General features: G+C 37.2%; 4 protein-coding genes across 9 annotated transcripts; 1 reads left to right on the plus strand and 3 right to left on the minus strand.

The window, feature by feature from the left end:
- Nucleotides 1–1,540: 1,540 nt before the first annotated feature.
- Nucleotides 1,541–6,438, plus strand: LOC113316897 (conserved oligomeric Golgi complex subunit 6-like). The gene is made up of 10 exons (XM_026565055.1): nucleotides 1,541–1,941; nucleotides 2,510–2,657; nucleotides 3,202–3,309; nucleotides 3,465–3,532; nucleotides 3,969–4,092; nucleotides 4,257–4,403; nucleotides 4,701–4,967; nucleotides 5,058–5,342; nucleotides 5,485–5,640; nucleotides 5,772–6,438. Exons 1-10 carry the CDS (start codon nucleotides 1,673–1,675, stop codon nucleotides 6,285–6,287), a joined length of 2,088 nt encoding a protein of 695 aa, XP_026420840.1. The 5' UTR covers nucleotides 1,541–1,672; the 3' UTR covers nucleotides 6,288–6,438.
- A 30,302-nt stretch (nucleotides 6,439–36,740) lies between these two features.
- On the minus strand, nucleotides 36,741–39,471 carry LOC113316906 (fatty acyl-CoA reductase 3-like). 6 transcript variants are annotated; one of them, XM_026565087.1, is made up of 10 exons: nucleotides 39,290–39,414; nucleotides 39,056–39,159; nucleotides 38,767–38,962; nucleotides 38,571–38,671; nucleotides 38,178–38,373; nucleotides 37,900–38,064; nucleotides 37,717–37,798; nucleotides 37,327–37,611; nucleotides 37,170–37,237; nucleotides 36,741–37,055 (listed from the first exon to the last, which is right to left on the minus strand). In XM_026565087.1, the coding sequence occupies exons 3-10, from the start codon at nucleotides 38,856–38,858 to the stop codon at nucleotides 36,869–36,871; spliced, it is 1,176 nt and encodes a 391-aa protein (XP_026420872.1). In that variant the 5' UTR covers nucleotides 38,859–38,962; nucleotides 39,056–39,159; nucleotides 39,290–39,414; the 3' UTR covers nucleotides 36,741–36,868. The 6 variants fall into 6 exon arrangements, with proteins under 6 accessions (XP_026420872.1, XP_026420864.1, XP_026420869.1 ...); XM_026565079.1 differs by having other exon boundaries at nucleotides 38,767–38,969; XM_026565084.1 differs by having other exon boundaries at nucleotides 38,767–38,969; nucleotides 39,056–39,182; nucleotides 39,290–39,402.
- Nucleotides 39,472–41,176: 1,705 nt separating this feature from the next.
- On the minus strand, nucleotides 41,177–41,767 carry LOC113361094 (serpin-ZX-like). The gene has a single exon (XM_026604462.1). It carries the CDS (start codon nucleotides 41,765–41,767, stop codon nucleotides 41,177–41,179), a length of 591 nt encoding a protein of 196 aa, XP_026460247.1.
- A 5,052-nt stretch (nucleotides 41,768–46,819) lies between these two features.
- On the minus strand, nucleotides 46,820–49,882 carry LOC113337410 (extensin-2-like). The gene has a single exon (XM_026583090.1). It carries the CDS (start codon nucleotides 49,846–49,848, stop codon nucleotides 47,071–47,073), a length of 2,778 nt encoding a protein of 925 aa, XP_026438875.1. The 5' UTR covers nucleotides 49,849–49,882; the 3' UTR covers nucleotides 46,820–47,070.
- Nucleotides 49,883–72,089: the final 22,207 nt, after the last annotated feature.

The following is a 72,089-nucleotide window of genomic DNA, read 5'->3' on the forward strand; positions in this document are numbered from 1 at the left end:
TGTTAGCAGCTAATCAGCAAAACGTGACATATCACCATACACTTCTTCTACTTCAACACCAAATTCATCACATCTTTCACCATGTCCATCAAATCCTTTTTTTCACCAGATACCAAAACAATCCCGAATTTCAACTTAGTTATCAATGATGTTGCTAAGAGAAAATTACCAGGGAGAAACAATATGCAATACTGACGGGAAGATTAGCTCAAGAAGGAGGAAACTCTGAAGGTTTTAACACGTAGGAGTTTATGAAACATCATAAGACAACCGAGAAGCAAATAACGGCTAAACAAAAATTCCTAAATAGGGAGATGAAAAATGTCGGCTTTCTCAAGACAAATTTGTCTATGGCTATGGCCAACATCAGATTCTTAATGCGGGCATTTCAATAATATGGAAAACCAACAAAAACATGCTGTGGAAACTGACTTTTGATAAGCTACAAAGAGAGATGGAAACAATCGACATTTAACAACCCAGCTGGTAATGATGTTGAAGATGATGACGATGATGAATTCGATGAAGTAGAACCTCTTAATTAGAGAAGTGATGTATTAAGTTAAATTTTAAAATGGTGCTTCATTCTAATTGTGATGAAGATTTTGATGTGTTTTCTTGATGGAACGAACTCATCTTCTACTACTGTTGTTGTTGTCAAAGATAGATCTGCTGCTGTTGAAGATTTAATTAGGTTTTTGTTTTTCTTGATATTTTCTGCGATTGGTGATGAAGATGAAGACGAACTCAATATAGATCTGCTGTTGTTGAAGATTTAATTAGTTTTTTTGCTTTTCTTGATGTTGTTGCGATTGGAGATGATGATGAATATGAACTCGTCAAACCCTAGAAATCTGCTGCTGCTGTTGAAGATGAAGATTTATGCGTTTTGTTGTTGCTGCTTCTGCTTAAGATGAACTTCATTCCTGGAATGAACTCTGTTGTTGATGAACATAATCGTTTATATAGGTTTTTATCAGGAGTTCATTCCAGAAATGAACTCTGGTTTATATAGGTTTTATGAGGAGTTCAGTCCAGATTGAACTCTGGTTTATATAGGTTTTGAGGAGTTCATTCCAGAAATGAACTCTGGTTTATATAGGTTTTATGAGGGGTTCATTCCAGAAATGAACTCTGGTTTATATAGATTTTATGAGGAGTTCATTCCAGAAATGAACTCTGGTTTGTTCTTAATAATGAGATTTTTGTAAAATTTTAATGAAATAATGAAGTTCATTCATATGTGATTTAATTTGGTTTTTATTATGTTTTCATTTGTAAGAATGAACTTTGATGGTTCATCACACAGAATGAACAACTACAAAAAAATAAGTAAAAATTAACACAAAAGGATATTTTTGTCTGTTTTATATTTTTAAATAATTATAGACCAAACAGTAAAGGCGTTTTGCAATAGACCAAACAGACATGGGCCCCACTAAAAAAGGACCAAAACGATATTTTTCCCTTCCAAGGGCATAAATTTAATTAAGACATAAAATAAGGGATACAACTACAGAAATCCACAACTCCTTTTCATCTCAGAACACCATTGATTTACTGTAAATAAAAACTCTGATATTAAGAAAACTTAAAAAACAAAGGAAACCCAATACCAACGTATCATCATCCATCATAAATTCTACAAAGAGAAGAGATCCAGAGAGGAGCGATGGCGGTGACACTAGCACCAGGATTATCAAGAAAACTTAAGAAAGTATTAGAATCAAGAACTGATTCTCCTGATCTGTTAGATTCATTAAACACTCTTTCTACATTCTACACTGAAAACACTCAACAATCTCGTAGAAATCTTAGATCTAATATTGAGAAAAGATCTCTTGATATTAATCATGAGTTTCTATCTGCTTCTAATTCTGCTCAGCAAGCATTGGATCGTGTTGAAGAAGAAGTTAATGCATTAGCTGATTGCTGTGACCAGTAAGATCAATTCCTATCATCTCCTTATCTCTTTATAATTGTGGGTTTTTCTTTTTAAGTCTGAAACACAATGGAACTGAACTGAGAATTGTAATTTAGGAATTGGGATTTTGTTGGATTTTAGGGTTTAGCTTGATTTGTGGAAGCAAACTGTAATTTTGTAGGGAATTTGTGTTCTGGGGCTTAATTGTAGGTGATGAATGTTAGCTTTTAGGTTAGTATTTTTGTGATTTAGTTCTGAGTAAGTTGCATTTGGTGTTGTGAACGTTTTGATATGAATTATGGGTTTGGAATTTGTGTTACTAGTTGTGAAATTTGTGATTCACGGCCTTGGCAATGTTGCCATTGCGCTTAGGGCATTGGCTGAGTTAGCTACATAATTAGTTATGCTGGATCCATGTTTATGTGAGAACTTAGAAAGCGGTTTTCTCGAAAAATTCAATGTCTTCTCTTGTTACTACTTACTATGACTAAGAAAACCTGACCTTAACTAACTTTAAGAGGAGGAACTTAACTAAATTCTATCACCTGACCTTTGTTTTGGCAATTCCTTCTTCTTCACCTCCAGCATTGCCAAGGCACTCAGCAGTTGCAGTGCGAGTACCGGGGATATCATCAGTACCACGGAGAGGCTGAAACAAGAGCTTGAGATCACTACTCAACGTCAAGAAATTGTCAATTTGTTTCTCCGAGATTATCAGCTTTCTAATGAAGAGGTACAAAACAGCAACTCAATTACATTATTATGGGGGTTTAGTGTATCTTTTTATTTTGTTATCGATATGGAATGATAGAACGTTTTTAGTAACTCACCCTTCAAACTAAAATGCTATACCTATAGTGTTTGACCTAGCCTGTCAAATAGGATCATCCAAACAGTGGCTGAGATTGAACACATGAGGCTCACTTTCCGCTGCTACCACAACCTATGGTTTAATTTATCTTGTTCTCTCATTCGCTGAGCCCTGATTACAGACTAGTTAAAACGCGGTACATATACCAGGATTGCTAAAATATGCGTTATACCCAGCCTCTGAAAAAGTGACATGGTTAGCCCAATAGTGCCTGAGGTTGAACACATAGGGCCTGCTATTCTGCGACTACCCAGTGGTTCTAAATCACTTTCTCTCATTTGCGGAGCCTTGATCAACAGACTGGGCCAAATGCAGTTCAAATAGCAGGGTGGCTATTCAAGTATGATAATATGCTGTTTGGCGATTGTTTGCGTTTATATCTCATTGAGGTAATCTGATCTTGCAGATCAATGCACTAAGGGAAGAAGATCTGAATGAACAATTCTTTAAGGCGCTTTCTCATGTTCAAGAAATTCATGCTAACTGCAAGATACTACTCCGGACACATCACCAGGTGTGATCTCTCTCTCTCTCTCTCTCTCTCTCTCTCTCACACACATGGCAATTATATACTTCTTAATTGGGAAAACTTATAACGAAGCACCAATATTTTAGTCAATCATCACTGCGTGACCTTTACATTTAATTCGTCAATGTTTCCTTTCCCAGCGAGCGGGTCTGGAGCTGATGGACATGATGGCTGTATACCAAGAGGGAGCCTATGAACGCCTTTGCAGGTGAACACTTTATGAAATAACTAGAGAAACATTATGGAGCATGTGTAATTTTTAAGCCTTTTTTTTTGTTTTTGTTTTTTTCTGGTATGGTATCATTGCCGTAATCTTCAACTACATCAGACTTATTCATCTATGGAACTGCGGTATCTTTTCCTACTGAAACCATCACAAGGATTAAGTTTTCTAATTGTGTACGGTATTTAGGAAGTTGCATACTTCCATTTCGAGGTTCAAAAAACTACAATATTCATATCTGTGTAGACTGGTAAACTAAATTAGTATTACTATTAGTCTACTAGGTTTACATTCAACCTGTCCAACTTTTTTGGTTTTGGTTTCACTGGCATAGTGTATAATCTTATTTTTTTTTATGAAGACCAATCTTTTTAATGCTCCCTTCTCTTTTGTTTTTCCACTATGTATCTTCTTGTTGTAGGTGGGTTCAAGCCGAATGTAAAAGATTGGGTGACACTGATAATCCTGAAGTTAGTGAACTTCTGAGGACAGCTGTTAGGTGCCTGAAAGAAAGGCCTGTTCTTTTCAAGTATTGTGCTGAAGAGGTGATTATGTTCAGGATTTATTTTCCCCTATTCGTCACCTTTAAAAGAGCTTATTTGTGGATCCTCTATAGTAGAAGAAAAGAGGACCCAGACTAGGTATTGAGTTACCTTCATGGCTCCTTCACTTATAGGTCTTCTGACATGATTAATTGCGTATTATTCAGGTAGCCAATATGAGGCATCATGCATTGTTTAGAAGGTTTATAAGTGCTCTTACACGCGGAGGACCCAGTGGTCACCCTAGGCCAATTGAAGTGCATGCTCATGATCCTTTACGTTACGTTGGTGATATGTTGGGATGGCTACATCAGGTCTGGTCATTCCCTCGCTTCTTTACTACCACCTACTCTTTGTATATAAAATTGAGATTTTCAGATCTAAGTTAGCTTAATATTGTTATGTCAAAATCGCTCAAAAAATGATAAATTTTCTGGTGTTTTAACTTGTCATTCTGTCTTTTTTTTGATTTGTACAACATCTGATTGTGTAATCTGATATCTAAGATTGTTTTTTTTCCTTCTATTGCAACACTTGAATATTTATCAAATGCACCTAAGTCTTGTAATAACCCACTGATGAGATTTCTTTTTCTTTTGGTCTCCAAGTAGGCGTTAGCTTCTGAAAGGGAGCTTGTATTCGTTTTACTCGACCCAGATGCAATGGTAGATACTGGGCCCACTGCTCGGAGATTTTCCCAGAGTGCAGAAAGTGATTATACCAATTCGGCTGAATCTGATGTAATATTTGTTTTGGATAGAATATTTGAGGGGGTATGCCGGCCATTTAAAGTGAGAGTTGAACAAGTTTTGCAGTCTCAACCTAGTCTTATAACTGCGTATAAACTTAGCAATACACTGGAGTTCTACTGCTACACAGTGAGTTACTAAACCTAATGTGGTACTCGTATGTCGCACTACTGGTCTTTCTATCTCTTACTTAGTACCCTTTTGGTTTTCTTTTCATAGGTTTCAGAATTGCTTGGCCGAGAAACAGCTCTCTCTGACACACTTTGGCTACTCAAAGATGCTACACAACAAACTTTCTTTGACATCTTGAAGACTAGAGGAGACAAACTTTTGCGGTACCCTCCCCTTGTTGCAGTTGATCTTTCACCACCATTGGCAGTGCGAGAAGGACTCTCTGTTCTGCTAGAAATAATTGACACTTATAACAGCATGATGGTTCCTGCTTCAGCCAAGAAGCCTGACTTTGAACCAGTTATCTCCGCATTACTAGATCCTGTAGTACAGGTATGTTTGGTCTCCTGCAAGTCAGTTGGTTAACCTAGCTTTGATATGGAAGGAACATGTTAAAATGAAGATTTCTGCACCATTCTTTTGTATTGTTTTAGGATTTAGTTCCTTATTAAACTTGATTGTGCATCTGTAACAGATGTGTGAGAAAGCAGCAGAGGCACATAAATCCAAAAGAGTAACAAATTCATTAAGGAGAAGCAGAACAAGTTCTGGTTCCAACCATTTTAGTACAGATTCTTCAGCGTCAGTGGATGCAATTTTGTCAAACAGCAGTTCAAACTCATCTTCTCAGGTTAGCAAATTGCCTTTGTTTTACCAACATCCACTGATTTCGTGGAGATATTGTTCTTAGATTGTGTTAGTTAAGTTGCTTCTCTTCTCTGGTACTAGATATAACATTTAGCTAATGATTTATGCACGCAGAATAATGAAACACCATCAAAGATCTTCCTCGTCAACTGCTTGACAGCAATCCTGCAACCATTGGTGGGACATGAGGTTGCAAGGGAATATATGAAGAACCTCGAATCCATGATTGAGAGGCATGTAAATGTCCTTGTGGAAAAAGAGGTTGATTCCATCCTAAAGAAATGTGGTTTATCAAACAAGATTTCTGTGATCCAGAGTTTTGTTACTGATGAGGAAAACAGTACTAAGTTGTTAGCAGAGGTAGATCAAATGTCACCAGCTTCATTCTCAGAGTGTCTAAGGGCTTTCTTTGGCCTCATCCTAGGAAGTGACACCGCGTCACTTCCAGAATTTGAACAAATGCAAGTCCCTCGACTCCGCTCTGAAGCTTGCCTCCAGGTTGGAAGGTCGCTAGCTGATGCTTATGAACTTGTATACAACACTATTATGGATCCCAAGAATGGGTATCCAGACCCCAAATCATTGGCAAGTTATCCACCTGATCAGATACGGACCATCTTAGGCATTTAAAAAGATACATACAATAGTAGGTCTTCCATCGTCTATACATTATATACTTTTGTAACAGAAACTGAATTTTGTCATTTTAGTCTGTAGATTTTTATTTGTGGGCTTAAAAACTGTTCTGGGCCGCCCTAATTCTTAAAGGTTTCTTATCTCACAGCCAGTAGTTTCCTTTTTCCGATGTGAAAACTACAGTGAGACCCATTCTCTCAGATTTTCCACACAGAAAGCTTCAGGCGCCCCCATTTTTGGGGAAAAAATTATTCTAAAACCCATAATTTATAAAATTCTGTTTTACTCTTTTCAAAAGGAAATTACTTCTTCAATTCGTTTTTCTTCTTCCTCTCAACTGCAGATCTTCATCAACACTTGAATCAGATCGAGAAGAGCGATTATTTGAGGTCGATGGAGCTACGGTTGTGTTGTTGCAGAAAGATAGTTGAAGCTGCTGCCGAATCTGGTGATGATTGAAGAGAATATTTTGTTGTTGCTGGTAATGAATATGCTATGAAATCGACGGGGTTTTTGAGTCCGTTGCTGCTATGAAGATTGATATGATGAATTGATGATTTTCTGTGATGGTTAGGGTTGCAGATGAACAGGAAAAAAAATTACAGCAGCAAGGAATTTCGATTCTAATCTGAATTTGTGTTGCAATCCAGAAGATATTGTGGATGTATCAAGATTTGGAAGATGGGGGTTGAGATGTGGAGAGTGGTGTTCTGAAACTACAGTTAGGGTATGGAGAAGATTGAGAAGATGAAGATGGTATTGATTCGAATTAGAGATGGGCTTTGGCCGTTACGATGAAGAAGGGTTTGTTCTTGAGTTCAATGATTAGAACTGATGTAGAGGAGAAAACAAGGGTTGGTGGTGGATCTGAAATTGAAGGGGATTTTAGAAAACAAGGGTTGGTAGGAAAATCATGGTGATGTTGTCGCTTCAGGAGGTGATACAAATTCAGAACATAAAGGTAATATGGAGTTCAATTTGAGAGTTTTCTCTTGATTGATTTTAAGATTGTATTGCGAAATTGTTTTGTGATTATAGAATTTAGATGAGTTTTAGTTAGATTTGAAATAGAGATGATTGGTGGTTTGTTAATTACAGAGGAAGGAAGTTTGAGCCTGTTCATGCTTGTTATTATGTGAGTGAGTGATGATTTTGGTTGTGTAAAGGCATGAACTGATTGGGCGTTACATAATAGAAATGGGTTGTTGCAACTGGAATGATGTGGGTTAAAATACTCTTGTGTTAGTAGAGTGGATGATAATGAACTTGAATTACAGAGATGTTGGTGGATGAATGAACATCTAGTGGATATGTTTTGGCTGTAAATGAGTGCTTATGCACTAGTTTTTTTATGTCGTTTACACTAAAAAAAAATTGTTCTGTTTAGTTTAGTAGGGACAGTGAGCTGCCATTTCTAGTGGTAAGCTCAACAGTCGGAATGCTGTCAGTCTCTGTGAATTTGATGCCTTTCCGTCCAAACTTCTGGTCAAGCGTAGGCGACGATGTACTGGTTTCGGTAATGTGGTGGCAACGGATGATGGGTTTGGCGTGCGTGTGACGTGAATTTAAAAGAAAATGGAAGTGTGAATAGTGATGAATGACAGGTTATGCATCTACAAATTTGTTGCATAACTTGTTATGCGTTCTCGAAATTGGTTGCGTAACACTATCTGCAGTTTTTTTGTTTTGTTTTCTTTTTGCATAACTTGTTATGCAGTCCAGAAAACGGTTGCATAGCATGTTATGCAACAACTTTTTTGTCACTATCGGAACTAACAAAAACAAAGACCGCATAACTTGTCATGCACCAATAATAATATATGCATAACATGTTATGCAGTTGTGAAAATCGATGCATAACCTGTTATGCATTCGAAAATATGGCTGCATAATGCATTATTTATCGAGAAAATTGATGCATAACCTGTTATGCATTGGAAAATATGGCTGCGTAATGCATTATGCATCAATTTTTTATGTACGCACTAAAATCAACCAAAACAATGGCAACATAACTTGTTATAAATGCATAACTTTGTTAGGCAGTCAAGAAAATGGTTGCAAAATTCATTATGCGTCTGCATAATGTGTTATGCATCTTTTTTGGTGGATGCATAATGGTTATGTATCAAGTTTTCGAAAATTTTGCCTAAAATGATGATCAACTCCGATTTTTTTCGTGAAAAACAAAAATTTGATATTGTTGTTTGTACTTGTTGTGTAGCTCTCTTAAAAAGATTTCCAACGATATAAAATTTTTGAAATTCCAAGGCGCGGATTTTTAGATATGTTATGTCCAAGTTGCGCTTCCAATTATACCCCTGAAAAATTAGGCTGCATAACGAGTTATGCCCTATGTAGTCAATTTCGCTTGTACCGGCCGAAATATCGGCGGAATTTCGTGTACCGGTGTTAGAGCGAAACGAAAACACAAATATCGCGGTACGATATTTAGCCGATAATATCGGCCGATATATACGAAACGATACAGTCCGGTTTTCCCGATATGGGACAGTTTCGGAATTGTTTTGTGAACGTCAGGTCAATTTAGGAATTTTAAGTGAAGGGAAGGATAAAATCCCTAAATCTCATCGAAATTTTTGGCAGAAAAATCTTCAGAAACCCTTCTTGGCATCCGTTTTTTTCTTCTTCTTAATGTCAATGGCGAGATTCAATTGATGGTCGATCTGTTAACAAGAGGTTAGGGTTTTGATAGTTAATTTCTTCTTTTGCTGTGATTTGTATCTAATTATTCTTTGATGAATTATTTGTTAAATCTTGATACATCTTGATAAAATGGTTTTCATCATTAACAAATTAGTTTCTCCATCTTAATTGATAGTTCCATTCTTGTTAGATCTAATCAATTTATGTGTGTTCTTTCTGTATGAAACTATCAAACCAACTGTGAATTCTCCCATTTTTCCAATTTGAACTTCATACGACAACTCTTATGTTTTGAATGAACTTGTTTGTTTTTCTAAAATTGATGCATTTTAATGTTGTATAATTTTGTGTGAAACAATATAAATTATAGATATAAATTTAGAACCGATATCTCCCCGATATTTGAAACCGAGATCTCCCCGATACAATGTTGTACCAGTGTACCGGTCCTCAGCCAAGACAAACCGGTATCCGATATTGACTACATTGGTTATGCCTGAAAAAATAGTATGCATAACGAGTTATATATTGATTCTTAATAATTTTCTATAATTATGGGTGTCAAAGAAATAATTATGGGTGTCACGGTATCCAAAATTAATTGTGGACCTGACAATGATAATATTATTTCTTTTGAGTCTCCCCCTAATTTCCCGTTTTCCGATTCCAATTCTGTTTTTTTTACTATAAATACTTACCACCCTCTATCTCCCGTAAATTCACAGTTTCTTTGCCTAAACCTCTATTTCCTTTTTATATCTTTTTTCTTTTTCTCATATTCAAACAACAGAAAAACTGATAAACAATGGGTTTAAGTTGGTTTCATCATGGGGATTCAGTAGAAGCAAGCAGCAAACAAAAAGGATTTATAGGTTTTTATTTTGAAGCCAGAATAATTAAACAAGTTGAAAAGGATATAATCCTTGTTGAGTACACAAAGTTATACGAAAACAATGAAACAGATTTGGTAAGAGAAGTGGTTCCTGTGAATGATCAATAAGGCATAAATCTCCACAAGCTAAAGCTTCATCGTATTTCAAGTCGGGTGATGTAGTTGATGTTTTAGATAGAGATGGGTGGTGGGTTGGCAAGATAACCAGAAGTAAACCTATCCGAAGAAAGCGTACGGGCGATGATCGTCCTATATATTCCGTTTGCTGTGATGATCATCCTATATATTCCGTTTACTTTTCTTCTACCGGAGAAGAAGAATATCGAAGTTGGAGTTGAGGCCTCATCAAGAACTGGATGTGGATCTGGACTGCTAAAGCAGCATCCAAGTAGAATGAATCCTTTAGTTTAAGCTCTTATTGCGTAATTGTTTAATTTCCACTTGTTTATGATATTACATTGTAGTGCGTTTTAAGATGTAAAAACGTGCAGTGCGTTTTAAGATGTAAATACGGGTATGAATCATCAAAGTTGTTTAGATAAAATTTAAGTACCAATTTGTCGCACTATTGAAAATAATGAAGCTTCTAATGATTTTATCATGTAATAAATAAACTTTGGCTAATAACTAGTACAGCCGTTGCCACGATGGGAGGGCCGGTCAAAGAAGAATATTAAGATTGGGTTTGTCTGCAATTACTTTCGTCTCGTTTCAGAAAAAATGATACTTTCTCTCAATTTTAGAAAAAGCGATACTTTCGTTCCGTTTCAGAAAAAGTGATACTTTCTCTCCGTTTCAGCAAAAGTGATACTTTTGCGATGAGAAGAGAAAATTCTATACCCATTTATATCCTGGCTAAATTGGGGCCTATGCCATTTAATTGGGGCCTCTAGATTATTTCATCCACCTAATACACAATGATAAGGAGTGTCTAATATTTATGTAAACTACCAAAATTATCCTCAAAAAAATATTAATATTACTAAATTACCCCATCAATCCTTAATAAACCTAACTAACAAAAATCAGTTTTCATTTCTAACCTAAAAACCGATTCTTCATCTCCTCTACTCCCTCTCTTTTTATATTTTTGAAACCGAAAATCGTCGATGATCGACGATTCAAAAACGATTAATCGTTTCTTTCTTCTATAAAATGTCGAAACCAAGAACTAAGTATGCTACTAACAGAAATCATTCTAGTGCGGACCGGACTTGTTGAAGCGATTCGAAATAGAACGAAGGAAGTGCAAGAACAATCCGAAGCTTCTCGTATCGCACAAGATGAAGAAATGGGTCGAATCAGGTACTTTTCTATCAACCCAATCCTCTAAACTAGGTTTTAGTAACATGCATTAGGTTAGAAATCGAGAATTTTGAAATCAAAAAGTTTCAGTGTTCACAGAATCGGGTTACGTTAATGTCGAAGTAACCCGATGCTTGTTAGAAACGGATTATGTTCTTCAACTTATAAACCGATTGTTCTGCATGTGAAAAGGAATCGAGAATCGTTAATGTATAAATAGCCCGATTGTTGTAGCCAATATTCCTGGATCTTTATTTTGTTGAAATCGGATTACATATGTTTTCACAAAAACCGATTGTGTAGTTGGAATCGGACTTTATATGTATATCGAGTAAACCGATTTCTGGAATCGGTTTACATTAGCACTTAACAAAAACCGATTGTGTACCTTGACTTAGAAAAAATGCATTCGATTCCATTTGTAGGATCAGAATCTTGCAGCAATAATGCCTCAGTGAAATTATCAACAACACAACACAATAGCGTCGCAAAACAATTTTAGAAGTGACATAATAAACGACGTCAGCTAAAATCATGAGAAAAATGTAATGATTCTCCGAAAATAAGAGAGTCTGCGAGAGTAACATTTGTAAGGTTGCGAGAATGTCGCGAGACATATCCGAAAATAAAGGACAGATTAGCTGTCATCCACTAGGTACTTCCCTATAAATAGTCGTTCAATTGTAAAGGAAAGGGAAAGATCTTTTTGAGTAAGAAACAAGTAAATAGGAGAGAGAAAATCTAGAGCAGTGATTATTCTTGATTCCTTTATCTTTTCTTGTAAGATTGTTCAAAGATTCATCAATAAAATTAAGATTGTTAATCTAAAAATGAGTTGAGTGTTAATGAAATCATTTGAGGGGTGTAGTGTAAGATTTCCTGCAACTACATAATGGCGCTAGAAACAGGGAACATTGAAGATTATTTTAGAAAAAAATGAAGATTAATATTGAGATTTGTGAAGATTTGGAGTAATTGATTAAGAATTTTACATAATTTTTTGCAATTCGTTAACATTAAAGAAATGGCTAGAATAAGAAATACATCAGAACAACCAACTACTGTTAGAAGAAGCAAGAGAATTGCTGGAAGAGAAAGAAGTGAAATGGGAGAATCTACTAGAATGAGAAATAATGGAGAAAATCAAATTCAACTACCAGTTCAACAAACACTAGTACAAGGAAGGAATATAGATTATGATAGGGTGAGTATACACACTTGGCAACAAAATTCCGCAGAAGAAGTAGAAGAAGAGCAGCAAACCAGAAATCATAGACAGGTAGAGAGAAATCAAGAAGCAGATGAAGGAATAATTCATGGAGATGAGGAAATTGGAGCGTTAGAAACGTTGAGACGAAGAATACATGAAGAAAGAAGAGTTGAGGCAGAAGAACGTGCAAATCTAACAAGGCAAAATCACGAACTGAGGATGGAAAATATGAGACTACAGAGTAGAAGATCGAGAAGTATTACAAAATCATATTCAAGATCGACTAGAAGAGAGATGAGGCGAAACTCACCGACAATTAATGCTGGAAACAATATTCAAGAAGAAATATCAAATCCTAATGAAGAATATCGCGAAAATAGAGAAAGAGATGATGATCGTTATGTTCCACAAAATGAAACTTTTGATGATAGGAAAAATGGTAGAAATCAAGAGAATGGACAACGTTAGGGACGAAATGATCAAGATGGCGAAGGAAATCGAGAGGAAGGAAGGAGAATTTTACATGAGAGAAACTCAAAGAAATCAACAACGATTGAAGAAGAAATTGAAAGACATTATGCTGAACAAGCACGTTTAATTTGCGAACGTGAAAGATTGAGAGCGGAAATGGAAGAACAAGAGCTTCAGGAGACAATTCGCCAGAACAATCACGACAATCGAGAAAGAAGGCGTACACAAAACGGAATAACGGTAATATCAATGAAGAGTATGATAGAATACAGAGGATGGCTGAAAGACAGCGAATGGAATTAATAAGAAATGAACAAAATCATGAAGGGGAAAATGAGAGACATAATCATATGCGAATTCAAGATAGAGATGAAGAAGAGAACTCGCAGAAGAAGACGAGATGAGGATAATGAAGAAGAAATGCAAAATTTCGCGAGAGAAGAAAGACATGAACGCAGAAGAAGAGAGGCGAAATTAAAAAGACCAATGGATCAAAATTCAGGTGTAAATAAACAAATCTTGAAAGAGTTAGAAGAAATGAGAGGAATGCTAAATAATAGAGGAGAAGTAGGCAGAAGACAATTGGATGAAGCTATAGAAGAAGCTGCGAAAACTCCATTTACAAGGGAAGTACAACTAGGAGGAATACCACCGAAATGCAATTTGCCCGCATTAACCAGCATTTTTGATGGAACAACTTGTGCAATTCAACACATTAAAGCCTACGTGAGGTGCATGTTGCAATGGGAAAATCATGATGGTATTATGCAAGTATTTCGCATCCAGCTTAACAGGGGAGGCTTTAAAATGGTTCGAAGGTCTACCAAAGAATACAATAACATCCTTCAATCATTTGCAGACTACATTCCTAGGGGCATATATAAGTAATAATTCTTCGCGACCTGGTATTGAAGACGTGTTTGGATTAAAACAAAGGATTGGCGAAAGTTTGAAGCACCTAACTAAAAGATGGAGGACTATGTGTAGCGAAATGGCTGGCCGTGTAGATGAGAGATATCTTATATTATCATTTATCAATGCTATGTTTGCAACCAACCTATTGTATGTCCAAATTTTCAGAGTCAAGAATACGATCACAATGACTGAATTGCGAGAACTTCAAGAAGAATATATTGCTCTAGAGGAAAGGCAAAATGAAATGGAATCATACCCAGTTGCGAACACCAGTTCACAAACAGCGAATGCAAGCTTATTACCCAAGCTAATAAACACAGTAGCGAATACTTCGCAAGTACAACAAGAGAAGGTGAGGTAACAATCAACAGAAACTGGTGGCTATGGGAAGCCGAGATCAAGAGGAGTATGAAGGAGAAAGAAATTTCTACAATCGTGGTGGAAATAACAAGATTCAAAGACTCGATCAACCACAAGAAACTTATGGAGGTCAAAGACAAAACTATAATAGAGGACAAGGAGGTCACAAGGTAGTATGGGAAGAAATCAAGATGCCACCTCTAAATGCAAGTGTGGAGAAAATATGGGAAGCTATAATTTTGATGGAGAATATACCAACACCATGGAACATGGGAACGGAACCACCTCCAAACCACAGAAGTCATGAGTTTTGTTCTTATCATCATTTTCATGGACATACAACAAATGATTGCAGAAATGTAAAAAGAATTATTCTGAGAATGATAGATCAAGGAAAACTAAACCACTTTTTGGTAGGGCACCCACAATCTCAACCATTGCCACCACCACCAGAGCATCACAAAGTAAACACGATGAAAAAGAAGGAAACATTCTTCATAGAAGTTGGTGCAAAAGCAAAGAATCTATTCTGTCACTCTATCGTACATTCATACAAGACAATTGAAGATTTTCATGACAATGTTTTGAGTAGAGTGTTCGCAAGAGATAATGATGGAAGAGAAATTATGAATATTGCGAAAATCTCGCCACTAGAGGAATGGCAGAAACAGATCATTTCTTTTACCGCAGAAGAAATCCCGAAGGTGAAGAGGTACATGATAATCCATTGGTAGTAAAATTAGAAATTAATCCAAAACCGAAAGAAGATGAGGATGATGAAGCTGAAGATTCATGGGCAAATAGATTCTAATCGATACTGGAAGCTCTGTGAACATCTTATTTTATCATACTTATAAAACTATGGGAGGAAGAGATGATGATCTTATACCATCAACATATAAGATATATGGTTTTAATGGTACTGCCAACAAGCCTAAAGGGGAGGTTACTATGCGAATTCCATTGAAGGGAATATCTTCTGAAATCCTATTCTGTGTCGTTGATGTAGAATCACCCTACAATGCATTAATTGGTCGACCTTGGCTACATGGGATTCTAGGTGTAGCTTCAACTTTCCACCAGTGCATCAAATTCCCTCACCCCAGGGTGTAGGAATCATAAAGGGAGATTGGGTTGAAGGAAAGAGGTGTTACGAAACTGAGATAGAATCTTGCGAAGGAAGAGCAAACAAGAAGGAAAATTGGCGACACAAAATCAAAGAGACACAAAGAAGTGAGAGGTTGATGGTGGATGCAATCGAAAGAAAAGAAGAAGAGATGTTGCGAAACTAATGCTAGCTCAGAATAAAAATGATGAACATACCACTACCAAGGAAGCAGTAGCAGAAAATAATAAAGAAGCAGAGGATGGCAAAGGTAATAAAACAAGAAATGTATGAATGATTAATTTGTTGCGACACTCTCGCAATAAGTAAAATTCTCAAAAATACATTTTATTGAATGACAAAATTGAGATTGCGAAATGCAAATACGATATGATGATGTGCGAGAATCTCGCAGAGATAATGAATTTTACAGAAGACAATCAGAGAACAATGACAAAAGAGAAAGGGGCGAACCTTTATGGCGTACACCCTAGTTCGCGAATACAATTTCGCAAGAGGCAAATGTAAGACCTAAAGTACGTCATATAAGGGGGTACCTGTTGCATGGCTCAGGGAAAGGCTACACCGCCACCGGAACCTGAGTCATGGAGATTTGGGGTCAATAAAGCCCATCCGGGAGAGGCACCTTGGATTCTCAGCTTAAGCATATGACTTAGGTTGGGCGACTAAGGTAATAAGGACTCTCCCAAGGAGTGCAGAATCTGATCAAGCGCCGAGGTACACGGTTGAGTCAAGAGTGCCAGGGGCGTTTGAAGCGTACCTTGCCATTCTTGACAAGTCTTGGCTTATACTGCACTCGGCCCGAAGAAAACCCCACTTAGGGTGCAGTCTCGTAACCATAACCCTATAGGTAAAAGGGATAAGAGGCTGCGAAAACAACTGGTTGTTGTTAAGACTGGATGGGAGGATAACCTTGTATGGTAGAAGTACGCCTCCTTGAAGGGGCAACCAGGGGGAAGATAAGGGCGGCACCCTCCATTAGGGAGCTGATAAGTGTCTTAAGACGCAAATGTCATGAGGCTTTTTACTCGCAAGGGTATTAAGGCTTGTCATATTTGTGCAACAATCCTGAAGAGGCAATAATACAAAAGAAAAAGATAAGACGAGATCAATGGGTTTTCGCATGAAAGTGCGAAGACGTCCTGCGATTTCGTCGCAAGACGCAATGTCATGGGGCTTTATTTTCGCAAGAATATTTAGGCCTGTCATATTGTCGCAACATTCCTGAAGAGGCCATAATACAAAAGAAAAAGTTAAGGCAAGATCAATGGGTTTTTGCATGAAAGTGCAAGAACGTCCTGCGATTTTGTCGCAATGACAAGAGGTGGCATAATAAGACCTTTAATTAGGAAGGCAAAATAAGACCACACAGGAATGAGATTTTGAAAAGAATCAAAATTCACTTCGCATAAGATTGCGAAATTATACATAAAACTGCGAATTGAGGCACAAAATAAGAAAAATCTACAAAATCTCTCATTTGGATACAAATAACAGAGGCAAGTATGGGAATGAATGAAATTAGAAAATGTTATTTGTCTCCATGATAGATTTACACAAAAATTAAAAATTAATGATTATATTGATTAACTGTATTGCAAGGAAGAATTGTTTTAATGAATGCAGGTCAAAATGAAAGAAACCATATATTAAGGAATAGGGAACCAAAAGAATTCGCAAATATACAGAAAGAAGGAATAAATGTACAAGTATTACAGAAGATTAAAGAAAGAAACAAAGACTACTTCTTAGTTGATCCTTCATCATCTTCATCAGACTTGTTCCCTTCTTCGTCTGTCAGAACTTCATCACCATCAGAACCTTCATCATCAGCTTCGCTATCAGAAATAATCAGACTGGGAATTCTTTGGGATCTCTTCCAAGAGACAAGGATAATCAGAATGAGGATACTATGGTCATCACAAACCATTTGGATAGTTTGATTGCGAAAATGCATAGCATCATTCTTAAATTCGCAACAGTGATCTTGATTTGATTCTTTAATCTAGAATACTTGTCGTTGCGAGAAGAAAGATTCTTTGCGAGTTCCTCTTTTTCAGCTTCAAGTTCCTCAATATTTTCACGATATCTACTTTCAGAATCTGCGAGCAAAAGACAATCAATTTAACTTGATGAAAATTCATAAGAAACAAAAGATTAGTAAAGAAGAACAGTTAATAACCTTCTCTGTCAGAAATCATATCTCTAATCAAGGCTGTATGCTCAACTTGGAGACTAACATTTACACCTAAATCTTTTCTGGCATCATCTAAGATTTTCGCAGCCCAAGCAAATTCATCCTCATTACTTATAAGAAGACGAGAACGAATTTGGTTTTCTCTTCGCAGAGCTCGATGTTCTTGCGGTTAGCTTCATCTCGTTCAAGTTGAACTTCAAGAAGAGTCTCTTGGAATTTCGCCAAAGCCTTAGCACCTTGATCAGAGATGCGATCCTTATCATCTATGAGACCGCTAATTTTGGTTCTCAACTCATTGATTTTCTCTTTAGAATTAAGAAGGAGACGCTTAAATCGGTTGGCTAAGCCTAAACTAGATCTATGGTCAATTTCTAAGAGGCGAAATTTGGATCTAGTTCATTCAGAGAAAGAGATGAAATTCTATCATTTGAGAAACTATTTAAAGATTTATTAAGACGCTCAAGAAGGGTATCATTATCCAAGGCATTAGGAAATGAACGAAGAATGGTAGCTTCATCAGAAAGACCATAAATGTCTGCAAAAAGGATCAATTAAATAAGATAAAACAACAGGATGAATGAATGAAGGGAAAGGAGAAAAATAACATACCATAGAGATGATTATTAGCTTGCTGAAGGCTAGATATTTTGTTCTTATACGAATAAGAATCAATTTCTAGTTGTCTGTTTTCTCGCGAAGACATTTGACTTCAGCTTCCAGTTCTTGATTCTTTGTACGAAATTGAAGATTCTTCTTTTCAAGATTTTCGCGTCTCCTCTCTAGATCTGAGGCAACAGCGAAAGAAGCTTTTCCAGCTTGTGAGAAAATATAAAAAGTATTAATATAGAAAGAGATTTTGAGTTACAACAATGAAGAAGTAAAAGGATGAAAGTATACCAGACTATTAAGAGAATGCAAGAAATTGGGAGTCACTGATCTAGAAACTCCACGAAGAGAATTATCACCATCCAACAAAGGAACATCGCAAATTGTGAGATTTACAGGTGTTAGAGAATTGACTATCTCCCATTCCTTGCAAAGAATCAGAAAAGAGGCCAGAGAGCTTAGCCATAGAAGATTCAGATGGAGAATCTTCATTTGCAGCAACATCATCATTATCCTCATCATCCTCATCATTCTCGGAGTTTTCATGAGAAGGAATATTTGAAGGAGAAGAAGAACAAACTTTTCTTTTCTTTGAAGGAGGAGCAGTTGGTTTTTTCCTGCGAAGAGCACCTTTGCCTTTATCACCAGTCTTCGAAACATTGGCAGGTTCTTCTATTTCAGCAATAATCTTCACACACAGATAGAAATAAGAAATGGAAGCAACAGTATACTGTTTAAAATCATAAGAGAATGTTTCTTACCTCATCTGTGTATGAGCGAAGAGCTATCAAGGTACTAGTCTTCCCAGTCCTGTTATAACTATCTTTCAATTTTTGGATCTGTAGAATGTCGCAAGGGTCAGAGAACAAAAGAATAAAGACAAATAAAGAAATATAAAGTGAGCGAAACTGGAAGAAACATACCTCTTTCTCCTTCTCGGGCCAAGAGAATACCCAAGGTTGATAGGTAGTGAGATTCTCAGGAAGAACATTTGACCCAACAATATAAGGTCCTTTTAGCATCAAGGGAAAAACACACCATTTATCATCTTTGGATTGGCGAGGAGTTGAGTTCTTACCAGAATTCCAATCAATGTCTTGCATGAGTATTATATCTTCATCAATGTTATCTTTCCTTTTCAAACGAATACCCAGCGAATATTCTCTTTCTTCATGGAGATCAATTCATAATTTTAAAAGAAACTCGCTACTGTATATTTCTCACCAATTATCTCCAAGTATGCGAATTTAGGATCCCTAAGTTCTTTGTAGTACAAATATCCTTTACCAGCATCACGGTTAGCGAACTCTAACATCAGACGGATGCAATCCCCACTCAATTGAAAGATAGCTCGCGAAAATACCGAGTGAGCGAGAATTTCATAAAACAGAGGAATATCTGGATCATAAAGAGGAATGGGGAGACCTGCGAGAATTTGACCTAGCAAAATTATGATTGATTGATCATCACAATATTGATCGGAGAAAAGTTTAATAAAAAGATTTGATTTGACACTTTCACCAGGAATGGTAGAAAGTGTGAAACCTTTCTCTGCAAGATCTTTTTGGACGTCTTTTAAGTTTTTCTCATGTTTATGGCCACTTGGAGGCATATTTGAATATAGAGTATGGGAATGAATAAAAATTAAGAAGATTGAAGAAGGAAGGATTACAGTAGCGGAACTTACGGAAGAACAATAGAGTTGCAGAGTTGAGAGAATAAAAAGAGAAGAGAAAGTAAAAAAAAAGTTGAAAGAGTAAGAAAAATATATAAAGAATATTTTTTACTCGAAGAAATAAACACCATTAAGACGAAAAGACATGAGCGGTTGAAAAGCAGCGGTTACAGAAGACGTGTCAAGAAACAGATGGAAGAAAGAATACGTGTGATAAATGCAGAATATGAAGAGATGAACAGCTGCGACATTTCTCACATCATTCTCTACTTTGCAGACAAGATATGAGAAGAGGCAAGATGTATGATCAGAATCTCACAACAATAATGCCTCAGCGAAATTATCAACAACACAACACAACAGCATCGCAGAACAATTTTAGAAGTGACATAATAAACGACGTCAGCTAAAATCATGAGAAAAATGTAATGATTCTGCGAAAATAAGAGAGTTTGCGAGAGTAACATTTGTAAGGTTGCGAGAATGTCGCGAGACATATCCGAAAATAAAGGACAGATTAGCTGTCATCCACTAGGTACTTCCCTATAAATAGTCGTTCAATTGTAAAGGAAAGGGAGAGATCTTTTTGAGTAAGAAACAAGTAAATAGGAGAGATAAAATCTAGATTAGTGGTTATTCTTGATTTCTTTATCTTTTCTTGTAAGATTGTTCAAAGATTCATCAATAAAATTAAGATTGTTAATCTAAAAATGAGTTGAGTGTTAATGAAATCATATGAGGGGTGTAGTGTAGGATTTCCTGCAACTACACCATTGTTGTTTGTCGCTTAACTCCGTATTCTACATGCCAAACAAGGAAAACCAACAAAAGCAAGCCGAAAAGAAATATAAGAAGACACCTGACCTTGCTACTCCTAAGCCTTTGGAACCTCGTCGACAAGGCGGTCAAAATTTGAATGCTTCCCACCGAAGGGCCGCGGGGAGTAAAGCGAAAGGGATCAACATCAATGACCCACCACCTCCAGCGGAGAAACCAACACATGAAGAATCTGATTCTGATACACCTACTGAACAAGAAGGTGGTGAGGAGGAGATGAATGTAGAAGAAGAAAGTTGTGGAAAGAAAGGTGTTGAAGAAGAAAGTGATGAGAGTGAAAGTGATGAAGATAGTCGTGGCAAGAAAGGTGTTGAAGAAGAAAGTCGTGGCAAGAAATGTGTTGAAGAAGAAAGTGATGAGAGTGAAAGTGATGAAGAAGGAGGTGAGGATGAAAGTGATGAAGAAGAAGGTGATGATGAAAGTGATAAGGAAGTTGATGAAGAGATAAGAGAAGTCGTTCAAGAACAATTGCAAGAACAAGAAGTTCAACAACAAGACCAAGGAGGAGACGCTCAAGAAAAAGGTAAGAAGAAAGAAGGAGCAAAGAAGACGAAAAGTGAACACATGCCTGACCCGTTGAAGATGTTTGCTCGCGGCCCTGATGATCCACCTTTAGGATACCCGGTGATGGAGGAAATGTATTATGGGGTTACAAAAGAAGTTGGGCCTCCGTCGTTTACAATTACATAGTAAGTACCTAAACATTATGCTATGTGATGTAAACATTATTATCCGTGTAGTGTTTTGATTGTCCATCATGGTTGTTTTGTTTTATAGGATTACAAGGATGCCGTTCATCTTATGAAGCCAAGAACGTCAGTGAGTATGATGAGGCAATGGCCACTTATAGCACCAGAATCCATCGAAGGAGAAGTTCCGGAAGTAGTCGATCTAGTCAATTTTACGGGGTTGGTACCTGCGGTCGACAATTTGGACCACCTTGGTTACGACAGACCTCTTTGTTCCGCCTTTTCCGAGAGATACTACGGGGAAACAAATACTTTACATCTTCCGTTTGGAGAAATGACGATAACTCCAAATGATGCGAAGTTCATTACCGGGCTAAGCATAGAAGGTAAAGCCGTGAAACACAAAGGGTACGCGCAAGAGCTTGCGTGGGACAAGATTTATGCGTGGACCAAGGTAGTGTTCCAATGGGATGAGGAGAAGACCAAGAAGAAGATGCTAGTAGGCAAGTCAAAGAAGAGGATATTCCATCCTCTCGAAGATGAGGGACAACTTCATGGGAACAAAGAAACTTCATGCTCAGGGAAAAGAGGTGACGCCGCAAAGTATCATCGGCACTGCCAAAGCGTATGTCCTCTATGTCCTGGGACCTGTTATCTTCCCCGACGTTTCCAGTGCGCGTGTGAACGCAAACTTTATCCAGCTTTTGCAACCATTTGACAAGATGCACGAATACTCTTGGGGAACTACCATGCTTGCACACTCGTTGAAGGAGTTGAGAAAGGCTTCTAGGGAAGCCAGGAACCAACTCGGAGGGAATATGGGTTTTCTGCAGGCATGTATATATTTGCACTAACCAATATTTGCTAAAAGGGATTTTGAGAACAAGGAATGGGACAGAGAGCATTATGGAGACAAGTACAACTACAGAAGTAAGCCGAAGAAACAAAAAAGAGATTTTATGAATTTGAGACGCCAGTTAGACAACTTGACGACGAAGGATGTTGTCTTTGATCCTTACAAGCAGGATTTGGCTAATGGAATAGGAAAGAAGGTTGGATGCAGAGAGCAAAGTGAATATTGTGGGCCTTTGTTTCACCCAAGAGGATATGTAATGTACAACCCGACGAGAGTTGCAAGACAATGCGGTTACGTACAAAAAATCCCAAAGGCGCACAAGATGTTCAACATAAATTGGACAACAACCAAATCATATGATAATGATATTGTCATTGTTCACAAGCCTTTATCATCATATGATTATTGGGACTATGGAGCGTTTCACAGATATCCTTTGGATGGTCCATCTTGAGCAGATGACAAGACAATTCCGGGTTACATACCGTGGTATCTCAAAGTTTCGCATACTCGAGTGATACGAGTTGATGAGAGGCCCAAGATAGAGGACAAAGATACGTCTCTCGATTACTTGGTGCGTATTGTTACTCAATTACGATTTTGTTAATGGTTTTAGCATTATATATTGAATGTTTGTTATTTGAAATTGAAACAGAGAAGACTAGTTGGACACTTGATAACCCAGACAAAGCTAGAAATCAGGGAAGGAAAAAATGTAAAGGCCAATGAAAATCTAATTGATGAATTGAAAGGTCTCGAAGATGTAGAAGCTGGTGCAAAGTTTAGGGAGCAGGAAGAGGATGATCATGATGATGATGAGGAGTATCCAAAGAAAAAAAGGAATTGAGCATCCCAAAAAAGGATGTCTGAAGGTGCATCGAGCAGTGCCCAACCTCCTAAACGAGGACGCGGTGGTCGTGGTCGTGGTGGGGATGTTGATGAATGAATGGTTACATTCATGTTTATGTCTTTAACTATGGATAATTATGGAGTCAAAACTTATGTCTCCTCTTAAACTTATTGTCGAATTATGTTTGGTTATATTCCTAGTTTATGAATGACTTAATCTGGTCTTTCTAAAAAATTGCTTGTGTTTGTCCAAGACGCGATAAAATAACCAACTACAATTTGTGCAAAAACTGTAGGATTCTGGCATTTTTCAGTCAGAATCTGTTTACATGTAACTATATGTAAACCGATTCTGACAATTTCCCAGAGGTCCAGTTTCAAAATCGGTTTACATCTACTTTAATAAAATCCGATTGTCATGAAGAAAACTCCTGTAACTTTTGAAGCCAAGAATCAGTTTTTATGTACATAAATGTAATCCAATTGCTAAGAAGAAAAGTTCAGTAACTTTTAGAATCGTTTTTTATGGACATACCTAAAATCCGATTGTTTGATTTGAATTTGAAAAAAATAGCCGTTGAGTCCTTATCTATATAATCTCTTTCACCCACTCCCATATAACACACTTAGCCTAGAAAATGGAATGGGAACCGTTTGAAGATTTGTGTCTCGTTAAATCATTTGCTAATACGTTCCGTGAACATCCGAATGAAATCTTTTCAATGTTTTGGAAGAGAGTTAAAGAGTTCTTTTACGGGCGTACCGCGAATCCCAACAACCTCAAATGGAGAGACTTGGCATTTCGATTCCAATACATTAAAGGGGCAATGCGAGAGTACGTAATAGTTAGAAATATGCTGTACCAGTATCATCCACGAGCTCCTCTTAGGGAAAAAGTGAGTAATGCGATCATTTTTATACCTATGTCAAAAGTTCACGTACTAACATATAAGAATTCATTGAATTTCAGCTGGAACGTTTCAACGGGATATGGAGAATTCGTAATGGGGAAAGAAAGTTCATTCACCACAAAGAATACACGACGTTGTACCGACGTGCTCGGAGGTTCATTGACGAGCATTTGATGTGTCAAATTCTAGAATTCCCATATTGAATCCTATATGTATTGCGCTGATTTCCTAAACTATGTACTAAATATTTTTTTTCTGAAACTAAGGAATAATCAGATTATATAGATATATATAAACACCAATTTCAGGAATCGGTTTATTTGGGTATTTTTCAAACTCCGATTCTGAGTTTACTTCGTCACTTGAAAATACTCAACCCAGAATCGGTTTATTCATTAACTAACATAAACCGATTCTGGATCGAGTCCTTCGAAATAAAATTAAAATTTTTGACAACTGTTGATTATGCATTAATGAAAGTTAATTTCAGGATTAGCTTGGTTAAGTATTAGTTAATAATCCGAATTAGCACTAATGTAACAAGGGTATATTAGGTATTAACATAAATAGTGGATAAGTGGTTTCTATGAAATATTTCTTAATGACCCTATTTTGTCATCTAGCTATAGGCCCCAATTAAGTGGCATATGCCCCAATTTAGCCAGGATTTATATAGGGAACCACCTGATTACAATTTCATTTCTTATTAAACACAATCTATTTGATAACTAGAAATTACTAGTTAATCCATTATTTCCTGACCCGGTTACTGTGTAGTCCAGTCCCAGAAAACATTTACTCGCAGATTATTTACTTGCTAGTCCGAAAACTTTGTGGGGATTATAAAGTGTGTTTTCTAAATGCTTAAAACACGCTTCCAGATTTAATTGGTATCAACACATAACTGATATGTAGTATCATATCAGTATTGATACATAACAATATCAATACATAACTGATATGTAGTATCAATACATAACAGTATCAATATAGAACATATTGACATGTAGTTTCAATACACAACATTTTTTTGATATGTAGTATCAATACATAACATATTAATATGTAATAACATAGTATACTAGTAGTATGAGAAGTTCATATGGAATGAACAAACTCCAATTTTGTTCATTTTGCTCCCACTATGGAATGAACAAACATGAAAAATGGATGTTCAAATAAATATAGTTGTTGGTTTGAACATCGAGATGGACAACCCAGCGCGCGCCTATAGTAAGGACGAGCGAACTTGCTACGAACACTAACGTATGAAGAAAAACACCAGCGCTTGTACATCCAGCGCGCGTCGTCTGTTAAAACGCTAGCGTTTTGGTAAACACGCTGCGTTCTTTCTAAGAGCGCCAAATGCTCTTTCCATCCCGTCACCATTGTTCCTTTCCTTTCCCTATAAATTCATTACATCTACAGACTTAAACTCACACCTTCTTCAACACTACCTCAACATTACACAATTTCCATACCGTCTCTAACTTTTCTTTTTCTTTTCAAACAAAACTAGTCATATCAATTCAATCTTTCAGAAAAATTCTCATCTCCATATAACAAATATGGCATCCTCACAACAACGATCACAACAACAAACACCACAACAAACACAACAACAAACACCACAACAAACACAACAAGAAACACAACAATCACAACAAAGGAACACAAGAATTCATGGTACCAAGTATACGATGGATGAAGACGAGTTACTTTGCAGAAATTATGTATTATTTACATTAGGTGAAATCAATGGTATTTGTCAAGAAAAAAAAAACTTTTTATGGTAAGATTTTAGAAACATTTGGTGAAGAAACCAGTAACACTAATAGACGTGATGTCGATGGGTTGTGTCATCGTTTTCACACATTTTTAGCATCCGTCAGTGAATATGTAGCTTTGGTCACTCAAATGTGGAACAACAGAAAAAGTGATGAAGGCGAAATGGATGTGGAACGAAGATGTCGGGAAGAGTGGCAAAGATCCCACAAAGGTTGCAGCTTCCAACATGAAACTTGTTTCACCATTTTAAGGGTGCTTAACAAGTTTAATCCATACTTGCTGGAAGGTCATCAAGTGCCCGCAAGATCACCACATGGTTCGATCTCGCAGGATTTTCAGAATGGAGGGCCTGCTTCCTCACCTGATAGAACTCCAGGTAGTCAGGATCAACACAATAGTAATATATATGTTAACACCAACTCCAAGAGAAGAAGAGGAGGTGGTCAGAAAGATCCAAAAGCAGCGAGAGACGCAGCTCAACGAGCAGCAGAAAGAGGTTCAAGCGAGTTCAACTATGCTGAACAAAAGGAATTAGAGATGCAGAAGGAAGCAGATAGATCCAGGGACCGTGGCATTTCTATAAATAATCAACAAAAAAATCGACTTTCGCGAGCACAATACTACATGGATTGTAAGCTAAGCAAGTTACTAGCCTTGGACACTGCACAAATGAATGAACGACAATATGCTACATGGACCAAGCAAGTGGATGTGGCCGAACAACAACAAGCCGTGACCGAACAACAACAAGCTGCAGCCGGACAACAACAAGCCCCTAAACAAACTGGCGAGTATGTTAATGTGGAAGAATACGAAGATGATGCCTCGGAAGAAAATGAAGATGAATTCAGTCTTGTTAATAACTGATTTTAATTCTTGTTTAGTTAAGTTTAATTTAATTGTACTCGTTTATTTAATTAAAATTATGTTTAATATAATTTCCTTTAATTTAATATAACATCTATCTCCCTCTCCCTTTGCCTCGCCCCCGCGCATTGTCACTTGCTCCTTTTAAAGCCCAAAAGTGCTTAGTTAAATCTTGTCTTAGTTGTGCATAGATTCCACGATTGTGGAGTCTTCCAGTGGCAAGTCTATATTCTCTTGAAGGACGCCCATGCTCTACCACAAGATTCAGTCTCAAATCTTCATCTGGAAAACTAGTCCAGGTTGGGTCACGCCTGCTTTCTTCAATAACCATGTTATGCAGAATGATACAAGTCAGCATAATTTTGTTCATTTCTTGAATATCAAAAAAGCGTGTCGGCCAAGCTATGATGGCAAAATTCGTTTTCAGTATGCCAAAAGCGTGTTCAACATCCTTTCTGCATTTCATTTATTGGGTGTTAAAGTACTTCATATCCTTCGAAGATGTCAGACCAAAGCCTACCTGTTTATAAGCTTGAACCATAGTTGACCATTCTGGGTAGATTCCTTCTGCTAGATAATAACCCTGAGTGTACTGATGACCGTTGATGGTAGTGCGGCGCGATCCCATTCTTAAGATCTTCAAACAATGTGACTTATATAAAATGTTGAGATCGTTATTTGAACCCGGGAGTCCAAAAAAAGCATGCCAAAACCAACAATCATAAGTAGCTGAAGCTTCCAAAATTACAGTTGGTTTTGGATAATGACCCTTATATTGGCCTGCCCATTCTACCAGACATGCATGCCATGTCCAGTGCATGCAGTCAAGACTACCTAGCATTCCTGGAAAACCCCTCTCCGTGTTTTCTGTAGTTATTCTTTGAACATCTTCCTGAGTAGGCTTTCTTAAAACGGTTGGACCAAAATGCTCGACTATCGTTTCGCAAAACAATTTGAGATACCTAAAGGCGGTTGTTTTCCCATTACAGATGTAATCGTCCGTGGAATCCACTGGTACCCCGTAACATAGTATACGGAGGGCCGCAATGACCTTTTGTTAGGGACTAAAGCCTCGTACATGTCGTGCATCATACTGATAATTAAATAAAGGTTGTACCTGACAAATCTCGTCAATAATCCTTTGCGTCAAGTTGTGTCCCATGCAGAATCGACGCTGAAAATCCTCATCGGAATACACACAGTCATGATTAAAATAATCATGCATCATCTTTTCGTGGTAAAAATATCGATTCCGCCACGTCCATATTCTAGTCGCAACTTCATATGGCTCTAAAGGCTTTGGTATGATCCCGGTTTGTAATTGCAACATAAAATTTCGTCTTCTTCTATCTTGATCTGCCTCTTCATTCATTTGATGCAAAATCTCCATACACATTTATTCATCTTCTTCGTACAATATTTCATCCATCTCCATATCCTCCTCAGAAGAATCAAAATTAGAATTCATGGTTGAAAATTGAAAGTAATTGAAATTAAGAAAAGATTGATCGGATGAAAGATTGTTGTGAATTTGTGAGATCAAATTCGAGCCGTATTTATAGAGGTGGAAGCTAGCCGTTTCGATGACCGTTAAAAAGTTGCCATTGGCGGTCTTGGCTCAAATGCTGGCGTCCCTGGTGCGCTCGCTGGCGTCTTTCCCGACGGCGCCAGTGCTTGTAGTTCGAGCGCCAGCGCCAACCATTCGTTCTCACGTTTAACCTTCAATCGCTCACTTCTTTTCCATAGTGGAGAATCCTATTTGACCATCCACGTGGCTCAATAAACAACTTCATTTGAACATTGCCATAGGAATTTCCATAACTAGTACCACTGGTACTATACCAGTAACATGTGTTACTAGCAGTAACATATGTAGTATAACATATTAATATGTAGTAACATACATAGTATCAATACATAACATAACACATATTGGTACGTAGTATCAATACATAATAGTATTAATACATAACATATTGATACTATATGTAGTATCAATATATAACATATTAATATGTAGTAACATATGTAGTATCAATACATAACATAACACATGTTGGTATGTAGTGGATGCTTATGGAAGACATAAAAGAGGGTTTTACATAGTACTATATGTTAGGGTTGGCAGAGTAATTTTACTCTTTTCAAACCTTTTTTGGACTAGCGAGTAAATATCTTTTCCCGCTGGACTAGAGAATAAATATCTTTTCCCGCTGGACTAGCCATTAATCCGGGTCGGGTTTAGTGGACCAAACAACGAAGTTCTCGTTTGATAATGCATGCACACTTCCAGACATGCATGTAGTACTGTTGTACCTAATTCGATGTTTACTACGCGTTGGGGTATTTGTCAACTACAGATCATCGAGAATAGCCATTTATGGTAATATGGAAGTAATGTAGTGTCTTCCGGTTGGGTTCGCATGAAGCCACTGCATTAAAACGGTTGGCATCTAAAAGAATTTTACCTAGTCAAATACATTACACATCTTAAATTTGAGAAGATTTGTTCATAGAAAACTTTTGAGTTCTAACAAAATTTTAAAATGGTATATGATCATTAAACCACTATATTACAAGCTCTCTTTATAGGTAATACCACGTACTGTGATAGTGTGACGGAAGTTTAACAGGAATCTCTCTTCACCAACTGAAACGCCAGCATAGTTGTTTGTTTATCATTTCGTTTTGACATGGATGCTGAACACAGTACTCAGCTCAGCCAATTTCATAAAACGCTGAAAAAAGAAACGTAACTGCTGAGAAAATGCCCACCGTTTCTAAAATAAAGGATGGACTCTTAGCAACAAACGCACGTCATATCTGCTCGAGACTATATATAAGTTCATTTGGACTTATTGTCGACGTCATTTTCATTGTTAACGTAAGATTACAAACGACTCTATATAAGTATATAGCAAACAAGTCGGTCACTAGTATTTAAGCATGGGTCCACTACGGGAAAAATATACATCTACAACTGGAGATTTACAACACTTCGCTAAACATCGTATAAAGTCCTATGTTTTATAACTGGTTTCAAAGGAAGAACAAGGGGTTGCGCTAAGAAAACAAACGACAACTCCTTTAGCAAAACTGTTGTGACGACATTTAGATATAACAACTTTGTTTCATAAGTGTAGTGACTTAGCCTATCACAATTCTCACAAGTGTTGTTGAAGAACACAAAAATATGATAATGAAAAATACGTTAAAGTGGAGATTCGAACATGAACCTAATGCATGGATGTCTAGCTCATCAACCATCCTTACAATTCACAAGTTTTGGTTTTTTTTTTAATAGAAACGTATAACAACACTTATAAGTGTTGTTCAAGTTAAAATATAGAATGTTGGAAAAAATGAGGTTTGGGGGATTCGATCCCGAACCTCCTGTATGGAAGTCTACACCACTAACTATACCTACACTATCACAGGTTACTTTTGGTAACAAGCATATCACTGCCACTTTTTTGTATGTTTTGTGTATATCACATTGGTATGTGAATGCTGCCACTTTTTGTGTATATTACATTGGTACGTGAATGCTGTGACTCTGGGTTTGGTTTAATTTGAATGAATCTTTCAGTTTAATCCAGTTGTTTCTTTACATTTCACAACATAAACGTAGTGACAAAAGTGAAATATGTATATAGGGTCTTATTCACAAATATTGTGAAATAGTTTATTTACAATCATAACTATGTGTTGTCCAAGATAGTCCTACTACACATAGTATAGTTGTATCAATGTACTTCTACAATGCTAACAAGTGTACTGACTGTAATATTCACAATACTAATAAGTGTTGTGTTAAAAATTTCTACTACCCACGACAATGATTGTAAAAACAAATCTTCTACAATGCTAACAAGTGTACTGACTGTAATATTCACAATACTAGTAAGTGTTGTGTTAAAAATTTCTACTACTCACGACAATGATTGTAAAAACAAATCTTCTACAATGCTAACAAGTGTACTGACTGTGATATTCACAATACTAATTAGTGTTGTGTTAAAAATTTCCACTACCCACGACAATCATTGTAAAATCAAATCTTGCAACATCAGCATGAGTTGTTCAGAATAGTTATACAACTCAAGGAAGTGCAGTGAGAGGAGTATTCACAATACTAATAGACGTTGTCTTCCAGTTTTCAACTACATAAGCTAGATATTGTGAAACAGTTACTTTACAACATAAGTCTGTGTCGTCCAAGATAGTTCGACAATTCATACAAGGGTTGTGCAAATCTTATTCATAATACTAGTAATTGTTGTTATATATGTTTCTACGATATGCTACTTATGTTGTCCACGATTGTTCTACAATACAAGCAAGAGTTGTGTTAAGTTATAAAAAAAATCGAAAGAGAATCACAACTTTGGCAAAATATTATCGAACCATGAATCACATCACCCTTTACAACACTTGTCAACCATTATAGAAAAGCTTGGACTTTCTACAATATCCCCGTTCCACAATGCATGAAATGGAGTTGTCGTAGAGGTACTACAACTCTTATCTAGTGTCGTCAATGATGATTTTTCCCGTAGTGGTCTTCCTCTTTTCCATGATAAACCGTCATGATCAATCAGATAAGAAATTTAATAACTACACTCGGGGAGAACTGAGTAGATATGTAGTTCGCTGGCAACTCAATGAACAGATTATAAACAAGAATATCTTATAACTTAATTCTAGTAATGGCATAACGATACAAATGTTAAGACCTTGCTATTCCAAAATTTCCACTGCTTATTCGTGAAGGTGAGCTGTCTGTACATCTATCAATAAACAACACTTAAGGGAATTTTTCTTACGTACCACACCTTTGTCGTAACTTTGCAATTTAATGTTAAATTGTTGAGAATTAGACAACCGGTGAACTGAGTGTCCAAGCAAAATACCTTTGAAGGAACAACCCCTCTCAGGAACATTTGTAGTGGCATGAGTGGTTCTGTCATGGGGTATTTGCATTACCCTGGAATTGATGGTGCACTTATTGTCAGAAGTTCAGAATCGTACTTTCCTGGCAACCAATCCAAAATAAAAACAAAGCAAGCAATTATCAAAATGTAAAAATCTTACTACTGAGTACTGGCCCATCTCCTTCCCTTACTTTCTTTAAAACTCTTTCAAGAGAACACGTTACAGAAAAGCTCAATAATAGATTGACTAGCAGCTATGACGTTGCAAGTCCAGCCTCAGTATGTTCATATAACACACACACACAAAATGAAAATAGTAAAGATTTAAAGGCAAGATGTCAGCACAACCACAGAAAGCTGTTTATCCTGAACCAAAGAAGAACTAGACGGTTTGTGACAGTTCCTAAACACTCTCTTGTTGGGAATATCGGGGTGCATATTCAGAAAGACAATGTAAAGTCTAGATTTCTATGCTGAACTGGTGGCAATTTATAACAGAAAGAACCTGAACCAAATCAACTCCAACTTCGGTCCCATATCATTTTTAAGCAAAATTTAACAAGATTTTCAAATCATCAACCTCAATAAACCATATATTGCTGGAACATTCAAAAAGATGATAGAAAATAGAACTTACTCAAATTTGCTTTGAATGCTAACTCAATCATTTCATAGATGAGAACAAAACAAAGTTATTCAAACAGTTTTCGAAAGAAGAATTAAGAGGAAAAAAGAAGAACATAGCATGCAATTAACAAACAAACACACTGCTTAATTAATAGCTCCACAACAATTAGATATTTATCTTTATGATCAACATCTTCATCGTTTACATGGCTTAAAAGTTAAAACTGCTCTACTCCTCAACATTTTATACGGCCTTCATAAGTTCATCGTTCCCAGTTAAATTTATAGGTGTAACCACCATCTTCCACCTTTCCTATTAATATGTCCTCGAAGATATCCCCAGTGATGCTCCCTCTGTTGAACTCTGCCGTCACATTGCAGCTGTAGTTATTGTCCCTTAGGTTTACTTCAGTAGATGAAAATATTTCTGTTGATGGTGCTTCTAATAACGAATCTATATCCATCATAAAGGGTGGTGGTGTACTGCATACCACTGGTGTCTCCATTATCACTGATAGTGCGGGCGTCGATGACTGCAAGTTAGAGTATGACGGTTGTGGTGTTATTTCAGTTGTAATGATTGTCGGTGGTGGTACGCATGATAACCCTGGTTGTGATGACATGCATGGTCCATTAACATAATTTGGTTGTTGTGTTGGTATTGCATCCAGTGAAGGTGATAACCTTGTTGTTGATGCTGGTACGGGTATACACGTGTTCATGACTTCATCAGTTGATAGCAAGACATCTTGTAGTGCCAAGTTTTCTTCTTGTTGTTGGAAATCATGATCTCTTAGAAATAAGTCTAGGAAGCTGCCGAAGTCGGGAAGACCATCCTGATGATCATCAGTTGATAACAAAACACCTTCTGGTGCCAATGAAGCTGAAGCATCTTTACTAGTAGCCACTGGTTCTTCATCAGTTGATAACAAGACATCTTCCGGTGCCAATGAAGAAGCATCTTTAATAGCAGCCACGGGTTCTACAATTGGTTGATCATGAATCATGCGTTGTCGTTTTCGTGCTACTTCTGCATCTATTAAGGGTGGTGGCTGTTGTATTACTTGGTCGTCAACAAATGCGCGCCCCGTCCTTCTGATCGAACAAAGCACATATGTTTCCTGCAAATTCGAACGACAATATATTTGAGAACATCCGTGGTTATATTCATAAATACTTATATTTTCAAAGATGTTACAAAAATATAATTGGGTTGAGTTACGGTTTCGTGATTTTGGTAAAAACTTAGGTCAAAATTAAAAAACGTGTAAAGAAAAATCAAAAGAAAACCTTAAGTTGCGAAAACAAAAAACATACCTTCATCCCGTGAGAATCATAGAAAGTCTGATGCAACGAAAACTCGTGCATAATCCACGATGACTGTTTTCCTCTTCTCGCATACTCCGAATCGATACTTTCATTCCACTGGAATTTAAGATTTCTCTTTATGCCAATAGGAGTATCAGTTCCAGGTAGCTTAATCGCTTCACTACAGTCTCCATCCCACTTTCCATCTTTGGTGGTTCTTCGTACGTTTTTGCCGGTTTTAGACACCCTGATTATTGGTGTGAAAAAGTAACGAATTTGCTCGCCTTTCTTGTGGTCATCACCAAAGTGTTTATTATCGTAGTTACGATTAATCTCATCAAACAATACTAGAGGATTGCCGTAGCCATTGTAGACGTCCTTTTCGAAGAGGAACCAAGAACAAAAATCCATATTTTGTCCGAGTACTTTGGGAGTTAAGTAGTATTCGAGGAGTTCATGCCTAGTTGGATTAAACTTATAACCTCTGGGAATTTCTTCTCCCCCAAAATAATCCATATTTGTTGGTGTCAATACTCTAGAATTAACGCTGAATGCTATACTGCTGCTCTCTGATCTCTGCAAACCCTATCTCTCTTTTGTGTTTCTGTTCTCTGGTAACTTAATTTGTATGAGTAATTGCATCACAAAATTAAGCGCATGCATATATAGAGGATTACAAACTAGTTTTCTAGTGGGAGTGTGGTTAGCAATTAAGGAAACATGTAAAATATATTAAAACCGACTCAAAAAAACCCAACGTGGCAGAATCTTAAGAAAACCCTATTTGTGTGCACGTGATTGACAAAGCCTATTTGTCTTCCCTAGCCTTTCAATATCCCCTTCAGATTACAAGAAATTTTGATGCCCTTTTGGTTTTCTTTTCATAGGTTTCGGAATTGCTTGGCCGAGAAACAGCTCTCTTTGACACACTTTGGCTAGCTACTCAAAGATGCTATACACAACGGACTTTCTTTGACATCTTGAAGACTGGAGACAAACTTTTGCGACACCTTGTTGCGCGCGGTTGATCTCACCACCACTGGGAGTGCGAGAAGAGTCTCTGTTCTGCTAGAAATAATTGACACTCACAACAGCATGATGTGCTTCAGCCAAAAAGCCTGACTTCTACGTGGTGGTCCTCCTATTCCAACTAGATCAGAGACCATGCATAAGTTACCACCAATTTTGATCACACCCAAGCCAGCAGCGACCCTTTCTGAATTCTTTGCACTTCATAAATTTTAAATTGTATATGATCATAGAACCACCATATTACTAGCTATTTTTACGAAACATCCTTGTGATTAAGCATCTCCATGGTCGATAATGAGTGCTGAAATTCTGCCAATCATAAAAGAAGCTAAAGAGGGATATCTTTTTTCAAATGAGCTGCCTCAAAATCTTGTAAATTACTATATATAGTGGTTTGTTAATTTTGTTCATTTTAAGTACAAAATTAAATTCAGTAGGAACTCTTTTAATTAATACTCGATTATTTAATAAATTTTTTAAATAATATTTTTTGCGGGTCCCGAGTCGGGGACAACATGCCAAATTAATAATTCGCTAAAATTATAAGATAATACATTTTTGATTACCCATGTAGGCCCTATATGAAATATAAATTAATAATTCATTATATATATTCAATATATCAATGAGTTATAAAGATTTTTTGAAAAATGTTTCAGTTGTCTTCTGTTTTTTTGTTAAAATCGTTATCACATTGAATTTCATCTCTAGTTTTTTTTATCATCGTAAGAATTTATAGTGTTATTTTCTCATAGCTCAACAAAAAATTATTTAATGTGAATGCCGCTTTAACAACCTATTTCGTGAAGGGGGATCTATTGTAGAATTTTCATCATTTCCTTTCCCATCTTTATCAGTTCCCATTATGCTCTCAATTATTTCTTCATCAGTCAACAGTTGCGTAACTTCATTTTTTTCCGGAAATTCCGGACACATCTTGACGTTCATTGAATTGCGATAACCCTGCTTTTCAATCAAATTTTGCAAATAATGAGTGATTTCACCGTCTAACGATTGACCTGAATTGTTCTAAACTTGTGTTATCTATTTGATTGAAAATTACAATGAAGCAAAGTGGGGGATTGAAGGGTGCTTTGAAGAATTTAATATTTTACAGTATTTAGAAGAAAAAAAATGATAATCAATTTCTCTTTAAGTTAATAAGATATTAATTAATATACAAATTAATAATAATTAATTTATCGGTTAATTAATATTTCGCTTAATTGATAAATTTTGGTGGTCCCAACATCATTAATTTATAGAGTTTCTACTGTATATGCCTCAAAATCTTATAAATACAAGTAGTGAGCACGTGCGATGCACGTCGGCAACACTATCATATCTTAACTTTTCCTTCCATTTGTGAATAAAAACTGTATTTTCGTATATTCTTTTCTTCAATTTGGCCTATTTTCAGGTATAAATGAAAAAGTGAAAGTATCACTTTTACTGAAGCATAGATAATCTTTCGTATCTAAATCTAAATCTAAAACTAAAATATTCTTTTAAATAATTATCTATATATATGAAGTGAAATATTTGAGCATCATCTAGACAACATATAAAAAGTACATAGGTTTTTTGAATTTACCTTTTAACTATAGCTATTTTCTTTGGAGAACTATAAATATATTAAAAAAATAAAAATTTGATATTGTTATTTATGCTCATTGCCTAGGCGATTCAAAAAGCTTTCTCAATATATAAAATTTACGAAAAATTGACGCACCGTTTGGAAGTTACGAAGTTTTAAAATATTTATCATGATATTTATAAAAATTGCATTTCCGTAAATAAGTAATTTTCAAATATTATTATTTTTAAGTTCCTATTATGTGAAGCATTTCGGTGCTTATTGAGATTTATTCACCAAATGACCCCTATTCCGTTGAGCATTTTAGTACCTATTCCAGTTGGTTAACCAAATTCCCTTAGGTGAACCAAAAAAGGATAAGATTTTTTGATTTAGCTTGCTTGCATTAAAGAGGGGGAGATATGCATGATTAGTAATAACAAGTCTACCACAGGTGCATCATCCTACTTACGGGCCAGTTTTTTTCTAGTTCAATACTTCAATCTATTTGAAATGCTGTGCCATATAGTTTTGAAAACAGAAACGTAACCATAATAACCAATTGGGTACAATCATATATGCTGGATTGGGTATTACCAACAGAACATAAAGAAAATGAAATTCCATTTCTTTTCCACGCAAATATATAATTCATAGATAGAAATAAATTTTTAACAGTACTGAAGACCCCAATATAGATTGCAATCACCACCGTAGCGAATTTGCAGAAAAACAACCAAAAAGGAAAATGAAGGAAAATGGGAAATAATCTCCCCATTAATTATGAACTTATTTCCTGCAAGCTTCGCATATAGCTTTGGATTGCAGAAATGAACACATAAAAAACTCTTCGAATAAAATTTGATGTCGAATGACATTATAACTTGCTATTAGATACCAGATGTGGTTTAACAGCATATTTCATGAGACCAGGAATATGAATATTTATCATGTAATCTTTCCAGTTTATGTGTTTCGCGTCAAAATCAAATCCATCTGCCTCTCCAGTTCCGTAGTGCGCCTTCATCCACCTTCTCAATTGATCAGTGGCTGAAGTATCAAAACTACAAACCAAAAAGTTTCAGAGGTCACTTCAATCTATGGCATTCTTTGACCAAGAAAAAATTGCAAAAATTACTCGATCGATTTTAATTTTTCATGAATGTGAAGTTACTTACATTACTTTAAATAGTAGATAAGGTTCATAAATTTTTGCCCATCTCTTTGCAAATTGAACTTTTTGCTCCTTCATAAGAGGAAAGAAAAGGCAATGTAGTCAAATTGCCTTCATTAGGAACAAAACCGATTATGAAAATGGTAATTAAATTGGCTTACCTCCATAGGCACCACATAATTGCTAAGGATATGCTCACGGAATCTGCACATGGTGCGGAAGAAAACAGGCTTAACATTCTCATTAGTATCTCCACCCATCCACAGATTCTCGCGGAAATAATCGTAAGCGTAGTCCAGCAACTTAACCACGCTTGTTGACTGTGTAGAAGAATTACCTATATGGTAGATAATATCGTTGTGATCGTGACGGATACCATGATTATTAGTTTTTGCATGATTCACCATTATCACTATTATGGCATTCACCACCATATCTCCTGGGATCTGTTTCATCAAATCATAAACAATCAATTTTTTTTATCCTTGGATCTGACCCAGTAACGAAAAACAAATTGTTTCATCCAAAGAAGCTAATAAGAGTTAACTTACGATGTCTAGGGATGACTCATGGTCCCCAATAAAACAAGGTAACTTCCCTCTCCCAACACTAATCACCAAGGGGTCTAGTGATCTGCAAATGATAACCAATAAAACAATGCATATGGTTCACTATCAGTTGGATTAAGTTGGGGGAAAAAAGATTATTGATGATTTTATATTATATTAACATACTTGAAGCCTTCTATCCATCCAGGAAATGGTTCTCTATAAGTACCAGTTACAGCTGTAGGCCTTAAAATCACAACAGGAAGATTTTTTTTTAAGTGTCGACCAATCGTTATTTCTCCCAGTGCCTTTGTAAACAAATATGTGTTTGGCCATCCATATGTATTAGCTCTGTTCACAACACCAAGAAAGCAACAACAAGATATAATCGTAAATGAGGGTCTTCGTGCACGTTCGATAAATAGTCTCAAACTTGTTTAAAATGATAAACACTCTTCACATACCTTTCTATCCCTAGTTTTATCATTGCAGTAGTTTCTTGTTTCTTTGAAACTTGTTCAGCTTTGAGTTCATTCAATTTTTGTTGCACCAGCTTCTTCTCTTCTTCGATTATGTCCAGAAATTTTGAGGTTTCCTTGAATGTTTGACTTATTGGTGTCTCCAATTTAACTCCAGGCATCTCTCTAATGCATACAAAAGCTGTTTGAATATCATCCACATCCAAGTGTTAGTTGTTACGTGCATGAGTAGAATGTATCGGAATTTTTGCAAATGCATACATGATAATGATTTTTATTATTGTCATAAGAAAAATCCATGCAGTTTGAACGAATTAATATGCACAAAAAAGTGGATCTCGGATGGGATGGATATATTCACACTATATAAAACTTTACCCGTAGATACATGGAGAAACATCTCCAGGTTCTCACACTTCTCTGCGAAATTTGAAACATGCTTAGCTCCCAGTGTGTTCACAGCCAACGCCACATCGTACCTAATCAATTTAGTATTGAATAACAAAAAGTAGTCAGCGTGATATATACAAGAGTTTTGTGCCTAATTATTTCATACTAACTCATAAACGTATACCTTTCTTGAAGAGTTGTAGTTGCAGCAAAGTGGACAACAAAGTTAATTTCTTTATGCAACTTCTTTTCTAAATCAGAGTCTTCCATTCCCATGTTTTCTAAACTGACATCTCCGAAAATAGGTGTCACCTTTTTAGATATAAATGAATTGAACCCAAGACCGTGCTTTTTTCTTAACACTCTAAATACTTCCTTTCCTATCACCTACAATAATAATATAGTCAGTCTTTTTTTTTTTTTTTTTTTTTTTTTTTTGCACTTAACAAGTAGTAATTTAATTTCGTACGCACATCCTTGTGCAGACGCTGAGTAGGGGACAATGTATCAACGGCTCTTAAAAGAAGAAAGAGATGCTTCAAATTAGGCTGAACCCTAAGTAACTTCTCCACAAACACTACAAACACAATTGGATCAAAGCTGAAGAATAAGGATGTCATTAGAAAAGTAAAGAATAAAACGTACTCCCAGTGATGGAAAGTATAAGAATACTACATGATTAATTAAAAGTTATTGCATGTGCTTACGTTTCGAGAGATACCCAGTAGAACCAGTGATAAAGATGATCTTGTTCTCAAAAGATTGTACAATTCCATTGCTTTGTATTTATTACTTAGTTAATTCAGAATTTTTGTTGAAGCAGAACTTGAAGTTTATGACTCTACGTAGTAATACAGAAATAAAATAAAAAAATCGAAGAGACAGACAAACCAAGGACTTGAGCTAGAGCAGGAAATGTGATAGATATTACATCGAAATTAATACTCTTTTCTTCTTGCTAGTAGATGGTCAACATCATCAATTGAATGCAATGCAAGTAGTAGAAGCACCAGCTGTATCTTGTGCTTATTCCTCTGCTCTATTCTGCACCACATATATACACAGGGTCTTCACCTGACCTGTGCGTAACGGCACTGGCAGTACACAGTAGGTTGTTGTCTTTATTGCATGCTGTGATTTTCTCAACTTGTTTTATTTTTGTTTTTAAAATTTATACTTCTCCTACCATTTTGGATGATAGGAGTATTATATTTTGTTTAGTCCTAAGTTGTTGTTTTTCTCATGGACGGAGAAAAAAGAAAACGAAAAGAAAAGTACCTCTTCCTATTTCTTAATGAGGGAAAAACTCTAAAATTCCATATAAATACGAACCTCAGCTTATTATCAGAACGGTCTTATCTTCCTTGTGGTGATTAATTATTATGGAGTCATAGCCGTGAACCACACACATAACGTACAGGCTAGGTGCTGTGGTGTAGTCACTCTTACTCTTACCAAGTTACCCTTCATTTTTCTGTTTTTACTGCGTAATTTAACCTGCTAGAAAATATTGATAGAAAAAAAGGATTTGTAAGATTTAGTGGTGGGGAAACATCAAAATATTTTAAACTTTACAAAGCCCCATACCTTTAAATTTGAAAAAAATTGGATAAAAAAACCCTGGTTTCTAAGAAAATGTTAACATTTATAGTGATCATCAAACCATCATATTACATGTTGCTTATAGACACCAACGTTTGGCTCAATAAAAAAACGATAATAGAACAATTCGGGACATGGCAGCTGAGCGAAGGAACTTCGAAAGTATGGCAAGCAACTCCCTTTGCAATTGTATGGGCCATATGGTATGAAAGGAATAGAAGGGTCATGGGGAAAAAGAGAGGCAGATCCAATGAAGAGATCATAACTGAAATCAAAAGATGGGTATACCAATGGGGAAACGTTCAAGTTTTACACTTTCAGGGATTTATTGATTAACTGGGAATCATTTTTGGGATGTATTTGATTCATTTCAGATAGCGTAATGGACTCGAGTCTCGGATTATACTTTTTTTTTTCTTCTTTTTTCTATTCATCAAAAAAGAAAAAAAAAAAGAATAAGTGTGACCACCAAATTGAGATCAAGAGTGACTTGTTAATTATCATCGACTTTATGAATTTTTCGTAGTCGAGTATAAATACGTACCCTTACTAAGACACAATTTTTTCGAGCATGCTTCGAATCCAAAAAACAAAAACAAAAACAATGTTTTCAAGCATTTAGAAAGCAAAAAGAACTCATAATGTGATCCGGGACACAACTTTTTCTATTAGCAGGCACTAACAACATCCAAGATGGCTCAATGATCACCGTTTTCTGTTGGGATACAATTAAGCATCAAATGTAAGCATTTTGATTTGGGATAAAAAATTGCTGGCCGCATAACGATGATAGTCAGTATAAAATATAAGACATTCATAGTAAATTAACATAAGAGACATTACTTCAAACTAAAATAAAGAGAAATTTCAGATGAGTAATATCATTGATAAAATCATTGAAGTCAAAGAGGAAAAGTTGGATGTTCTTAACTACTTCGATGAAACTAAAAAGAGAGATCTAGGGTGATGCTTACATGTCGTCATCACACTAATTAATTAAGCAAAGGATTAAGGACATGTCCCCTCAACAGTACTGCATCACTTTGCTCCTCTCTTATAATGAACATGAAAGGATGATCTGCCACAAAACCGACAGGAAGAGCTGATGGACAAGCACTAGTGTCCACCCCAAACATAGCAGTAGAAGCAGCAGCTTTAGTTCCTTTTTCATCAACTTCAACAAAACACTTCTGGAAAATTTTCGAAACACAAAGAGGTATAGTACCATTAATCATCTCCGTCAATTCTGCTTTGTATTCATCAAAAGGAAAAACTATACCCAATTTCTTGAGTACTCTTGATGCTTCAAAATCAAAAATGATTTTGAACTTCGGAACCTTAAATTCTCTAGTTGGAACCGGATTACTCTGACTGTCTGGGATATATCTACGCAGAAAACCAGCGGGATCAGAACTCACCTTTTCTATAAGTTCGCCAAGCCCATCTCGTTGCTCAGGTAAAATTATATACATAGAAAAACTTGGACCACAATCATTTCCAGGTGTTCCCGAACATTCGTATGGGAGTTGAAGTACTCTGAAGCTATTATAACAAGTAATATATTGTTTTTCTGTAGACGACATGAAGGGAACTTCCACTGTTTTCCCCCCACCCAGTAGATAGTGTTAGAAATAGTCCCACATCGCCCAGATCCTCCATAATGTAAAGCTTATAAGCCTTAGGCAACCCTACCCTTGCAAGCCGGTTTTCGAGGGTAGTTAGGCCCATGGGTTTCTAAGATGGTATCAGAGCCAAACTCGGGTGGTGTGTGGATTCCGTGTTGTTTCAGTATTTCGGCATGGGCAGCAATCCATAGGCCACAATCCGCGTGCCACCACAGTTGGTGGGCCGCAATCCGTGTGCTACAATCCGCCTGCCATGCTTCAGGTCCAGGGTGTATTCAAACTCGACCCTCTCGAGTTGAGGGGGGTGTTAGAAATAGTCCCACATCGCCCAGATCCTCCATAATGTAAAGCTTATAAACCTTAGGCAACCCTACCCTTGCAAGCCGGGTTTCGAGGGTAGTTAGGCCCATGGGATTTCTAAGAGATAAAATTTCGATTTCTTGGTTAGGGACCTAACAAATTGATTTGGATACCAACACCCTTTGAAATAGAGTGCATTCGCCAATATAAATCTTGTATCTGCCTTCACTTGTCCACCAAGAATAAGATCCTTAATCAATCCATTGGTTTCCTTTTCAACCCATGTATTCACCTCGTCCCGCACCTCTTCGCTCTAACTCAAAATAGATAAAAATATCATCAAAACAATGAAAAGACTCCCCTGAGTATGTCGTAAGATTTTTTTTTTTTTTTGAAACCTTAAAAGAAACGGAAAATGGGTCATTTGTCCAAAAAAATTTAAAACATGGTTCAAATGGACGAGTAAAAATTAGTATGGGTGAAATGGAAAAAAAAATAGCAAGGATGAAACTGGATTCATCGCGGCTTCAATTTAAAAAATAGCAAGGACGAAACTGGATGCATCCTGGTATAAATTAAAAATAAGAAAAAATATTTGAAAATGGGTAGGATGAATCTGGTTACATCCTGGCTATTATTATATTTTTGTCCATTTGAACAATATCTTTTTAATTTTTTTCCATTTCACTCAGGAATTCTTGATTTTGGTCTTTTTAACAAATTTTGTGTAAAAGAAAATCATAAGATGTGTTTTCTGCTCGATGGTATTGTGTAAAAAAATAGAACAAAGGATGAACAATTCTCTTACCTGATTTTTGAAATCGACAGCTTCTGCTCTTGCTTTATATACCGAGTTGGCAACTTCTTTGAATGAAGGTTTAATTGGACAAGATTTTTCAATCCAAACACCACCAGAAAAAGAAAGCTTGGGTTGGATTCGCGGTTGGCGAAACGATTCAATGAGTTGAGAATTAACATAATTTAGATGGTTGAGGCTTTTAGAGTTGAGAAAGCTTAATAGCTGTTTTAAGGTATCACCTCTTGCTCCAGAAGCTGGTAAACCAAGAGGCAAGAGCACTGTCAATTGATAACGGAGAGAATACAAAATTCTTGTTCTTAGACTCGTTTAACCAGACATCTTTAACGAGTTTCATACATGAATTGGCAGCCTTTTGGTGATCGTCAACATATCTATAGATGGCTTAAAACCTTCGAATAAGGGAAGCTTTTCTTTTAATTTGTTTTCCCGTTGCTACTGCATAAACCCTGAACTCTCTTAAAAATCCCAAATTTCCCATGACTTATTCCGTAAGACTCTTTAAAAGTTAGGGTTTGCAAGAAAGCTTACCCCAGTGGCCTGGTGGGTGAAGGCTATACGTCCGGTCCTTATTTTACAAAGACATATATAGGATATCATCATCTCTTAGTTAGGATATGCCATACTACCTCCAAGAAAGAGACACCTACCTCAACAGGACGCGCACCATTAAGAGTGAGAGAGGACACCATGGCACACTTACACATGAACAGACAAACTTTAGGAAAACTTGGACGACTGATGATAATAGCCCAGCAAAACAAGAGAGAGTTGAAAAAGTTATATTCATAGTAACCAATATTCTCAGGATTTGATATTATGGCTCTCGTTTTTAAAGTTGTTTAATAAACCAAAGCCAAAGGTACCCAGTGCATCTGTAAATGTACGCAACGCCTTGGATTATCCTTCCCAAGTAATAAAGAAGTCAGAATTGAAGATAAGAGTAAGCAAATATAAAATCGGTTTGTATGGGAAAAACATAGACAACAAGGCAGAATTTAGTTTCAAGCTTGTTTGAATTGCTGCCAATAAGAAGGTGAGATTGCCTAGGAGTCAAACACCAATTATCCATGCAACATATAATTGCCGCTGTTCTAATTGTCTTAAGAACACATATACAATCTTCTCTAGCCTCTATCTATTCAGTTTTCGTTTTCTAATTCTCTCTGGTTAAGAGTTTAGTTTGTAATTTGTGGTTATTTGGAGGTGTTTGATGTAACCCGTAGATGTAATGTAAGAGTGGGCAAAACCGAGCACAAAACATCTCGAGCTGAGATATGAATGGGGTTTGTAAATTGTAAACCATTACTGAGTTGTTTGTTACTAACGAAAAATATATATTCATGAGTTTTGACAACTTACAAATTCAATGACTAAAATCATGGATAGAAATCCTATACAGTAATCCGGCACTACGAATTTCAACAAAGGATTCAAGACATGCCCGGACCATTGTATTACAACATAATGCAAAAGAACAACAAAAAAGATAAATGAAGGAAAATGGGAAAGGATCTCCCCACTCGGGTGATCAATAATGATTGAATATATACGGACACATTCCTGTACACGTTGGATGTTTATTTATTTATATTCTTTTTCTGTTTTGATACATCCTGAGATACGCGTTGGATGTTTGTCAACTCTAGATCCTAGTTAGTAATTAGCCGTTTCATACGTGAATAATTTGCGATTTTTAGCGTATCATTCGTTCCAGAATAATATGGACGAATTGCTGAACTCCCGGACCCATTACGCGTGTTTTCTGAGCTTAGAGAATAAATCGCGATTTATACGAATTCGCGAATTAATCGGACTTCGGATACGATTGGTAATTTTACCGTTTTATTCACGTATGTTTGCAACTTCGAACCTAAGACGCGTATTATATGGCATTCCCGGATTATTCGCGAATCGTTCACGAACTTTACGTATCCCGAATGATACGTTCGCTTAATTCGTCAGAAATTCTTTAGCTTTTACGTTTTCAAAAGCCATATTTTTGGGGTTTTACTACCTCCCAAGCATACACGGCCCAATATTAGACGTTGTTGTAATTTTTATGAAACAAAAATGACAAAAGAGATTTGAAGGTGAAGGTGAGAGATCTAAAACTCGCTAACCAAGCATCTAAACCACTATACCACGTCCTCTTTGATGACTAATGTTGTAAATATTATTAATATCATCATACTAAGTTTAATTTTTCTTTAAATAACTCACACATATGCATAAAAATTAGTCTATGACCTTATAAATATTAATTATTTATTATATATAGATACCGAATTTTCAGAACCGAACTCACATTTATAAATCGGATTCAAACTATACTTGAATTTAATTTTTCGCAAAAACAAGGTATGGTGATAATCGAACTTTGGACTTACCTACCGATTACCTGTTGCGTCCTAAACCTTAGATTTAACCACTGCACCAGCCATTTGTTGGTGTCATAGTTTGGTATATTAAAAATATATTCAAATTTAGGTCACGAATCAAGCTCCCCACTCATAAAACATACTATTTTATTTACCAATGCATGTCGTATTTTCCATACCGAACTCAAACTAGTAAAACGAATTATACACGTACGTATACCATTCTGTACTACTGCCGAATCACGAATCGTTGACCGGATTTTACCGAACTTGACTTTTACGAAACTGTATAATACTCGTACGTTTGCTGTTCCGTACTATGCCGTACTCCGAATTGCTAACTAGGCTCTAGATCCGGACTTGCAAATACTTTTTTTTTATCGAAAGAGAGATATATTAAGATAAGAAGAATATATAAAATGACTACAAGATGTAGCAAAGAAAAAGAATAGAAAATCTAAAAATTACATCAACCAAAAGCCACCTCCCAACTGTGAGTTGAAACTACAAAATGATGCCCAAAAATAGCTGCCCAAACTATTATTAAAGATTTAGCATCCAAAGAAAGATCATCGTCTGTTTTGAAAGTATGTTTTCTTTCGAAAATGCGAGCATTTCTTTCTCTTCATAAAACCCAAACCACGGCTGCTGAGATTAAGTTCCAAACCAAACTGTTTCCTACATGAAAAGCATTGTTCCATCATTTCGCAAGATCATAAACAGACTCCCAAATATTGCAAGATCATCCGGATTTGCAAATATTGCAAGATGGAAATATCGTAGTGTCGTTTGACCGATTTAATTGGAATGGGTAGGTCAGTGACATGAGTCTAGCGAGGCAAAAGATCGTCAGCTAAAAAATAGTTCGCCCGAGGTCGTAGTTTGTGCTTGGTGTTTGGCTCTGATAAAGTTGCATATTAAAACCATTTTCCCTGACTCTGTGATGAAATCTCAACTCATTTCTTATCCACTAAATTAATCACACACAATTAATGACAGAGACCCATGGCAAATCCTTAACCTGGGAAGTTGTTATTCTGTAACGAGTATATTATTTTCCAATATTGGTAATCAAATTCTTCTTTTACAGAATTTAAGTAGGAGATGTGTGATCGCTTAAGATCTGTCACGCTAAACATGTAAGTTAAATGATTTTATCAAACAATATGTACAAAAAGAAGACGAACTCGGGTAATAATGGTTATGGTTTTTCTTTGAAACTTCCTCCCGCCTCCATCGTGCAAGCGGTCTAATCAATTGATCAGTTGCCCTCTGTGTGCAATTTTGGCTTAAAAATCATAGTTGGCTGAAGTATACAGGAAATGGCTATTCGTTTAGGGACCGCAGCAGTGGCACACTGGATATGGAATCACACCTAAGGAAATATGTGATGATTAAGGCAGGAGATTTGATGCCAAAAGAGAAATGCAAACGTATTATAATTCCAAAGACTGTAAACAAATTGATGAAACTGAAGACCCCAATAAAGTACAACGCACATATGTAATATGTTGGATTTGTATTACATCCATATTGCTAATACATTGGATTTGTATTACATCAATACTGCTAAACCGTAAGCATATTTTCCGCAGAAATGAACATATATAAAACTCACAATAAAATCAAATAACAGTTTGGTGAACATGGGGATGCCAGGTACATGCGTTAAAAACGATGTAATCTGAACGAGTATAGTGAGCTAGGAAACTGGTGTTTTTAGTGGGATAGTAGAAGCATCATTTAAATAAGCACTATGATTTTTAGTAATAAGGAGTCACGTAAGCTGGTGATTTAGGAGTATACTTTGGTGATTCGTATTTGGGAGCAGCGTAAGCTGGTGATGGTGGGGATGCGTAGACGTATTTAGGAGTATAGTTTGATGCTTCGTACTTGGGAGAGACGTAAACTGGTGGTGGTGGGGATGCGTAGACGTAATTGGGAGTGTACTTTGGTGCTTCGTACTTGGGAGCCACGTAAGCTGGTGGTGATGGGGAAGCGTAGACGTACTTGGGAGTGTACTTTGGTGCTTCGTACTTGGGAGCGACGTAAGCTGGGGACGGTGGGGATGCGTAGACGTACTTGGGAGTGTACTTTGACGCTTCGTACTTGGGAGCGACGTAAGCTGGCGGAGGTGGGGATGCGTAAACGTACTTGGGAGTGTACTTTGGTGCTTCGTACTTGGGAGCGACGTAAGATGGCGGAGGAGGGGATGCGTAGACGTACTTGGGAGTGTACTTCGGTGCTTCGTACTTGGGTGCGACGTAAGCTGGTGGTGGTGGAGATGCGTAGACGTACTTGGGAGTGTACTTCGGTGCTTCGTACTTGGGTGCGACGTAAGCTGGTGGTGGTGGAGATGCATAGACGTACTTGGGAGTGTACTTTGGTGCTTCGTACTTGGGTGCGACGTAAACTGGTGGTGGTGGGGATGCGTATACGTACTTAGGAGTGTATTTTGGTTCTTCGTACTTGGGAGCGACGTAAGCTGGTGGTGGTGGGGATGCGTAGACGTACTTAGGAATGTACTTTGGTGCTTCGTACTTGGGAGCGACGTAAGCTGGCGGAGGAGGGGAGGCGTAGACGTACTTGGGAGTGTACTTTGGAGCTTCGTACTTGGGTGCGGCGTAAGCTGGCGGAGGAGGGGATGCATAGACGTACTTGGGAGTGTACTTTGGAGCTTCGTACTTGGGTGCGACGTAAGCTGGTGGTGGTGGGGATGCGTAGATGTACTTGGGAGCGTAATTTGGTGCTTCGTACTTGGGAGCGACGTAAGCTGGTGGTGGTGGGGATGCGTAGACGTACTTGGGAGTGTACTTTGGTGCTTCGTACTTGGGAGCGACGTAAGCTGGTGGAGGTGGGGATGCGTAGACGTACTTGGGAGCGTACTTTGGTGCTTCGTACTTGGGAGCGACGTAAACTGGTGGTGGTGGGGATGCATGGACGTACTTGGGAGCGTACTTTGGTGCTTCGTATTTGGGAGCGACGTAAGCTGGTGGTGGTGGGGATGCGTAGACATACTTGGGAGTGTACTTTGGTGCTTCGTACTTGGGAGCGACGTAAGCTGGTGGTGGTGGGGATGCGTATACGTACTTAGGAGTGTATTTTGGTTCTTCGTACTTGGGAGCGACGTAAGCTGGTGGTGGTGGGGATGCGTAGACGTACTTAGGAATGTACTTTGGTGCTTCGTACTTGGGAGCGACGTAAGCTGGCGGAGGAGGGGAGGCGTAGACGTACTTGGGAGTGTACTTTGGAGCTTCGTACTTGGGTGGCGCGTAAGCTGGCGGAGGAGGGGATGCATAGACGTACTTGGGAGTGTACTTTGGAGCTTCGTACTTGGGTGCGACGTAAGCTGGTGGTGGTGGGGATGCGTAGACATACTTGGGAGTGTACTTTGGTGCTTCGTACTTGGGAGCGACGTAAGCTGGTGGTGGTTGAGATGCGTAGACGTACTTGGGAGTATACTTTGGCGCTTCGTACTTGGGAGCGATGTAAACCGATGGTGGTGGTGGGTGGACATATTTTGGATAATACTCAGATGATGGGTATTTAGGAGCAACGTAAGCAGGTGGTGGTGGTGATGAGTAGACATATTTAGGAGCTACGTAAGATGCTGGTGGTGGAGATGCATAGACATACTTAGGAGTATACTTTGGTGATGGGTATTTAGGTGCAACATAAACCGATGGTGGTGGTGGGTAAACGTATTTTGGATAATACTCAGATGATGGGTATTTAGGAGCGACATAAGCAGGTGGTGGTGGTGATGAGTATACATATTTAGGAGCTACGTAAGCAAGTGGTGATGGCGATGGTGATTGGTATACTTCAGGAGCGACGTAAGCTGGTGGTGGTGGTGATGACGATGGGTAAACGACAGGAGCGACATAAGCTGGTGGTGGTGGTGACGACGATGGATACATTACGGGAGCAACATAAGCTGGTGGTGGTGGTGATGGAGATGGGTAAACAACGGGAGCGACGTAAGCAGGTGGTGACGGCGATGGCGACGGGTACACTACAGGAGCAACGTAAGCTGGAGGTGGTGGTGACGGAGATGGGTACATTACGGGAGCGATGTAAGCAGATGGTGGTGGTGATGGAGATGGGTAGACTACGGGAGCGACATAAGCAGGTGGTGGTGGTGATGAAGATGGGTAAACTACTGGAACCACGTAAGCTGGTGGTGGTGGTGATGGAGATGGGTAAAGAATGGGAGTGACATAAGTTGGTGGTGGTGGTGATGGTGATGGGTAAACAACAGGAACCACGTAAGCTGGTGGTGATGGCGATGGGTAAAGTTTTGGAGCAACGTAAGCTGGAGGAGGTGGTGATGGGGACGGGTAAACAACGGGAGCAACATAAGCAGGTGGAGGTGATGATGGGTAAACTTTAGGAAGATATTCGGCTGTAACCTCCACAATAGGTTTCTTGTAGGGAGTTTCCTTGTAGCTGGGTGTATATGGCTCGTACTCAGCTAGCACAACATTGATTAGAACGAAAAAGGTTAAGGCATAAACCAGACAAGCTGAGAGGCTTGCCATATTGAATAGAGGAGGCAAGGAAGAAAAAAAGAATAGCTAGCAAGTTGTAATGTTGAAGAAACAGGATTCTAGACCCATTTATAGACAGGAACGCGTGATTACATTTTCTTCCTTGCCGAGAACAATCTATATTGAATAATTAATACACACTTGGTAGGTAATGTTAGTGGTGTACCACTAACTTCGTGAACATAACACGAGTTGAGGCATGCACGATCTTCGGCTGATCCGTGACTGAAAGGACACATTCTTCTACGTGTTGGGATGTTTATTTGTCAACTACAGAACATGCAGACTTGCCGAACATGGTGAGATGGAAAAAGGATTAATATTAATTCAAATTGATGGAACAAAAGGGATTATTCAAAAGAATTTGTTTACAAAGTCCGATACATCTAAAATTAATTTGTAAGTTTGTAACAATTAATACACAAAAAAAAAAAGAAAAAAAAAAGAAAATTGTGTTGAGATTATTAGTCCCACATTGTTGGGCAATCTAAGATCCTGCGGTTTATAATCTATTAGGGTCTCTCCACTAATTTCCAATTGGTTTTGAGTTGGATACCCGTATTCTAACAAATTATTTTCCACAAAAACTTTTAAACTTGTGTATGATCATCAAACCACCCCACTACAAGCTCTGTCGGCAACACCACTGTGATTTAGCGTTGTCAAGGTGGGTAACCAGAAAAATGATGTAGGGGTAAAATATCGCACACATATAGTTAGCACGCAAAGTGGTACCATTATAAGGGGGCAATCTCACTCGCACATAGCATATTCCGGATGATGGAGCTGATGACGTCATAGAGTAGTATAGCACATATAAGGGTAGGTTCACAAGAATCGACTAAAAGAAAAGAAAAAGGAATTCTACCTAAACTAGGAAAGTAAATGACTTGCAAATCAAGTAAGCTTAAAACAGACGTAAGGGATCAACAATGGTTGTTGATACAGACGCAGATGTCCTGCATCAGTCCCCCTTCTTGAAAGAAACTCGTCATCGAGTTAGCTAATAAGAAAAACTTCATTCTCTCCGTATATTGCTCTAGACTTCGAACTGTCATCAAAGAATACGAGTTCTTTTCCTCCATGAAAAATGCAGATATCACGTTTACCGGCTTACCACGATCAAACACAAAACTCATAGCTCTAGATATCATAAACCAAAACATCTAAAAAATGTGTCTCAAAGCGTGATAAGAGTTGTGCTTAAATTTTTCACGATCAAAAACAAAAGTCACTGCATTAGCGTTGGTAATGAAAACCGTGCAAGTAGAGATCACCACGGGTACATCAAGTGTATCTTTCAAGTTATGAGCTACACTTTTGGAAGCGTATTTGATTGACTCAGTCCTTCTCTGGACTAAGAATAACTTCGTGACTTCAGTACCAACTTTTTTGTTTTGAAAAAAAATCCACCAACCAAGTCTTCTATCTTCGACATACCGTCTGCCGTTAAGTGTGCCATCTTGAAATCGACCAATTAATAATGATGCAGCAGTAGGCGAAAAAAATAACCATTTCCCGTCAAAAGTAGCATCAATAGTTTGAAATAGCAGCATCAATAGTGTAATTCCCACGTCACATTGCTTTCTTGTTGTTAAAACTACTTTGCCTCTCTCAAAGTAATTACCTGGAAAAATAATTGTTTGATTGCTTTCCAACTTCGATACCGATCTTGCAACAAAAGATATATGAGATGGATTATCGCCAAACTGCCAAGCTCCTGTGATACTCGTTCTTGTGAAATTTAAAGTGATCAGGTTACCGCCAGAAAATGTGTGGAAGTTCGTCTTGTACCATGTCAAAAGTTGTTCTGGTGTGGAAGAGTCTAAAATCCACCGTGAAGCACTTCTATCATACAATTTCAAATCTTCCAGTATTGCTCCATTCTGCAATTTTCTTAACGTAATATCACTGGATACAAATTCTGGACGAGTAATACCAACACCTGTTAACTCATGAAAAACTCCATATTCTTGGATTCTCACCGTTGCATTCGGAATATCAAAGCTATACTTCTTTAGCTTCAAAATAATGAATACTGCAAAAACATCAATTCGTGATGGACTTACTGGTTCACGTATAGCTCTTAAGCTCAGCTGTTGTCGAGTGCAATATGTCTTCACTTCTGGTAACAAACAAAATAAACTAAGACAATATCCCTCTGCAAAAAAAATACTGTCGAAGTCGCATTCCATTCGGATTGTACCGATAGTTGAGCTGAGATGCTGTAGAAGTGTGTTACGGCACTGTCCGTTAATCTCCAAAGTCGTTGAGAAAGTTTTGCCAAGCTTGTCGACTGAAAACATCACAACTTCATCACTTTTCAAAGAACTAATGTTAATCCCTTGGGTAATTAATGGATTAATTCCTTTAACGGATTGGATAAGAGAGTCCAAGAGATCAGAATTAGCTATAGTTGAAATATCAACCTTTGTATGCGTCATCATGTTTGCAATAATGACATCTTGTTTAATAAAAATTCCTGCATCCAATACCGATTGTCTTTGCTGTAATTTTGACCTTTGTTCCGTGAAATATATATACTTGTCCACGATAAGAAAGACCAGTAACGTAAGATACTCCGCCAATTGATACCCATCGGTTCTGCCAAACTTAGTAAAATTGCGTGGAAAACATGAACTACGCAATTCAAATTCTCTTCTGGATACCTCTTGTTCTTGCTGCAAGTGTTGCTCAGCGTAAAAGCTTACATTCTTCTTCATACCACCACCATGTTCAGTGCATATCTTAGTAGATTTCAGTGTACGTGTAATAACCACGACACAAGATTTACCACAAGGGTCATAAACTGACTCAGCTAAAATCAAAGTACGGCTAAGCCAAAGATGCTCATTCTTGTCGTAATACTGCACATTTGGATTTCCTTCAAGTAATTTTTTCCGAAGAATACGATTAGCAAGGCCGGTGTAGATAAGAACTCCATTATCATCCACCGTGACAAAATAAAATGTCCTCCTCGACCTTTTCTTCCAAGGTTGGTATGTACACAACAACCCCAAGAAGATATACCATATTCCAATTACGAAGAAAAATAGAATTTTCACAGCATGCACTGGATTGACGAAGAGAGTTCGAAAAACTTGAAAATTATTGGAAAGTATTCCTTCACGAAATCACCAGTTCGAATAATAACACTTCCTTGATCGGCACAATGATTCTCGACAACATCTTTGTTATTGTTCCAATACGAATATCAGCTTTCAAAACACCATAGTAACGTGTAGTCTTCTTAGCTTTAGTGTTAACAGCCTTGTCGACGTCTAAGAAACTGGCAGGAATTCCACTAAATATTGTTCCAATTTCCGAGATGATATTTGTAAAGTCAAGAGGAAGTGCAGCTTTAGCACAAAATAAAACATGGTCTTCCTCAAAACTGCCACTCAAATCAGTACCGTTAAGAATTAATTTGTTTTAAGTGACTCTGATATTCAAAGATCCATTTCCTGCAGCATCATAATAATGTAGATACTTACAAATCTCCCATGTGCCTTCGTCATTACTTGTCCAATGTGTAGAATAGAGTTCTGAACCAACTGAAGTTGAGGGAATGAAAGACGTCCACTTTTCTTTGAGTGCCATAAAAGATTGATGAACTGCTGTGGACATAAATAAGCCATAGAGACGATCACGTATATGGAAACTCTTAAACTGTGCATAATATTCGTACTGCCACTCTGAATCCAAGGTTAAAGCCTTTCTATATACCGGAAATGTTGAATCTCCACGAATATGGCAACCTCTATTCAGCTTCAGGACAAAGGCCAATTTCTCGAACGGCGCCAACAGTTCTAATTTAGTACTCACAGATGATATGATACTAACGGTAGGTGTTAGAAGTATAATATTCCACCAGTCGGCAGAGACAACAAGCATTCCATCCTGTGCTAAAACAAACCTAGTGACAAAATTCTTATTATAGAATTTTACTTCTAAATCTTTTGCCAACGATACTCTTTCAGCTTTTGAGAATATACGACCGCGAATTCTTCCGGCATAGTTCTTAGTAGTTATATCTTCTTGAGTTCGACATACAAACTCATCGAGAGAAATATATGGTGACACAAAAAAAATTCTCATATGATAATTCAACAAGTTCCGCCTTGTTGTGGGTTATTTCGAAAACCATTGGTGTATCATGATCTACTAAATCATTAGGTTTATCAAGAACTGAAGCATCAAGAACAATAGCATCACGAACAGGAAATTCAATGTCATGTGTATTGTTTTGAACATCATACAGTGGCGCTGTCACTATGGTAGAAAGAATTTTAGGAACACTCCATCCAATACCCTTCGGTGTAGACCATTGCATAAACTTATCATCCGAATGCACATTGTACATAAGGCTATTCAAATTTGTTAATAACCTGTGGACTAGAACTTGTCTGCCGATGGAATCTTCAATATATGTATTTTTCAAAAATAGATGTTTATGCATATCAACAAATACATCAAACGACACCAAAGACTTCTCATCGTTTTGTAACTACGGAAAATCCATAGTTACACCCGAACTTGTATTCTCTTGTTTCATACTCATTTCAACTTCAAACCATACAACAACTTCTAGATCTAAACATCTTTTGAACATTAAATGATGATACGAAGTGCTAAAATATAAAAGAAACACACAAATTTTACATGGTTCGATCTTTGAATAGACCTACATCCATGGATTTTACTATGATTAATTGATTTACAAGATGAGACTCCATTAATGAGTGGGGAAGAAGATAAAGTTAGAGAAGAATGAATCTGATCCCTTTCTCTCTCTTAGATATTTTCTTAAATACTAGAGAGTAGAAATGAATTTACAAAAATATCCTTTACTTACAAATTAAGGAAACTAAGCTAAGATAGTATGTTGACTATCCTAGGGATGTTATACTACTTCGGCCTTCATTTGACGCCACATGTCGAGTATGGTATTTTGGTATCTACACGTTTATCCCAACGAGTTGAGTCTTACTAAGGCTTGTATGTAATACTTTTTTTGTATCCAGTTGATCAATAACTTGTATGCGTTCACTATTGGTGTATCCGATGACTTACCATTCGCTGAAAAATCAAGTGAAACTTCCTTCATCTGATTTTCTTTATCTTTCAGCAAAGTTTCTTTTGTATTCTCCTCACCAACTGACGTGTCTGAAACAGCTGTAGAACTATCAGAAAGCGATAACTCCTCTTGCCTTGATAACGAAACATCCATATTCTCTTGTGAAGTAAATGAAGTTTTGTCCACCTGAACTTCTTTTGCTACAGAAACAACGTTCTTTTCATCACAAACAGATAAAAGTTTATATTCACGGTCAAATTCAGCCATTTTTTCCTGGAATACCTCGTAAGCTTTTCTCTTAACAGGTTGATATTCTCGTTTAGATTCAGCCATTTTACGTTTAGCTTCAGCTAAAGCAAACTGTTCACGTTTATCTCTAGCAATCAGATATTCTTCAAACTGCTCCAAAAGTTATTTTCCCTCTTCTTTGGCAAGATAAAGTTATTTTAATGTCCATTTTTCCACATAATGAGTTTCCATTATTTCCTTTTGAATACTTCCAAGTTTTTTTTAATAATAGTAGTCTAAGCTTCAGAAGATCTTACATAGGTACGTCGTCAAGTTTTGTTTTCTTCATGATCAAAAACGTAAAAGAAAAAGTAAAAGAAAACTAGGTTTTTTTTTTTTTTTTTTTTTTTTTTTTTTTTTTTTTGGCATAGGGATGCGGAAGCGGTAAGGAACCGTTTCTAGATAAGAATCTAAAAACTTTGTATTTGATACCAACTAGTATAGCACATATAAGGGTAACAGGGATAGGTTTAAGTTTCGTCAGAAAATTAGTTAAATCTGATTCTAGGATCAAGATTTAAGAGATAAAAGTTGATAATCAAATTGATAATAAGATTGTTAAACTCTAACCAAGAAGGCATAGCCTTTAAATAGGTTCACAAAAACCAACTAAAAGAAAAGAAAAAGGAATTTAACCTAAACTAGGAAAGTAAAGGACTTGCAAAGCAAGTAAGCTTAAAACATACGCAAGGGATCAACAGTCACTGTTGATACATACATAAGTGTTAGAGCATTGCTCGGTCAAACTCGCATGCATTGCTATCTCAAGCATGTTTTTCAATGTTAGTGATCAAAACTATAAGTCTTGATTTCTAATATACTATAGATAAGTCTCGGACTAGGATAGTAAGTGTAGTTGAGCTCAAGGACTCCATGGTGATTCATCATACATGACGAAGATCTACTCAAGGAACCGGTGGAACTTCTCGACAAAAAGGTATGTGGAGACTTGAACTTATCTGTAACTCAAAAGTCTATCTATTATGTCTCCTACTCTTTGAGACAAAAAGTCGTATGCTATATATATAGACTATGATTATACAGATTTGGTATTTCGAGCTGAGTATACCTCACCTATCTATATCTCGAAATATGTGTTGGTAAGCTTTTCTCTTCGACCAATTTTATCTTTACCTAGTGACGAAAGTCATGATATGTTTAAATCACTTTGAAAATTGCTTTGACGAGAAATGGTGTAACAACTATATAACGTCCTCTAAGAATGTTTCAATAATTGGAATGAGAGTTTAGATTATATAACCAATGGTGGACATAAACATTGTTGTGGAAACATATTTATGTATAAGTCCTATTCCTTCAACCAAAGTTCGCGAACTTTGTTGATCAAGAGAAACCATAAGAATGGCTTGTTGCCAAGTCCGTGAACCCAGTCCGCGAACTGCCGAACTTCTCATCCCGAGAAATTCTGCTGGAGTTGACAAACTAGTTGCGTGAGTACCAGTCCGCGAACCGACGGAAAGTCTTTGCCGAGATTTTCTGCTGGAGTTTGTAAACTCTGCCCGGTTGCTTAAGTCCGCGAACCTAGTGTGCGAACTTGAGAAGGTTATATATATGAAGATGATTTCTGAACTTAAACTTAAAAAGACTAAGGAATGTTATTTGCAAACTGTGGCTATAAAAGTTCATGAACCGATTCGAGTGAATCAAATCATCTTTGCTTCAACTGTGCCTTGTGTAGTTACATAAGATTTCCTTGCAATTGAACAACTCTCTAACTAGTTCAATTGAGTCATTTGAACTAGTTATGGTGAAGAAGAACATGGTTTATATGAAATGCTCATATGGCTAACCTTTTGGTTGACTATTGTTGAACCAACAATGTACACGTTTGGGTACGGTTAACAAACCTAGAAGCGTGCATTTCATTTGTGTATAACAAGCTAAGTTATCGATCTAACGATTGAGAAATATTAGCTTGAATCTAAATCAGGTTTTCATCTAATGATGGATGTTGATTGCTTTGTTACCAAGGCAAAACCCTTATTTGAAAAACTATATAAGGGGACATCTAGCAACTCTGCAAAACTAATCCCCAGACCTTACGTGTGCTACTAGTTTGCATGCTAGAGTCGGTTCTCCTTTAACCTTTGGTTTTCTTCTTCTAAAACCAGGTTAAACGACTTGAAGACTTTATTGGGATTGTGAATCCAGACCGATACTACTTTTATCGTAGTTGTGTGATCTGATCTTGCATCTTCTATCGTACGAGTACAATCATATTGTTTTCTTGAGATTGATATCTCCGATAGGCAAGATATAAAAAGTAATCACAAACATCTTCGTCTCATTGTTTGTGATTCCGCAACATCTTGTTTCGCTACCATACGATTAAGATTGTTGTGAGATGATTGATTAATCTAGGTTGTTCTTCTGGAATATAAGACTGGATTATCAATTGGTTCCTATTCGCCTTGATTATTATTAAAAGACGAAACAAAAACTTTGGGGTTTTTCTGTGGTAGACAGATTGATCCTTTGATATACTTGTCTGTGTGAGACAGATTTGTTTATTGTTAAAGCCTGCGATTTTGGGTCGTAGCAACTCTTAGTTGTGGGTTAGATCAACTAAGGGAATTAAGTGCGCAGTATCCTGCTGGGATCAGAGGCGTAGGGAGTACAACTGTACCTTGGATCACTGGGAGACTGAATGGGGTTCAACTATAGTCCAGTCCGAAGTTAGCTTGGAGTAGGCTAGTGTCTGTAGCGTCTTAATACAGTGTGTATTCAATCTGAACTAGGTCCCGGGGTTTTTCTGCATTTACGGTTTCCTCATTAACAATATTTCTGGTGTCTGTGTTATTTCAGTTTCCGCATTATATTGTTTTATCTTTATAATTGAAATAATACAAGTTGTGCGTTTAGATCATCAATTAGTATAATCCAACATCTGGTTGTTGATTAACATTGATTCATCCTTGGACATTGGTCTTTGGTACCGTCCAAGTTATCCTTGTGTTTGATTAAGACTCGCTGATTTCTGTTAGCTTGAGTAAATCAAAACAAGAGAGAGATATTAACTCCTTGAGATACTTTTACCTAGATTGAGTCTGACTGTCTAGTTGATTCTCTAGAAAGTGTTTCGGAGTTAGTCCATACAGATTTCTAAGCGAAATATTGGATGGTGTTGTTAGACCCCCGCTTTTTCAATTGGTATCAGAACAGGCAAACACGTTTAAGACCTTATCAGTCTGTGTTTGTGGCAATCTGATTCTGAGGACATAATCTCTTATACGCATACCAAGACGTCTTCTAAAGCTTTTAACCATGCCAAATTTCTTGGAGATACCTCAAAGGATCACTCCTTAGCAGATTCTTCTGAATCCCGAGGTAGGAACGTTGTCCCATGTTGACAGCTCTCTCTCTGATGAGACATTGGGTATTATGGCAACAGCTGAAATGAAACTCACTAGAATTTCAGAATGCTCTACTGAGTTTGTTGATTTCAATAATCATGAACAACTCATTGATGAATTTGAAAAGTCTATTGATCGAGAACGTGTACTTTATAACATCATTGAGTCCTTCTCTAAACATATTGAGAAACTTCTTCAAGAAAATAATCTACAACGTGGAAAGATCTGTGATCTTGAAAAGATTGTCAAAGAAGGCTCAATTAGAGAAAAACGTTTGATCAAGACGCATTCATCTGATCTTGACAGTTTTCGTGTTAAAAAAGAGAAGCTAGAAGCATCACTTTTACTAGCCCATGAACAGTGTATGACCTTGGAAAAGGAAAACTCTGTCTTAAGGAAAAATTCTTCTGTTTCAACTGTTCCTCTTGACATACAGTACATGAAGAAATTTCTTCCAAAAGAAGATTGTGTCGAGAAAAGTTTATATAACTTACAATCTTCTCACAGGGCTGGAAAGTTAAAACAGATTCCAATTGTTGCGTCTTCTCCACGAACCTGTACTTTCTTTGGAAAAAGAAATCACTATGCTATCCGTTGTTTTGCCAGAAAGAAACAAATTACTAAACTTCTCAATTTGCTTCTTTCCACAATCAATGGAGTAAATAGTCAGACGACTACTGCAGTGAACCTCTTGCTCACTAGAAACCAGTCATCTTATAAAAATGATCTCTTCCGTAGAAATCATTACAGGACTTTGGGGCATTCTAGTGGTATAAATTCTTGTACTACTAATAAAAGCATGTCATGTGCTTATAAGAACAACTCTGATAAATCTAAGTCTGGAGTATGGAGACCCATTTCGGAAAATCCCCTAGAACCAATCTCTAGAGGTCCTAGACTCTGTAATAAAAAAGGTTCTTATCCTGTGCTTTAAGAAAGGGATGTGACACATTTCCCTAAATTTGGAAACTGCCAAGGTAAGACAAGAAATGCTGAGATTATACATCCTGGTAGAAATCACAACTTTACTCTCAGAACCTATGGTGAGACTATGTCTTCGTATGCTACCTAGTAACAGAAAGTTCCATTCTTGTGTCTAACTTAAGAGATACAAGGATGATGTTTGAGAGATGCTCAGGTATTTAGCTGATTTTCATCGGTTTGTATGTTTTGATATCTTGTAAGTTTCTAGTATTTCTTTCCTTCATCACTGTGACCTTTTGGAGATGGAGGATTTTTGAAAACGTCATAGTGTGCAGTATTCATGGTCGGTTCCATTTATTTTGGCATATGGCTTAGTCCACGAACGACTATATCTCCTCAAGGAACTTTAGGGTTTCTATCTAGGGTGTATACTTGAACATATATATATCTCATATATGCGTTCATTATTCTTCAGAAAGGAACTTGATGGAAACTGTTCCCAAAGAAGAAGTTAACCCTATTGTAGAGGATGATCTCAAAGAAAGTGATTCTACTCAAGAGTTTATTGTGAAGAACATGCTTGAAAGGAAAGATTATAACTCTTGGATTGGAGAATATGCCAAGGATTTAATTCTCGTTCAGAATGAAGTAAAGAACGAACTTGCTAACCTCCAACTGCAGATAAACCAGCTTATTGATGGATAGGAAAAAATCCTTGGTACTCAGAATATCTTGATCAGGAATCAGAAGAAAGTTATCCTTGACTGCGCTAAGGATCGAAATTTTGTTCGCATTGTTGATCGAAAAACTAATGTTCTAACTCATGAACATGGTATCTCTACGGTCAAAAAGTTCAAGGATATCAGTGATTCATATTTCGATGGACCATTTCAAAGGTATGAAATCATCAAGGAAAACTGAGTTTATTTTTATTTGCCTAGTATGTCTTCTTTTTGGTTTAGTTGGAAGAATAACTAGTGCTTTGAATAGCGATGATTGTGACTACACATAGCTATTATTTTTCATCTTCATGTTTTTAGTTTTTTTGGTTAAATTCTAAAACTGTTTGGAGGATGATGTTTTGCAGTATTTAATCTTTATGATGTGTTATATTGCAACTTGTTATGGGATATCGGTGTTTACATCCGAGAACTATGTTGTCCCATATTTTGTCAAAAGTAAAGTCGTTCATGATCGGTATTCATGTATTGATTTAAGGATGAATAAACTTTTGACAATTACAAAAGTTAAACCTATATTTTCAATCTTTGATGGAAGATAGGTTAAAATCTTTTGTTTGCAAGGATTATGTCTATTAATTATTGTTATGCATATAATGATTGTAGATAGAATAAATCCTTGTGTATTCCACAATATTGATCTTCATTGATCCATATTTTATGTAATATTGTAAGGCTCCGTAATGTGTCTTATGTTGAGCACGATACAACCAAGTTGATTAATTTTTTATTAGCTTTGTTGGTTCTTCCGTAAGGTATTTTATGTTGAGCATTTAGAACTAAATTAATCATCTTGTTTGGTTATTTAGTTATTACTCTATAAGCTTTTCTTGTGTTGAGTATATAAAAGATTAAGCCAATCACTCTCTTGTATGGTTAACTTAGTCGTTGCTCCGTAAGTTTACTTATGTTGAGCACAATCAATTAAATTGATCACTTTTTGTGTTTAATTTGATTATGTATTATGATTAAATTAATCATGGGTTTACTTATGGTTTATTTGATTGAGTTTTTGGATATAAAAATCATTCATATGATTTTGGTGCCCAATAAAAATCCTTCTTTTCTCTTGAAATTAAGGTCGCTCGTTGTTGTTCTTTCGGGAATGACATCAAATGGGAGAGAGTTCTTTTGAACTTGTGCTTAATGGTCATATCTTGAGGGGTGTGCGGCTGTGAAATTTTAGAGGGGTTATCTTGTATCTTTAAACTCCTTGAAGAATGTTTTTAGCTTCAGCTATATGATTGCATCTAAAGAATATGATGTGTGTTTCCTTCTCTCAGTCATGAAATATCTCTTACGGAAATTTCATTATGATCCCGTTCTTGTACCTTTGCAAATTTTTGACAAAAAGGGGGAGAATTAATATGTAGTTCACACTACAAATACATATGATTTTCGGATCATTGTGTAAGGGGGAGTGGTTTCCATGTGAGATGGAGTATTGACTAAGGAGGAGTGATACATATCACCATAGTATTATTGTTGAAGTTGTGATACAATTGAACTTTGACACTTTGTAATAATACTATGAAATTGTATAACAATGATCAAGACCAATGCTTTCTCATTGTTATAGCTACGGATCTTCAACAACGGTGATGCTAAACTTACAACCTTTGGGATCATTGGAGTACTTGGAAGTGACGAAGATTTCGAGGAATGTTGAAGATTAGACACGTGGAATAGGAGCTACTAAAGTTTCATTATCTTTTTTGTATTTTATATGTATTGATAGTTTTGCCATTAAAATTGACAAAGGGTGAGATTGTTAGAGCATTTCTCGGTCGAACTCGCATGCGTTGCTATCTCAATCATGTTTTTCAATGTTAGTGATCAAAACTATAAGTCTTGATTTCTAGTCTACTATAGCTAAGTCTCGGACTAGGATAGTAAGTGTAGTTGAGCTCAAGGACTCCATGGCGATTCATCATACAAGACGAAGATCTACTCAAGGAACCGGTGGAACTTCTCGACAAAAAGGTATGTGGATACTTGAACTTATCTGTCACTCAAAAGTATATCTATTATATCTTCTACTCTTTGAGACAAAAAGTCATATGCTGTATATATAGACTATGATTATACACATTTGGTATTTCGAGCCGAGTATACCTCGCCTATATATATCTCGAAATATGTGTTGGTAAGATTTTCGCTTCGACCAAGTTTATCTTTACCTAGTGACGAAAGTCATGATATGTTTCAATCACTTTGAAAATTGGTTTGACGAGAAATGGTGTAACAACTGTATAACGTCCTCTAAGAATGTTTCAATGATTGGAATGAGAGTTTAGATTGCATAACCAATGATGGACATAAACATTGTTGTGGAAACACATTTATGTATAAGTCCTATTCCTTGAACCAAAGTGTGCGAACTTTGTTGATCAAGAGAAACCAGCAGAGGGTTGTTTCCAAGTCCATGAACTGCCGCACTTCTCATCCTGAGAAATTATGCTAGAGTTGACAAACTAGTTGCGTGAGTATCAGTCCACGAACCCAGTTCGCGAACCCAGTCCACGAACCGGCGGAAAGTCTTTGCCGATATTTTCTGCTGGAGTTTGTAAACTCTGCCCGGTTGCTCAAGTCCGCGAACCTAGTGTGCGAACTTGAGAAGGTTATATATCCGAAGATGATTTTTGAACTTAAACTTCAAAAGACTAAGGAATGATATTTGCAAAACGTGGCTATAAAAGTTCATGAACCGATTCGAGTGAATCAAATCATCTTTGCTTCAATTGTGTCTTGTGTAGTTACATAAGATTTCCTTGCAATTGAACAACTCTCTAACTAGTTCAATTGAGTCATTTGAACTAGTTACGGTGAAGAAGAACATGGTTGATATGAAATGCTCATATGGCTAACCTTTTGGTTGACTATTGTCGAACCAACAATGTACACGTTTGGGTACGGTTAACAAACCTAGAAGCGTGCATTTCATTTGTGTATAACAAGCTAAGTTATCGATCTAATGGTTGAGAAATATTAGCTTGAATCTAAATCAGGTTTTCATCTAACGGTGGATATTGATTGCTTTGTTACCAAGGCAAAACCCTGATTTGAAAGACTATATAAGGGGACATCTAGAAACTCTGCAAAAATAATCCCCACACCTTATGTGTACTACTAGTTTGCGGGCTAGAGTCGGTTCTCCTTTAACCTTTGGTTTTCTTCTTCTAAAACCAGGTTAAACGACTTGAAGACTTCATTAGGATTGTGAAGCCATACTTATACTAGTTTTATCGTAATTGTGTGATCTGATCTTGTATCTTCTATTGTACGAGTACAATCATATTGATTGGATTGAGATTGATATCTCCGATAGGCAAGATATAAAAAGTAATCACAAACATCTTCGTGTCATTGTTTGTGATTCTGCAACATATTTTTTCTCTACCATACGATTAAGATTGTTGTGAGGTGATTGATTAATCTAGGCTGTTCTTCGGGAATATAAGACCGGATTAACAATTGGTTCCTGTTCTCCTTGATTATTATCAAAAGAAGGAACAAAAACTTTATGGTTTTTCTGTGGGAGACAGATTGATCCTTTGATAGACTTGTCTGTGTGAGACAGATTTGTTTATTGTTAAATCCTGCGATTTTGGGTCGTAGAAACTCTTAGTTGTGGGTGAGATCAACTAAGGGAATCAAGTGCGCAGTATCCTGCTGGTATCAGAGGCGTAGGGAGTACAACTGTACCTTGGATCACTGGGAGACTGATTGGGGTTCAACTATAGTCCAGTCCGAAGTTAGATTGGAGTAGGCTAGTGTCTGTAACGGCTTAATACAGTGTGTATTCAATCTGGACTAGGTCGTGGGGTTTTTCTGCATTTGCGGTTTCCTCGTTAACAAAATTTCTGGTGTCTGTGTTATTTCCGTTTCCGCATTATATTGTTTTATCTTTATAATTGAAATAATACAAGTTGTGCGTTTAGATCATCAATTAATATAATCCAACCTTTGGTTTTTGATTAACATTGATTGATCCTTGGACATTGGTTTTTGGTACCGTCCAAGTTATTCCTTGTGTTTGTTTAAGACTCGCTTCTGTTAGCTTGAGTAAATCAAAACAAGAGAGCGATATTAACTCCTTGAGATACTTTTACCTAGATTGAGTCTGCCTGTCTAGTTGATTCTCTAAAAAGTGTTTAGGAGTTAGTCCATACAGATTGCTAAGCGAAATATTGGGTGGTGTTGTTAGAACCCCACTTTTTCAATAAGGGATCAACAATGATCGTTGATACAAATGCAGATGTCCTACATCACAGAGTCACGAGTAAAGTATGGAAACTGTGCGAAGTTAAAGAGCACGAGAGAGAAGACCAAACATAAGCGTGCGAGAACATCGCACGCTAGATCCGAAAATAGGGGCTTTATTAGTTGTCCTCCACTATGTAAAACTCCTATATATAGGACCATCTACCACTGTGTTAGAGGAGGGATCTTTTTGGAGAGTTGAGATAGAACTTTAGGAGAGAGAAAGTTATGTGCTCCCCAAGTTAGGGTTTTATCTTTTTTCTTTGTATTGATTTCTAAACGTAATAAAATTCTTATAAGTGTTCTTCATCATGGTTTCATAGTTTACTTTATAGATTATTCAAGGGGTGTAGTTGTGGGACTACCTGCAACTACATTTTGGCGCTAGAATACAGCTCGGGGAAGGGATTGCACCTGCTTGTGAAAGTCTTAAATTGGTTTTGTCGAAAGTTCCTTATTATTCTTGTTTTCGTGAAAGATTTTGATTATTTTCGCTGAGTTTCAATCTTTAGGTTCACTCACTGAAAAAGCAGTTTTCATTTAGGAAGGAAATCTTGGTTTGCATAAGTCTGTGAGGAACGTGTTTTTCCAGGAAAAAAGATGGCGAGGCAGACAACAACAGAAGAAAATACAACACCAATCAGGAGGATTAGAAGGATTGCAGGTAGAAGAAGAGGTGAAATTGCAGAGACATCAAAAATGCCAGAGAGGAACAACAGATCTTGACCGATCAGATCTCAGATCCAGCAGGAACCAAGGAAGAGCGATCAAAGAAACTATGATGAAGTAAGTGTTCGCACTACGGATACGAATACTGTAGAAGAAAATGAAGGAAGAACGCATGAGGAAGGAAAGGTAGGAGAAAATGAGGAGAACATGACCATTGCAGAACTCAGAAAAAGGCTGATCGATGAAAGAAGGAGAGAAGAGGAAATGCTTGCGAACTTGACACGCGAAAACGAGGAACTAAGAGAGGAGAACCATATATTACAGGAACAAAGATCAGAAATTATATCCAAAACAACACGTGCGAGATCAAGATCAAGAACAAGTAGAAATACCTCCAGGCGAAGCATATCTGATCACAGAGGGGATGAACAAAGATAATTTTTAAATAATAATTTGGATAATAATCTTTAGGTAGGCGACAACATACAGGAGGAGTGCGGACGCAATCAAATAGACGATCGATATGTACAGGTGGGTGAGAATGAACCCAGGCAAGGACGTCGCAAGAAGATAGACCGGAGCGAAATGAAGAATATAACCGCATCCAAGACGATTCAGAACAAGAAAATGACCTAGAACAAGCAAGGATGATACTCCATGGAAGAGAAATGTTGATACTACAAAACGAGAGAGATAGAGCCGCAGAAGAACACGCAAGGGATGAAAGAGAATGGCGAAAAAGGAGAATAGAAGAGGCCGAACAACAGGAATTGGAGGAGGCTATGCGTCAAAACAGGCACAAAAAAAGACTGAGGAAAGCACGTTTGAAAAGACCGATGCAACAACAAGAGAACCCATTCTCTAATGATGAAATTTTAAGAGAAATAGCAGAACTAAGAGAGCTAATGGCAAAAGGGAAAGATGGAGGAAGAAGGCAGCTAGAAGCGGCGATAAAAGAAGCAGCAAAGACACCCTTCACACGACAGATACAATTAGTAATAATACCAACAAAGTGCACACTACCCACATTTCCTAGCATCTTTGATGGATCTACATGCTGTAGTCCAGCATATAAAGGCGTACAGCTTAGCTTTGCTATAATATGAGGATAACGACACGGTCTTATGCAAATATTTCCAAGCAAGCCTCACAGGAGAAGCTTTGAAATGGTTCGATGGATTTCCAGTAGGTTCAATAAGATCATTCCAGCAATTGCAGAGTTTGTTCTTGGGAAAATACATCAACAACAATATGCTAAGGACAGGAATCGAGAAAGTATTCAGCCTACGAATGAGAACGAATGAAAGCCTACGAGACATGACCACTAGATGGAGGACAATGTGTAGCGAAATGACAGGACGAGTGGACGAAATAAATTTCAGCTTAGAATTCATCAATGCACTATTTACAATTGACTTGTTGTATACACAGATATTCAGAATGAAAGACAGAATAACGACGGCAGAGCTGCATGAGTACCAGGAAGAGTATATTGCTCTTGAAGAAAAGCAGAGAGATATGGAGTCTTACCCAGTTGCAGTTATGAGCGAAAGGGAAGGAAATGCGAGTCTATTACCAAGAATGGCGAACGTTGTTGGGAGCACTTCGCAGGGAAGCAAAGAGAAAATAATCATAGAAGATCAACAAAAGCAGGTAGCAATGAGTAGCAGAGATCAAGAAATGTATGAGCGAGAGTACAGAGAAAGGCAGTAAAATAACCATGGAGGAAACAACAAAATTGCAAGATTCGACAATCAAGAAGAAGGATATAGAGGAAACAAGAGATACTACAATCAAGGACCAGGTGGGAGCAGTAGATTCTATGAAGAAATCAGAATGCCTCCTCTTAACACAACAGTGGAAAAAGTTTGGGAAGCTATTATATTAGTGGAAGAGATAATACCACCACCTAATCTAGGGCAAGAACCACCATTGGGGAGAAGAAGCAAAAAATTTTGTGCTTATCGTCGTTTCCATGGCCACACAACGAATAACTGCAAGAATATGCAACGAATCATATAAGAATGATTGGACAAGGATAACTCAACCACTTCCTATCTACACCACTACCACCACCACCACCACAACCAACAATAGGAGGACAGTCGTCAAGAACGGACAAAGGAAAAAACACCTTTCTAATAGAAGTGGGAGCGAATGCCAAGAACCTACACTGTAATTCAATAATACACTCATTTAAAAAGTATAGAAGACTTCCATGACAATGTGTTGAGTCGCGTGTATGCAAGGGATGCTGAAGGAAAGGAAATACTCAACCTAGCAAAGATACCAAAACTCAAGGAATGACTGAAACAACCAATCACATTTAGCGCAGAGGAAGTACCTGGAGGAGGCGAACTTCATGAGAGCCCATTAGTGGTTAAGTTGGAGATAATACCAAAAGAAAAGTTGTATAAGGGAGAAGATGAAGAGGATGTCACATGGGTGATAAATAAAATACTAATTGACTCAGGGAGCTCGGTAGACATTTTGTTTTATCATGCATACAAGACAATGGGAGGAAAAGATGAAGACTTGATTCCTTCAACTTATAAAATCAACGGGTTCAATGGATCCGCCAACAAACCAAAAGGAGAGGTTACTATGAGAATTCCTCTTAAAACAATAACCACATATATCACCTTCTGCGTGGTGGACGTAGAATCTTCATACAACGCTTTGATAGGTATACCATGGTTACACAATATTCTAGGCGTGGCTTCTACATATCACCAATGCATTAAGTTTCCATTGCCACAGGGAGTGGGAATTATCAGGGGTAATACCACATAAGAGAAGACGTGCAATGATATTGATGTGGAAAAAAAGCCAAGGGCGTGCGAATAAAAGAAGAAATTGGAAGAATGAAATAAAAGATAGCAAGCGAGGGGAAAGACTGATGGTATATTTCATAGCCAAAGAATAAGAAGTTGATAATCATTGTAAAGCTGAGTCATCGTCAAAAGATAGAGGTATCTTAATCAGGGAGAAGAATGAAGAAACGAGCAATATATGTCATATTTCTATGAAGGCGATAACACTAGCAAGCACAAATGAACATGGAAAGCGAGCAAAACAAGGAGGATTTCAACCAGGAAACTTGGTTATGAGAGAATTACCACCCTATCAAAAACAAAGAAATAAAAAGAGGAAGGTAGTATGGGATGAAACGAATATAGTAAAACGAAGTGCATAAGATGATATGTATGAGTTGATAGAGAAGAGTGGGGGAAATATGGAGAAAATGCATAATGAACTTCATAACAAAAAAATATCTGAAGAAGTACGACGAATAAAGAGCTATGCAACAAAAGGTTCTTAGGCATTATTCACTATGCGAAGTCGTTAAAGAAGAAAAGGAAAAAGTAACAAGTAGGTTATTATCAAGATAATACTATTACGTATGTGAATAAAGAAAAGAAGAAATCAGCATTGTATGAGCGAAAGACATGAAAAGAAATGATTCTACTTCTTCATATTGAATCCTTTACAAACACAAGAATAAAAGAGGAAACAATAAGACCTCAGAATAAGACCTCACTAGGGGGCAATAAAATTTAAAACCTCTAACTAGGGAGGCTAGGTATCCAATTGTGGCGTGCACCCTAGTTCGCACTTGTGCAAGAGGCAATATAAATAATCCATAACGCGTGTCATAATTGGGGAAAACCTAGTAATGCATGGATCGGCCGAAAACCATACCACCCCTGGAACATGAGTCATGGATATTGGGGGCGAAATAAAAGCCTATCCGGTAGAGACTCCTTAGTCGAAAGACTAAGGTACTAAGTTCTCTATCATGGAGTATAGAAAATCGATTAGGGAGTCGAGGTACACGGTTGAGTCAAGGGTGCCGGGGGCGTCTGGAGCGTACCTCGCCGCTCTTGACAAGTCCTGGCTATCATACAGTCGGTCCTCAAGAAACCCCACTTAGGGTGCGGCCGCGAAAACAACTGGTTATTGCATTACCGTATGGGAGGATCCCACCCTAACCCGGTAGGGTTACGCTTCCTTGAAGGGGCAATCGGGGGGAATATAAGGACGACACCCTCCATTAGGGAGCTGAATTGTGTAAAAAGACGTCAATATCATGAGACTATAACTCAAACAAGGGTATATACCTATCGTATTGGCGCATGAAAATATCGTGCAGAGGCAATAATACGAAAGATGATAAGGCGAGATAAATGGCTCATTGCACGAAAGCTAAATATTTTCTGTGATCTCGTCGCGCGACCAAAATAAATACCCTGGGGAAAAATAAGTCATATTAACAGGGGAGGCTGATTAAGACCTCTACTTAGGGAGGCTCAATAAATACCCTGGGGCAAAAGACCGCACAAACATTATTTTTGCAGGATGAAATAAAGAAGATATAAAGGTATAATCAAAAACACAAAACACAACCATGGATGATTTTGAGCGATATTTATCGCATAGGAAAAAAGGAGAGTTACTAAGGTATTGTATAGAATTAAGGATTTAACAGAGGAAATCATACTCCCGCGAATAACAGAGGCAAGAATGGGAGTATAAAGAAAACAAGAATATGTTATTCACGTTAGGATGATAGCCTTATGTCAAACATGATAGAGGTAAATAATTCGCATACATATGATAGACCCAGGAACATATAATGTTATATTCACACCTATAAGTCATTTCTGGACTAACACAAATTATTAGAAAGGAAAATGTTTTGCTTTTGGTAAATAGTCAGGAGGAGAATGAAGAAGCATAAATAAGGAAGGAAAATGACATCCATTAAAAGCTGAAGAATAATCAGTATATACAAGGGAGAAGGTATGATACAATAAGTAGGAAAAGAGAAAGAAAAGGAGAAAGGCGACTACTTTTCGCTAGTATTATCTTCACTAGCTTTGAAATCACCATCTTCTTCATCGGTATCTTCATATTCAACATCACTATCAGAGATGTCGGAAGTTTCTTCATTGTCTGAAGGATCCTTAAACTCATAATATGATGTTTAGCGCAGAGCTCGCTCACTTCTCCTTTAATAGCCTCATCACGCATGCGAATAACATCTTTGGTTAGATTGGAAACAGTGGTTTTGAGCTTTTTCTTGAGGCTGCGACACTTGGTATCACGAGGTGCAAAATTTTCTTCCGATCTTTCAATCTCATCGGAGGACTTCGCTTGAAGACTTTCAATATCCCTCAGATACTTCTTCTCCTTTTCAAGGAATTCCTTTTCGGCAGCTGCGAAGAGATAATTACAAGGGTCAGGATCACACGTAAATAATTTAAGAGATAAAGGCAGGGGAAAAGTTATTAACAAAGATAATGACCTTATTTTTCGGAAATGATAGTTTTAACCAGAGATGCATGGTCAGATTCTAAACTAACATTTGTATCCAACTCCAGCCTAGCATTATTAAAGACTTTAGTAGCCCATTCAAAATCCGCATCATTCTCTACTAGAAGACGAGAGAGAAGTTCATTCTCACGAGAGAGATGAGTATTCTTCTCACTTATGGCTTGGTCCCTTTCTATCTGAATCTTGAGTTGAGCTTCGTGAAATTCCTTCAAATCCTTCGCACCATTAGCAATCACTTAATATTTCTCAGTAATAAGAGTATTCTTTTTCGCTTCTAAAATTATAATTCTCTCTTTATCCTCACGGGCACGACGTTGAAAGGTTTTATTAGAAATTAGCATTGGTATATGATCACAAATGAGGGCTTCATATTTCAGTCTCAGTTCCTCCTAACTAAGATTCTCTAAACCACGAATGGGAAAATTATCCAAGGAGGCGTTAAGGAGCTCTAAAAGGGCATCATTGTCATCAGGAAGACTAGTCGCTTCTTCGGTCAAATTATAAAGTTGTGCAAGTAAAAGTAGTTGAAAAAACATGAAGATATAGTGAAAAGTCATAATATATTAGGAAGACGAAAAGAAATTCACCTATTAACTGGTTATTCCTTTGGCGAAGTTAATCTTCCTCCCGGGTTTTACGCAAGAGCTCACCCTTAACCTTATGAGACTCAACTTCTAAGGAGCGAACTTTTCTCTGCGAGTCAGTTGAAACCGCATGAGAGGCTCGCACAATCTGTAACGATAAAGTGACACGAGAATTTAAAACAATTGAAGTGTGAAGAAGAAATACTAACTCGAAACAAACTTACAAAAGAAAGAAGAAACATACCAAAGAACCCAGGGCGAATAGAAATCCTGGAGATATGGCTGAGGAAGATCCTCGCAGAGATTCATGACTTAAAGAGGGAGTATTGCATATGGTAGAAATCATTTCACAAGTGCGAGTTAAATCATCATCACCAGCGGAAGAGAGGGAATCTTTGAAGATAAGAGATAGTTGAGCCATGGGAGAAGTTGAGGCAGAATCATCAGGGAATGGAAGCTCGTCTCCCTGAGAGCAAGAAACTAAAGTGGAAGGAGAAGATGAAATAAAAGTAATCTTTCTTTTATTCTTGGGGTTCGCTCCCTTATTGATTTTCTTCTTGGGGAAGCCTTAAAGTCTTTCTTCAACTTGGCAATCTGAAGACAAGAAAACTAATAAAACAGAGAAAAAAAAAATAAATAAAGGAAAATTGGTGAACAAACAAAGCTTAGAATAGTATACCACAGCTTCTCTCTCAGTCCAATTGAACTCCCAAAGGGAACAAGCAGAGAAACCCTCATGGGGAGGATTTACCGACTTATCAGCACCAAAGCCAGTAATGTAAGGACCCTCAAGGAGGACAGGATAAACGTCCCAACGATTGCCATTAGATTTTCGTGCGGAGCGATTAGTCTTATCGTGAAAATCAACATCTCGCATAATACTTTCATTCTCTGTAACGCCATCTTTCCTCGCCAGACGAACATCCCAGCGGGATGATTCACTCTTCATAATCACAACTTCGTAGTTAGTGAAGAA

The sequence above is a fragment of the Papaver somniferum genome, chromosome 1, assembly GCF_003573695.1.
Source record: "Papaver somniferum cultivar HN1 chromosome 1, ASM357369v1, whole genome shotgun sequence".
Lineage (NCBI taxonomy): Eukaryota > Viridiplantae > Streptophyta > Magnoliopsida > Ranunculales > Papaveraceae > Papaver > Papaver somniferum.

Excerpts from the sequence above, each read along its gene's own strand:
- LOC113316897 (XM_026565055.1), top strand. The coding sequence starts at position 1,673 with ATGGCGGTGACACTAGCACCAGGATTATCAAGAAAACTTAAGAAAGTA. Across the intron at positions 4,968-5,057 it reads TGGAGTTCTACTGCTACACA|GTTTCAGAATTGCTTGGCCG; the intron begins GTGAGTTACTAA and ends TTCTTTTCATAG. Across the intron at positions 5,343-5,484 it reads TACTAGATCCTGTAGTACAG|ATGTGTGAGAAAGCAGCAGA; the intron begins GTATGTTTGGTC and ends CATCTGTAACAG.
- LOC113316906 (XM_026565065.1), bottom strand. The coding sequence starts at position 39,202 with ATGACATCCTTATTCTTCAGCTTTGATCCAATTGTGTTTGTAGTGTTT. Across the intron at positions 38,672-38,766 it reads ACTACAACTCTTCAAGAAAG|GTACGATGTGGCGTTGGCTG; the intron begins GTATACGTTTAT and ends TAAATTGATTAG. Across the intron at positions 38,065-38,177 it reads ATAAAACTAGGGATAGAAAG|AGCTAATACATATGGATGGC; the intron begins GTATGTGAAGAG and ends TGTTGTGAACAG.
- LOC113361094 (XM_026604462.1), bottom strand. The coding sequence starts at position 41,767 with ATGTCGTCTACAGAAAAACAATATATTACTTGTTATAATAGCTTCAGA.
- LOC113337410 (XM_026583090.1), bottom strand. The coding sequence starts at position 49,848 with ATGGCAAGCCTCTCAGCTTGTCTGGTTTATGCCTTAACCTTTTTCGTT.